The 63,380-nt window shown below is 45.9% G+C and overlaps 2 protein-coding genes and 1 long non-coding RNA gene across 3 annotated transcripts; 2 read left to right on the top strand and 1 right to left on the bottom strand.

Annotated features, from left to right (window-relative positions):
- Positions 1 to 6,394: 6,394 nt before the first annotated feature.
- LOC144139859 (uncharacterized) lies at positions 6,395 to 11,539 on the top strand. The gene is made up of 3 exons (XM_077672105.1): positions 6,395 to 6,586; positions 8,125 to 8,394; positions 11,265 to 11,539. Exons 1-3 carry the CDS (start codon positions 6,395 to 6,397, stop codon positions 11,376 to 11,378), a joined length of 576 nt encoding a protein of 191 aa, XP_077528231.1. The 3' UTR covers positions 11,379 to 11,539.
- A 7,498-nt stretch (positions 11,540 to 19,037) lies between these two features.
- On the bottom strand, positions 19,038 to 25,314 carry LOC144139373 (uncharacterized). The gene is made up of 3 exons (XM_077671738.1): positions 25,094 to 25,314; positions 23,280 to 23,549; positions 19,038 to 20,409 (listed from the first exon to the last, which is right to left on the bottom strand). The coding sequence occupies exons 1-3, from the start codon at positions 25,283 to 25,285 to the stop codon at positions 20,296 to 20,298; spliced, it is 576 nt and encodes a 191-aa protein (XP_077527864.1). The 5' UTR covers positions 25,286 to 25,314; the 3' UTR covers positions 19,038 to 20,295.
- Positions 25,315 to 37,876: 12,562 nt separating this feature from the next.
- LOC144138693 (uncharacterized) lies at positions 37,877 to 44,571 on the top strand. The gene is made up of 3 exons (XR_013315936.1): positions 37,877 to 38,176; positions 39,702 to 39,971; positions 42,989 to 44,571. It is a non-coding gene; the product is annotated as an uncharacterized LOC144138693 (long non-coding RNA).
- Positions 44,572 to 63,380: the final 18,809 nt, after the last annotated feature.

Here is a 63,380-nt window from a genome sequence, read left to right as displayed (position 1 = left end):
CTTCATAATAAAAAAAATAAAATTGCTTGAACACATTCCCCTTAAGGTCCACCCGGGAACATGGCTTTAGTGCAATGGGCGGCGCAAGACGGATTGAAAGACGCATAAAAAAAGACGCCTTTGATCCTGTTCATGTTTTCAGTAGAGTTGCCTGAGGTAGTCGTAATAACACAGAAAGGCACCAGGTAATTAAACTTGAAAATATCTTCCCCGAAAAAAGGATATGCTAGTGTATATCCTTTTCTATGCTACTGCATATCCTCCTCATCGTTGCCTGTGCTACTGCACAGGCAACGATGAGGAGGCCCCTTTTAAGTCAGACTCAGAATGAGGATGAAGATAAATAAACAGCATTCAAAATGCGGATTTGTTGGTATCTGTGAAATACTAAACAAAATCTGGGAGCCAAGAGAGCAAACAATCGGCGTGGATAGATTTTGATGTCTATACCAACAAGGAACAAATGTTCAGCAGAAAATCACAGAGAACGAGAAACTCGGAGAAATGAGGTGGAGGAAAACGAACTCTTAACGAGACCACCACTTTCATCATCATCATCATCATCATCATAAAAACATCAGCCTTGAATAGTAAATTACATACATTGTTTCGACGTTAATATGCGAAGTGTTACTCGCTGGGAAAGACAAGACATCAATAAAAATTTAACAAAACAAAGTATGATTATCTCAACGGATGATATTGAGCGGGAATGTAGTAGACATTTGAAAGGGGTGCCTCGTCCTCTCGTGAGTGTGTTTTTTAGAAGTAGACAACTACGAAGACCTTCGGTTTGTGTCAGAGCCGCGCTTTGAAAGACGCAAAATGGAATACGTCCCGGATGAAACGAATGATGGTGAGCCAACAGATTCACCTTATTTTTGCCAGGGTGCTACATTTAGAGGTTTCCTTGAGGTCGAAATGGCTGCCTTAGAACTTTAGCACTGACGGACAATTATAACTTTTCGCAGTTCGAGACCCCGAAGCCTGGTACTGCCTTAAAAGCATGCCTTGTTTTTAAGCAATGCTGGGATAATATTGTTCCTAAAATAAAGAGGTGCGCAGTGACGTGAAGAAGTACGCATGCACAGTTGGCTTTCAGTTATAAAAAACACATCCTTCAGTTAGGAAAAAGGTAGTGTCGATTATACCGGCAACCGTGAGAATTACCGTCACACATTTCTCACGGCAGTCACCTTTCAATGGCTAAACAGGCTAGGGGGAGATATTATGGAATAGATATTCCCTAATAGACCACGCTCGCAGCTGCCCCTCTAGCGCTGGGCCATAGAACTTGGTTTTTAATGACAAGGCCCAGGTTCGAGGCCGCCATTCCCAAGGTTTTTTTTGCTTTCAGAATTTTCCTGTCGTCGTTAGTTTGTTAATATATTTCTACTCTGGCTTTTGCTATATCAAGAAATCGACGCACAGGACTTCTAGAATGGGTTAAATTACGTTTATTATAGGTTGTGTTCTGTGTCGTTTGGTAGGGCTAGATTAGGTTTCTTGCAATTGAGCTGCATTTGAGTAGGTTATGACGGGTTCGGTTAGGTTACGCCAGGTTTGGTGAGGTTGTGATATGTTAGTTTACGTTTCAACGTAGTATTATTTATGAAATTTGATGTCAGCCAGCTTTTATGAAAACTGCCGTGAATATTCTTCGAAGGTAATTCTCACGGCTGCCGTGAGATTAGACGCAGCCGCGAATGAACGAGGGCACAGGAGGCGCACATAATGTGTTTTATAGCGCGATGAACATTCATAAGACGTCTCAAGCAATAACATAATTTTCCACTTTTGCGTCAATCTTTGTCGAAGATATTCAAGGCATTAAAGATCCTTTTGCCCTGTCTGACCGTAAGTAACATAAACGGCAATCGTGATTTGGCCCCCAATATCTGCATCACATCTCCTTTCGTGATGACGTGATAACTTTTAATCCACCAGCTACAATTACAAAAGCACGAATTGGTCTGCTGGGCGCATTTACCGCGGCAGCACTGTCCAACCAAGGGTACGATGCGTCTCGACAGCCCTCCTGTCACTGAGTCGGGCGGGTTCTTTATGACCCCGCTGTCATTTTGCTTCACAGTGGAACGGCGGCAGTCATTTTTGTGTGTCCATCTACCTGTGATGATAGAAATGAATGCCATCTACACTAATTCAGGGCACGCGTATTCATAATGATATTGTCACGTGACAACGCGGAGATGGGTAGTCAGGAAGGAGGTGTATTCACAAAGGAGAGAGAGAGAGAGAGAGAAAGACTTTATTGAATACCGTAGCCACCGGGCGAAACGAAGGGTTGATGGCGCAAACCCAGCGGGAGCTCGGGCGTCGTCTACTTCCTCTTCATTACGTTGGACATCGCCCAGCGTCTTTCCACTGCAGCACATACCCCGATAGGGAGAGATTGCCCCGTGTACGTTTCTCGGGAATCTGTCCGAAGTCTGTGACACAACTCCCCCGCCGCAGAAGCACCGTCCCGGTGCCTGTTATGAAAGAGGAGCAGTAGCAGGTAGACTCCGTCGGTGGTACGGCTTGAGGCGGCTCACGTGAACGAGGTGAGGTACTGAGTGCCCAGACGAGGTCAGAGGCAAAACAGGCACGATTTTGTAGGTGACGGGGGTGACGGCACGCTCGACGCGGTAGGGGCCAGTGAAGGGGGACATGAGCTTCTCAGACAGTCCAACTCGGCGAGAAGGGGTCCACAGAAGAACCAAGGAGCCAGGAGCAAAGTGTGCAGGGCGGTTACACTCATCGTATCGAGACTTCTGGGATGCTTGTGAGGCCAATAGTCGTTCTCGGGCAACCTGGCGCGCCAGTTCAGCGTGGGCGATGATGTCACGAGCATACGCAGTGGTCGGCTCACTTGAAGTCGGTAGGGTGGTGTCGAACGGTAAAGTAGGCTGACGGCCAAAAAGACGGAAGAAAGGAGAATATCCAGCCGTGTCGTGCCGGGAGGAATTATAAGCAAATGTGACATAAGGTAGTGTAACGTCCCAATCTAGATGGTCTGTGGAAACGTACATTGCAAGCATGTCAGTGAGCGTTTTGTTGAGCCGCTCAGTAAGGCCATTTGTTTGAGGATGGTATGCAGTCGTCAGTTTGTGCTTTGTTTTACAAGAGCGGAGGAGGTCCTCGACAACCTGTGACAAAAAGTACCGGCCACGGTTCGTGAGCAACTGTCGCGGAGCACCATAACGCAGGATGACGTCCTCCAGGAGGAAATCGGCGACATCTGTAGCACAACTCGTTGGGAGCGCACGGGTGATAGCGTAGCGGGTAGTATACTCTGTGGCTACCGCAATCCAACGATTCCCAGAGGAGGACAACGGAAAGGGGCCTAAAAGGTCTAAGCCAACACGATAAAATGGTTCGGCGGGAATGTCCAAAGGTTGCAACTGGCCGGCGGGACGTAAGGGAGGCGTCTTTCGACGTTGGCAAGGATCGCACGCCGCGACATAGCGACGCACAGTCCGGTACACACTAAACTTTTTAACACCCTTAAAGGTGCTAAAAGGGTGTACTCAACATTTTGCACCCTTTTTGCACCTTTTAAGAACTAAAACCTTGCTCCGGCACCCAATCATGAGGGAGCCACATATTAAGGGGTATAAATATTAACATTTTTATACCCTTTAAGGTGCAAGGAGGGTGCACTGAACATTTTGCACCCTTTTTGCACCTTTCAAGCACCCAAATATTGCGCGGGCACCCCACCTCGAGGGTGCCAAAATTCAGGGGTGTAATCAACAGTTTCATAGGGTGCTACGACCGTTAAAGGGGTGCTAAAAAGTATTTCTTCTCGATTGGGGTGTTACCACGGCACCTTATCGTTAGGGTGCCTAAAAGAACGGTGTGTGAATGCAAGGATGCAAAATTGCACAAAAACAGGCTGAATGTTTAAACCGCACATTGCACTATTTCACCGCCCGTTGAGAGAATAAATATGAACTCTCCACATAGACCAGGGGAAATGCTCTAAAATTGCTGTTCGTAAATTGAACAAAACGTGCTGAATGTTTAAATTCCACTCTGCACTAATCTACTTCTTCGAATGTATCACAAGGTTCGTTTCCATGTCTGGGTGCACGGGAAGGGAAGGCTACAAAATGCCTCTTGTAGTCCTATAAATAAAACTTTTACGCGAGGCATCGGTGTCCTCAACGAAATCGAATTTACCTAAGAATTTGTTCCCGTATTAATATGCCCGGGCAAAAAGTCCAACAAGACTTTCTAGTTGGGCTCACAGCACGCCTGTGGGGCCAATACGAAGTTCTGTCGGCACTCTATCGTTCCAATAGCCTAGTCTTCCAACAGGGATTTTAACCTTGATGGCGTTTGTGGGGCCAATAAGAAGCTCTGTCGGCACTCTATCGTCCCAACAGCGTAGTCTTCCAACAGGGAGTTTAACCGTGATGGCGTTTACCGGCTCGCCAACACGATAAGTCAACGCCAACAGACGCCTCGTTCGTAATCAGCGGCACAAGCGCGCCATCAGACAGAACCGACAGACGCCCTGAAGGTGGTTTTTAGGGCCTAAACAGCAGCGTCTATGTCTGGCATAGACGCTAGACGTCAACGTTTGTGTTATGAATTTTCCCTTCAGTAAGTAACAGTCAGACGGACGATAACATAACGATGTGAAGATATGCTTTGGCTCATACCACGGCAAGTGCAATCGTTTGTGGCTGCAGCCTCGGTTGCTCTTCGTTCACAACAAACTGAATCGGCTGTACAGCTTTCTTGTAGGGCGTGTATGCAGGGGTTCTATCTTCCTTTTTTGCGCAGGCCGACGGGGGCGGTCGTGTAAAATCATTTTCGCTCGTCGCTGCCGCAGGGTTGCCACCTTCCCGGTTTTGGACCGGCCCGACCGGTTTTTTAAACAGCGGGCCGGTTGCCGGTCCATATCTAAAACCAGCCGTCATCAGCCGGTTTTTTGGCTTTCGTGCCGTGATTATGCCCGTTTTGGCGTTTTATAAGCTTCAATTCAACAACTAAGACGATAAATACGTGTCGACAAGCTGCGCAAAGACACGCGAGCAGAGAAAATACGCGGGCGAGCGCGCTGCCTCAGATGGAGGGGAACCTAAGGGAAGAACAATATAAAGAAATTCTACCGCCGCGGTCAGCAATTGCGGTTACTTTTCAGTGAAGCACATGCAGAGCGATTAACCAAGCTCTCAATCACTTTCAGTACAAACGTTAGGTTGATTTCTCTCTAAGAAAACACTACAATAAAAGGCACTGCATGTTAAAAAACATGGCGTCTTTTTTCAACACAATCCCCCCTCCTCCCCCCCCCCCCCGGAAGGCCCGTTTTTTTTTTCGGGGAAAGGTGGTAACCCTACGCTGCTGTTCTGCCTACCTGCTTGCTGTACCTATTACGTCGCCGCCACCGCAAATCCCCACTTGTTACAAACTCAGAGGTTTTCGCACTGTTAGCAGTCGTTTTACACGATGGGTTTGATGCGCCTGACATGCCAGGAGTGACACCGCTGGTAGTATTAGAGCGACGTTGCTTGTCTGCAAGACGGTGCCGGTCAAACAAGCGTTATCAAAGCCATAATTCTAACGGCACATTCCATTTATTTCGTGGGTGCCGTTGCTTGCGCAGAAAAGGTCGGGTTGACTGCGATAGCTTTTCTTGAGAAAAATAATGGAGCTTTGGCTCAATCGCTTGCAGCGCTAGCAATGCGGCCTCGTCTGCAAGACCGGCGCGTGAGAAACAAGCGTTAGGACAGCCAGAATTTCAAAAATGCAGCATAAACTATACACAAGCGACAATATTCGTTGACAACTTACGTAAGTATAGATTTGTTTCATGCGCCTCGAACACTGCCCGCCGACATAGCTGATTGTTAACGCGTCCGTTTACTGTTTTGTAGGTCAATGGTTCGATTCCTCGTCGAACGTGTTTTTTTTTACGTGAGGGTTTCATTAGCTCCTTTTTTAACGACCAGGGTAAGCGCCTGTTGCTTGCTTTCTATCACGCCGACATTTACCGCCCTCTTCCGAAACACAAAGTAGCTCGTTTTCTCGCACGTTCTCTCTTGAGAAGCCCGCCGTGAAAACAAAACCAAAACAAACCTCTTTACAATATCAGTATATATGTCAATTACTTTATGTGTATTCACTTTTTGTGTTTAAAAACCTTAAATTTAAGTTATAAACACATTTCAGACTTTGAAAGCAGAAAGATAATTACCAACATTACAGTACTAACACAATTTTTGTCAAACATAGAGGTGCTGCATTTGAAGTCTGGCAACTATCTCTCACTTTTTGTGTGTTTTTTCATGGCGTTTTGTGCCGAGTCATCCGAGTGGTTGGTGGCGTGATTAAATCTGTTTTATCAATTTCAAGCTTAAGTCATAGTTATAGAAGCTTTATGGGTGATGTCTACCCTTCCAACCTACGCGTGTGTTGTACTTGGGGACCCCGGAAGAACAATCATCGCCGGATAAAATACTGCGCGTCAAAAGTGGATGACATTGCATCAGAACAAAGCGTGTTCGTGTGTCCGCGAGATGAAGACGACATTGAAGGAGAATTGTACATTGGAAACATCGTTTTTGCTCGGGTAAGTACGCATTTTTTATTATTCTGTATTTGGGTGGAACGAGTTCTGGTGTTTATGGGTCAGTAATTCGCTAGACCCCCATCTCGTTTGCTCTGAGAGCCTACGTGAGTTAGTATACTTGTTTGGCGCCCAGTCCACCGTTTTCGCAGAAGTCAGCATCAATTTACGCTGAAGCTAGACCTTGGCTACGATGCTCGCGCTATGGTACATGGCTGCTAATAATTTCACATCACGCAAGGCTCTTTAACACCGGGGCGTTTGTTTATGTGTCTCTCAAACAGTGCCTTTGCGGTTGCAGATCGCAGTCGCAATTTCGCGTGAGTGGCACAACGCTGTGATTAGTCCTCCCTCGTGAATACCCGCGGTATACCAAGAAATAACATGAACAGGAGGTTCCCTGGAAGTGCATGTGAAAACGCGTACACGTGATTCCATGGCTGGCGTCTCGTAGGTGTTGTGAAATCTCTCCCCCCGCCCCCCACACACACACACGAATTCCGTGCAGTGCGCTTCGCAGCGCTCGCGAGACCGGCGACCATACGCCTCGCGGTTTTCGGGTCGCGATATGTGTGCTGCTCTCGTGAAGCTCGACAACAACGTCGTGAAATTGCCGTACTCGCTCGCCAACGCGCCCCGACAGCGTACGCGTCGACCGGGTGCTGACGGAGTTGTGCTGGAAGAAAAGCAGGCAAGAGATGAGGGCGCACGAGGTGTAGTTAAAGATGAGAATTTACAAAGTGCAAGGTGGAGAAAATAGTATGCTAGGGCAGGAAACGGTGAGAGAGTTCGGGCCGCGCGCCAGCGAGCGAGTGCGGTAATTTACGTTGCCGAGCTTCACGAGTCCGGCACGAATATGACGACACCCGTCTGAGAGTTCATAGAGGTATAGAATTCACATACGTGCAAATTGAAGGTGAAATGCGCGCATGTGGCCTCGCAGGGAGTTAGCATAGTCTCGGGGTAGTGGGGGAGATTTCACAACGCCTATGAGGCGCCTGCCGATTCTGTCAGAGTAGCTCTCGGGAAGTCTGGGGCTTGATATCAGAGGCATATGTATTGTTTAAATCAGTGCAGAAAATTGAGCCAATTCGCAAGTTCTCATTTTCGCAAAACCGCAGGCCATACAGAGACTAAAAAGAAAGCTGTAGGCAGTCACTCAACTCGATTTATATTTGAGAATTGAACGTGCAGATACAAGTCAGACATTGAAATGGAGGAGCCTCAACAATCACACACCAGTTCCGATTGAAAGCAAGGGATACAGATGAGCTGCTAGCATGCGTTCCATGCAAATTAGCTCAGTAGCTAGCTTTGCATATATCATGCATACCCCACTCACAGTACCTGCGGGTCTAATAAATACATTCTTACTGTGACCTAAATTTCACTTGGGGTGTTCCGGGAATGTTCTTATTAGTGCCTTGGAGGTTACTGTCTTTAAACGATTAAAAATCTACTTGATGTAAGCATTCGTGCTTTGTGTGTGCTCTTCTTGTATTTCAACAAGTGTCAGCACACTCACAGATTATGCACTGCAGGGGCTGCTGCTGGCTGTCCTGGGTCAGCTGCCTTCCAGTCCAGTTTCAAAGGCTTTGCCAGGGCCTCCCTTGGCCAACCGACACTGCACCTGCTGTACCCAAGTACTGCCTGGCCTTTCGTTGGTGCTCCGTACGCTTTGCCGCCAGGAATGGTCATTCATCCATCATCTGGCCGCTTGGACCACCCGTTCAGAAGTCAGCGCATTTGCTCGACACATCGGTCCAGGCACTGCTGCCATATCGGTGCACCCACCGATTATGTACTTTCAGGTTAGTTATTGCATGTTGTGGAACCTGCCATGATGTATACCTGTTAGCAGTGCTGTGGCCTCTGATTATTTGAAACATTTTCATGAAGCAGTGCTGTGCGTATGGAGCGTGTCATTGCTTAGCAGAGATATTGAAGAGAATCTGGGGCTGACGACTAAAGGGCAAGAAGAGAAATTGAACTGACTTTGAAGCAAGTATTCATATGTAATCAAGCCAAGCAAACATTTAGGATCTTTCGATATGGTGTTAAACTTGCAATACAAACTGGTCTACTTCAAATCATACTGGTATTAATTATACTATACCGAAAAGTACATCCCGCAGTCTGTAGAATTCTGACAGCGCTTTTTTCGCAGTCTCTCATGACAGGCACTAATCTCAATGGTTGGAAGATAGTCGAGGTAGCACCAGTTTTTAAATCAGGAGACGGTACTTCACCATTAAATTTCCCTAACAAGCACCATATGCAAGGTCGGGAAACATTTCATCCACTCTCAGGTCGCTAATTATTTATAAAATCACAATATCACATTCGAGTATCACCACGGTTTTCACAAGGGTTACTTGAGAAACACAACTTTCAGGATTTGTTCACGATCTACATTGATCCATTGACACAGGCTTACAAACTGCGGTAGTTTTTCTCGATTTTTCTGAAGCATTCAATCGCATTGCACACCACAGACTACTTCTCAAACTTCACCCTAATGTCCTCACTTGAGCAAAAGATTTTCATTCTTCTCAAATGCAGTTTACTTCTAATAACTATATACTTCTTTTGCTCGTGCCACTTTGTTGTCCCCCCCAGGCAGGTTGCTTGGTCTATCTTCCATGTTGCATATCCTCCCATGTAGGTCTATTTGCAGATGATGTTGTAATTTATCACACAATTTCTTTCAACTACTACCGTCAACGCTTTCAATCTGATCTTAACACAATTAACTCCTGGTGCTGCAAATGGCTAATGTCGCTTATCTCTAAAACAAAGTGCATGACTTTAACGGTGGCAAGTCTCGGATTGTAAATACTTCATTAACAACAGCCTGATTACCTCTTGAGACAAAGGTGTTTTGGTAGGCCGGTAGGGGAGGGGGGATTGAAAGGGTGGATTTCAAAAGGTACATCGATTGGGAAAATAAGACGTGTGATTAATATTTTCATTTTCACTCCAAAACTCGCTTTATTTCAGATGTTTAACCCACTGCCGTGGCTAGGGTGGTGTGCTGTGGAGGCGAATGTTGGTTAGATACCGCTTGGTGTAGCCGCTTTTCAGATGGAGGCAACACGTAAAGACGCCCGTGTTTTGAGATTTCGATGCGCACAAAAATACCCAGGTGGTCAAAATTAATGCGAAGCCTTCCCCTACAGTGCTCCCCATATCCCAAGTGTAGCTTTGGCGTGTTAAACCACCGTTTTTTTTCATGTTTTTGGTATATTACCAGCTGCTGTAGCAGGTGCAACTTAAAGGTAAAATTATACATAATGTTTCCAAGAGCTAAATATAAAGGCCATATTGAAGTGCGTTTATGGGTCTATCTCATAGCAGTAGTGAAAGGTTATATACTATGGTGCCAGTTAAGAACGGCAATGGCTCATGTGGTGTAGTCCAGTGTTTGACGGAATGCCGTGTAGGCAGGTAAAAGCATTATTGCAGTGATGAAACGTAGGTCACTGACCAAGTCAAGAAAGCTATTTAACGGTTTGTTGCTTGTTCACGGTGAGCATGTGTGGTGGAAAACGAAGCTATATATTGGGCATTACGCTTCGCAGTGAGTTTGCATAGATATGGTGCAGATTGCCATCCATTATGATGATAATGTTGGGCGTCGTCTGAACGATGAGGGACTCGAGCAGTAATCGAGAAGATAGATTGCACTCAGTTGTCAGTAATTTTGTCTTGTTCCAGTCGACCACGTGTCCCGTCTTCTCACGGTGCTCTGCCAGTGGACTTGTTTTTACATGGCCCTTGTTCACTTCGTTCCAGTGCTGCATTAATCTTCTGTGCAGATTGCCCGTTTCGCCAATGCACACTGATTTGCATTCAGCGCATGGAATCTAATAAACAATACCCGGGAGCTTGGAGCGTGAGAGGGGGTCTTTCACGCTGACAATGTGAGAACATAGCTTGCTAGTGGGCACATGCACGATGTATGCACTGCGTTTCTTGAAAATGTGTGCAAGAGTTTCACCGATGTGTGGGACGTAGGTAATTGCTGCACGTTTTGATGCAGTCCTTGTGGTTGCCTAAAGCACTATATTCAGAAAGAAGCGAAGAGGGCGACTAGCAGGAATCCGCATTGACATTACAGGCAGAAGCGTCTACAAGGCCTGTGTCAAAACGGGCTACAATTCTCGTCCTACACACAATCAAGCTTTTGCACGCATTTTCAAAAAACACATTGTGCACATCATTCACGTGCCCACTAGCAAGCTATGTTCTGACATTGTCAGCGTGAAAGACCCCCTCTCATGCTTCAAGCTTCCAGGTGTTGTTTATGTTTTGAACGAAAAAAGGGCCATTTAAAGGTGACACCTCCTTCCTTGCCGATTTCTGATGCCTGATTGTCCAGTTTGTGGGGATAAGTTTAGCAGATTGCTCACATGTCTAACCTGTATTTGTGCTTGAGCAGTCAAACGCTGATGTTAGCAGTGAAGTAGGTGAAAATTGTACTTTGATTGTAGTTGTGTGCAGATTACTTACATTGTGTTAATTCGTAGAAAAGCAAAATTGAGGTAACCCTGCTAACTGTTTCACATTGCAGCATTTTATTATGCAAACGTTAAGGAGTTCAGCTGCTTGTTAAAGGTGAAATAAACAGTGGTAGAAAAAGAAGAGCATCTACTAAACAGAAATATCTTCACAATCGCAGGATGCCAACGGTCCGCCTACCAACTTGTGTCCTGCATCGTTGCTGCTGGCTGGAGCGCCTCATGGAACATTTTCGAGCTTCTCAAAGTTTGTGGTCAAGCGCTCCTCCAAGTGAAAGATGCCGCAGAGGGATCTTTTGTTTTAATGCCACAATTTTACGTGCTCAGCAGCTAATTTACTCGTAAGGCTTTTTAAATATTCATCACCCGAGAGGGCATGTTACCTTCGTCTTCGGTGGAATGTGTCTGCACTCGGGTTATTTGTGACAGAAACAAGTGAACCGCATCGTGAGAGTCATTGAGGCCTTGTTGATTGCACATGCTTCTGAAATGACATTTTCATTCGGCTGAATACTTTCCAAATATTACGGTTTGTGAACAAATTATGGTAAAAGTCATGACTAGTTGTACTACAGTGCAGGAAGGAAATGCCAACATACGTTTTAAGCACCTCTGATATTTCAGATCGTTGGCTGGTGAGCAATTAAACAAAACTGAAATTTTTTTTAAAGTAAAATCAAGTATTCGTTGTCACCAGTGCATGACCATAGTAAAAGCTATCTAGTCACCAAATTTAGAATTAGACACGAAATGCCAAGAAAAATAGGGAAATAAACTAGACAACTCGCTACAATAAACCAATTCCTAAAATTCGTCAATGTTTATAAAGTGATGATTCAGGCGGGTTAGTAAAGGTGTCAGTGGGTTTACACACCCAACTTGCAGGGAAGCACATGAGCTCTCAATATTAACATGTTTTTAGTGAAGACCGTCTTCCTTCATGAAGCTGCTTTGCACATTGATGCCAGTCTGATAAATGTAGTCCTGAATTTTTGTTATTCCCGGCCGCGGCGGCCGCTTTTCTGATGGAGGCGAAAAGCAAAAACGCCTGTGTGTACGAGATTTCGGCGCACGATAAAGATCCCCAGGTGGTCAAAATTAATCCGGAGCCCTCCACTACGGCGCGCCTCATCGCCTGCGTTGCGTCGGCGCGTTAAAACTAGGGGTGTGCGAATATCAATTTTTTAATTTCGAAGCGAATTCGAATATTAAAAACAAAGTTCGAATCGAATCGAATATTTTTCGAATATTTTTCGAATACGAATACTTATGGTTTTTTGTAAAATAAATGTTTTCACCATCTAGAGACACAAAAACTGCAACTTTATTGCACAACAAATCGCACAAAATAAAATTAGGAATTACACAATACCATTGCACTCAACAGATTAAGGTCTGCACTCACTTAAATGTTAACATGGAGACAGGTTAACTGCTCGACATGTTCGGGGAGCAGTGACAACCTCCTGCTCGTCACCACTTTACCAGATATCGAAAACAGCCGCTCACTTGAGACACTAGTAGCTGGCATGCCCGAGCCCGTGCACATTGCCGCGCGCTGATACTGTAAAATCTTGGTTATACTAATCTCGCGGGACTGCGGAAAATATTCGTATCATCCGAAATTCGTATGAACCAACACAGACCAAAAAATTTAGCGCTGAAAAAAGTTTTCGTTTATTTCTTTTCCTACTTTTGCGTGGAGAAATTTATGATTTTTCTGCTTTTTTTAACCCCCGGGTCGCAAAGCAGTCCTTTCTGGAGCACGTAAAGCTTCGCGCTCGTCTCCTCACTCGGTGTGCCCAAGCTCGCTACATGCCCCAACAGCCAAGCGTGAACCGCATAGTGCGGTTTTGCACGTGATTCGCTCGCCTCGGCTCTGCGAGCGCTGTATTTGCACGCCCACATCGACGATTTCGCGCCCGCGGTAGCGCCTACCTCGGTCAGAAAATGACGCAGTATGCGCGCGGCAGAATGGAGGAGCCTGACTACTTGCGATGAGATCGGGACAGCCGGCTTGGCTCCTCCAGAGACGGTTAGGCTTAGCACCCCGGCAAATATTTTATGGGCACTTTCACTAGCGGCACGGATGATGTTTTATAGTACCGTTATCGCATGAATTATCAGCTCCTTTACCGCACAAGCAACTTCGTGTCTCCCGTGAGCCGCATTTTAAAGAGCGGTTAGAAGCGGTCGCTCGAGCGCCCGCGCCAAATCGCGGCCATGTTGACGTCGCCGGCCGCGCCGCGCGCAGCGTGGGGGTGGTTTCGCGGCGGTATCAGCGCGTTGGGCGTGCGCAGAGCGTTTTCGCGACCAGAAAACAACAGCCCGGCCGTTTCTGGAGAAAGAGTGACAAACAGGGGAGCGAGAGCCGTCACTTGCTCGTTCAGCAGTCGGGTGCCTCGCCGGCTTGTTCGTACCTTCCGCCGGGCCGCGCAGGTCCGTTCGTAACAGCCGAAATTGTTCCCATTGCAAACGATGCAATTTCGCCGGGACTTTTCGGAAATTCGTATCATCCCGAAATTCGCACCCCCAGAATCGTATCAACGAGAGTCCACTGTAAATAACACCGATACAGACAAGCTCTGAATTTTTTTTTTTAGTTTTGGGTGGTTCGAATATTTCGAACAATAAAAGTGTCTTCCGAATCGAATCGAATACCAAAAAATTCAAATCGAATATTCGAAGTTTCGAATATTTGCACACCCCTAGTTAAAACCCTACAATCAATCAATCAATCTGAATTTTTGTTATGATCAATCTTTGTATGGGAACCATACATTTTTATATGATGTCGCTGTGTATTTCTGAAACTGCATCTAGTCACGAATTCCAATTTGTTGTGTTCAGGTTTTTTCAAATAATTCGTAGCTTTTTTAACAATTATGGTATATTTTGTGTGCCTAAAGGAATGCCTCATTGCATGTTTAGCCTATGTAGTGTTGAAAGCGGACATTTTGCTTCAAAGTGGAATGTCGGGCTAGCAACATGGTACTTTGCGTGCTGCTCACTTTCATTCATGCCATTATTTTTTATATTATCATTTAAAATTAAAAGCCAACCAATTTGCTGTCGTTTTAATTTTGTCACCTACTTTATACTTTTTTCAAGAGAACGACGGGATAAACTTGTGCCGTCATTCTGTTTTAACTGTTTCCTGTGTTTACCACTGGTTTTTTTATGCATTCAAACATTTTTCATGAGTTTGTTGAACAGTGATTAGTTCAGGTGCTCAAACAATTTTTGGCTGCGAAGGCTCCCTGTAGCATTTATATAAGTGCTCTGTGCTCTATTTTTGAGCCAATACCCCATCACCAGTCTTCATGAGGTGGTCTTTTGTAGAAATGAAGTTGAAATAAATATTTGTTTGCATTGCTTTACATGTTTTGAAAGAATTTTTTGCTCATTCTTGTTTCTTTCAACCCTGTTTCAGAATCCTGCTTAAGGAATTTCCTCTGTTATTTTTTTTTCAGAACCAGGAAGGGTGCTCATCCTCGGTTCTTGCTGAAGCAGCAGTATCCATACTTCACACGTGAGCTCTGAACACACAGTAATTATGGTATGAAACATTCTACCAGCATAAGCTTGCTTTGTAGAGGTAATTTAGATGTCAAAGCTCTTGACAGTGTAGCCCAATGTCTGGCGTAACGCGCAATGTCTACAACTTGTAAAAATTAATTTTGTGGCTATAATGTTTGAGATTATTTTAAAATGCACGTAAACTACTATTAAGAATCACTGTCTAAATTGGCAGCCATTTTCCTGGTGGATACAGAAAGTGAAAAAGCGCATGTGTAGAGATTTCAGTGCACCTTAAATGTCCCAAATTGGCTAAAGCTAATCCAGAGCCCTCCCTGTGGTGCACTTCATATCCCATGTACAGTTTTGTGTAAAAACAGCTAAAAATTTATGATCAATTTAAACTTATTTTAATGTTTTTAAATGCAAATATTCTCAGTTTAAGCTGCTATATTTAGAGTAAAATATTTTGTAACAATTATATAGCTACCACAGGTTTACAGGAAAGCTTTTTGCTTTTGGTTATGCACCTTCACACTAAAAATTTTTACGCCCAAAAGGGTGCTTCAGCTTGTCGCCGCAGGAGCACCCTAAAAACTGAAAATTTTGCACCCTTTAGGGTGCTTGGATTCTGTCGCCACAGGAGCACCCTTTGTGAAGCACCCCAGAAGACAGGTGCCTTATAACACCCTTTTCGACCTAAAAGTATCCTAGGGTGCTACATAGCACCCCAATCTGTAGGAGCATCTTCTGCAAAAGCACCCACCTAAAGGGGTACAAAAAGGGTGCGTCATCCTCGGTTCACAAATGGTGCAGCAGGTGTGAGACCACATATTGCACAATATGACACACGATTATGGTATGAAACATTCGTGCTTTCCAAGCTCGGTTCTGTGTGACTTTCTATTGAAGCTCAATGTCAGCTTATAATTTCCTTGAACTTGTGTCACCGATTGTTAAAACATATATTTAAACCACATCTCAGTACAGAGTTATAACTTTAGAGGTAGTTGATTATCCAAAACTTCGTAAAAAACCAATTATATGTTCACTTTGCCGAACTGCAGTACACATCCTTCGAGCTTCACTGCACAGCATAACCATACTATGCAGTGAAAGCAATTTGGTGTGCAACACTTCAACCACACAAAACTTCCTTGAACCTTAAAACTCTTGGCTTCTCAGTATTGCATAAAACTTCCAATCACGGTAGCTACCTGCAATGTGTAGTGCCTTATTCTTGAGCTGAGCAGGAAGGTTCAATTTGAAGGAAGACCAAATGCAAAATGTATTGTTTCCTCCGTACTGCGGCTCATAATATAGTTCCCTCCTTACTGCGGCTTATAATCTACTTATAAAAGTTGGGTACCCAAGCCATTTATTTTCGTTTGCATTATTCTTTTTGCTTTACGAAAAAATATTCATATGGTACAGCACGTGCAAGGTTTGGTGGTATATGGAGTTTTATAACCATACATTTAGACTAAATGACCCCACATAGCAATAACAAGAACTGCAAACATCACAGAACAATGCATACAAGTTCCCTGGTGAAGCCCATTGTTGAAATGTAATGTCATGGTTCATAAAACATTATTTTATCATGAGGCAAGCTTGTACATTGTGCCTTGCATTATGTCCCTGCCGGCAGATGTGGGGTCATTTGTCACTGTTGCAAATGAAAAGCCAACCGCCGGGGCCCATTAGTTTTGGCTAGTATTACGAGGTGCCTCACGGCAAGCATTCTACGTCGATAGACTTTTGTAGAGTTGACTAGAACTGAAATCAGCAAAAGATTCTCTACAAAACATTCAGTCTATCCGCAGCTTTAGGGTTTGCTAATTTCCATATTTGGGTTTCTTCTGCCTTTCTTGACAACATTTTTCTTTTCATAAGAAGGTGCATAACCAAAAGCAAAAAGCTTTCCTGTAAACCTGTGGTAGCTATATAATTGTTACAAAATATTTTACTCTAAATATAGCAGCTTAAACTGAGAATATTTGCATTTAAAAACATTAAAATAAGTTTAAATTGATCATAAATTTTTAGCTGTTTTTACACAAAACTGTACATGGGATATGAAGTGCACCACAGGGAGGGCTCTGGATTAGCTTTAGCCAATTTGGGACATTTAAGGTGCACTGAAATCTCTACACATGCGCTTTTTCACTTTCTGTATCCACCAGGAAAATGGCTGCCAATTTAGACAGTGATTCTTAATAGTAGTTTACGTGCATTTTAAAATAATCTCAAACATTATAGCCACAAAATTAATTTTTACAAGTTGTAGACATTGCGCGTTACGCCAGACATTGGGCTACACTGTCAAGAGCTTTGACATCTAAATTACCTCTACAAAGCAAGCTTATGCTGGTAGAATGTTTCATACCATAATTACTGTGTGTTCAGAGCTCACGTGTGAAGTATGGATACTGCTGCTTCAGCAAGAACCGAGGATGAGCACCCTTCCTGGTTCTGAAAAAAAAATAACAGAGGAAATTCCTTAAGCAGGATTCTGAAACAGGGTTGAAAGAAACAAGAATGAGCAAAAAATTCTTTCAAAACATGTAAAGCAATGCAAACAAATATTTATTTCAACTTCATTTCTACAAAAGACCACCTCATGAAGACTGGTGATGGGGTATTGGCTCAAAAATAGAGCACAGAGCACTTATATAAATGCTACAGGGAGCCTTCGCAGCCAAAAATTGTTTGAGCACCTGAACTAATCACTGTTCAACAAACTCATGAAAAATGTTTGAATGCATAAAAAAACCAGTGGTAAACACAGGAAACAGTTAAAACAGAATGACGGCACAAGTTTATCCCGTCGTTCTCTTAAAAAAAGTATAAAGTAGGTGACAAAATTAAAACGACAGCAAATTGGTTGGCTTTTAATTTTAAATGATAATATAAAAAATAATGGCATGAATGAAAGTGAGCAGCACGCAAAGTACCATGTTGCTAGCCCGACATTCCACTTTGAAGCAAAATGTCCGCTTTCAACACTACATAGGCTAAACATGCAATGAGGCATTCCTTTAGGCACACAAAATATACCATAATTGTTAAAAAAGCTACGAATTATTTGAAAAAACCTGAACACAACAAATTGGAATTCGTGACTAGATGCAGTTTCAGAAATACACAGCGACATCATATAAAAATGTGTGGTTCCCATACAAAGATTGATCATAACAAAAATTCAGATTGATTGATTGATTGTAGGGTTTTAACTAGGGGTGTGCAAATATTCGAAACTTCGAATATTCGATTTGAATTTTTTGGTATTCGATTCGATTCGGAAGACACTTTTATTGTTCGAAATATTCGAACCACCCAAAACTAAAAAAAAAAATTCAGAGCGTGTCTGTATTGGTGTTATTTACAGTGGACTCTCGTTGATACGATTCTGGGGGTGCGAATTTCGGGATGATACGAATTTCCGAAAAGTCCCGGCGAAATTGCATCGTTTGCAATGGGAACAATTTCGGCTGTTACGAACGGACCTGCGCGGCCCGGCGGAAGGTACGAACAAGCCGGCGAGGCACCCGACTGCTGAACGAGCAAGTGACGGCTCTCGCTCCCCTGTTTGTCACTCTTTCTCCAGAAACGGCCGGGCTGTTGTTTTCTGGTCGCGAAAACGCTCTGCGCACGCCCAACGCGCTGATACCGCCGCGAAACCACCCCCACGCTGCGCGCGGCGCGGCCGGCGACGTCAACATGGCCGCGATTTGGCGCGGGCGCTCGAGCGACCGCTTCTAACCGCTCTTTAAAATGCGGCTCACGGGAGACACGAAGTTGCTTGTGCGGTAAAGGAGCTGATAATTCATGCGATAACGGTACTATAAAACATCATCCGTGCCGCTAGTGAAAGTGCCCATAAAATATTTGCCGGGGTGCTAAGCCTAACCGTCTCTGGAGGAGCCAAGCCGGCTGTCTCGATCTCATCGCAAGTAGTCAGGCTCCTCCATTCTGCCGCGCGCATACTGCGTCATTTTCTGACCGAGGTAGGCGCTACCGCGGGCGCGAAATCGTCGATGTGGGCGTGCAAATACAGCGCTCGCAGAGCCGAGGCGAGCGAATCACGTGCAAAACCGCACTATGCGGTTCACGCTTGGCTGTTGGGGCATGTAGCGAGCTTGGGCACACCGAGTGAGGAGACGAGCGCGAAGCTTTACGTGCTCCAGAAAGGACTGCTTTGCGACCCGGGGGTTAAAAAAAGCAGAAAAATCATGAATTTCTCCACGCAAAAGTAGGAAAAGAAATAAACGAAAACTTTTTTCAGCGCTAAATTTTTTGGTCTGTGTTGGTTCATACGAATTTCGGATGATACGAATATTTTCCGCAGTCCCGCGAGATTAGTATAACCAAGATTTTACAGTATCAGCGCGCGGCAATGTGCACGGGCTCGGGCATGCCAGCTACTAGTGTCTCAAGTGAGCGGTTGTTTTCGATATCTGGTAAAGTGGTGACGAGCAGGAGGTTGTCACTGCTCCCCGAACATGTCGAGCAGTTAACCTGTCTCCATGTTAACATTTAAGTGAGTGCAGACCTTAATCTGTTGAGTGCAATGGTATTGTGTAATTCCTAATTTTATTTTGTGCGATTTGTTGTGCAATAAAGTTGCAGTTTTTGTGTCTCTAGATGGTGAAAACATTTATTTTACAAAAAACCATAAGTATTCGTATTCGAAAAATATTCGAAAAATATTCGATTCGATTCGAACTTTGTTTTTATTATTCGAATTCGCTTCGAAATTAAAAAATTGATATTCGCACACCCCTAGTTTTAACGCGCCGACGCAACGCAGGCGATGAGGCGCGCCGTAGTGGAGGGCTCCGGATTAATTTTGACCACCTGGGGATCTTTATCGTGCGCCGAAATCTCGTACACACAGGCGTTTTTGCTTTTCGCCTCCATCAGAAAAGCGGCCGCCGCGGCCGGGAATAACAAAAATTCAGGACTACATTTATCAGACTGGCATCAATGTGCAAAGCAGCTTCATGAAGGAAGACGGTCTTCACTAAAAACATGTTAATATTGAGAGCTCATGTGCTTCCCTGCAAGTTGGGTGTGTAAACCCACTGACACCTTTACTAACCCGCCTGAATCATCACTTTATAAACATTGACGAATTTTAGGAATTGGTTTATTGTAGCGAGTTGTCTAGTTTATTTCCCTATTTTTCTTGGCATTTCGTGTCTAATTCTAAATTTGGTGACTAGATAGCTTTTACTATGGTCATGCACTGGTGACAACGAATACTTGATTTTACTTTTAAAAAAATTTCAGTTTTGTTTAATTGCTCACCAGCCAACGATCTGAAATATCAGAGGTGCTTAAAACGTATGTTGGCATTTCCTTCCTGCACTGTAGTACAACTAGTCATGACTTTTACCATAATTTGTTCACAAATCGTAATATTTGGAAAGTATTCAGCCGAATGAAAATGTCATTTCAGAAGCATGTGCAATCAACAAGGCCTCAATGACTCTCACGATGCGGTTCACTTGTTTCTGTCACAAATAACCCGAGTGCAGACACATTCCACCGAAGACGAAGGTAACATGCCCTCTCGGGTGATGAATATTTAAAAAGCCTTACGAGTAAATTAGCTGCTGAGCACGTAAAATTGTGGCATTAAAACAAAAGATCCCTCTGCGGCATCTTTCACTTGGAGGAGCGCTTGACCACAAACTTTGAGAAGCTCGAAAATGTTCCATGAGTCGCTCCAGCCAGCAGCAACGATGCAGGACACAAGTTGGTAGGCGGACCGTTGGCATCCTGCGATTGTGAAGATATTTCTGTTTAGTAGATGCTCTTCTTTTTCTACCACTGTTTATTTCACCTTTAACAAGCAGCTGAACTCCTTAACGTTTGCATAATAAAATGCTGCAATGTGAAACAGTTAGCAGGGTTACCTCAATTTTGCTTTTCTACGAATTAACACAATGTAAGTAATCTGCACACAACTACAATCAAAGTACAATTTTCACCTACTTCACTGCTAACATCAGCGTTTGACTGCTCAAGCACAAATACAGGTTAGACATGTGAGCAATCTGCTAAACTTATCCCCACAAACTGGACAATCAGGCATCAGAAATCGGCAAGGAAGGAGGTGTCACCTTTAAATGGCCCTTTTTTCGTTCAAAACATAAACAACACCTGGAAGCTTGAAGCATGAGAGGGGGTCTTTCACGCTGACAATGTCAGAACATAGCTTGCTAGTGGGCACGTGAATGATGTGCACAATGTGTTTTTTGAAAATGCGTGCAAAAGCTTGATTGTGTGTAGGACGAGAATTGTAGCCCGTTTTGACACAGGCCTTGTAGACGCTTCTGCCTGTAATGTCAATGCGGATTCCTGCTAGTCGCCCTCTTCGCTTCTTTCTGAATATAGTGCTTTAGGCAACCACAAGGACTGCATCAAAACGTGCAGCAATTACCTACGTCCCACACATCGGTGAAACTCTTGCACACATTTTCAAGAAACGCAGTGCATACATCGTGCATGTGCCCACTAGCAAGCTATGTTCTCACATTGTCAGCGTGAAAGACCCCCTCTCACGCTCCAAGCTCCCGGGTATTGTTTATTAGATTCCATGCGCTGAATGCAAATCAGTGTGCATTGGCGAAACGGGCAATCTGCACAGAAGATTAATGCAGCACTGGAACGAAGTGAACAAGGGCCATGTAAAAACAAGTCCACTGGCAGAGCACCGTGAGAGGACGGGACACGTGGTCGACTGGAACAAGACAAAATTACTGACAACTGAGTGCAATCTATCTTCTCGATTACTGCTCGAGTCCCTCATCGTTCAGACGACGCCCAACATTATCATCATAATGGATGGCAATCTGCACCATATCTATGCAAACTCACTGCGAAGCGTAATGCCCAATATATAGCTTCGTTTTCCACCACACATGCTCACCGTGAACAAGCAACAAACCGTTAAATAGCTTTCTTGACTTGGTCAGTGACCTACGTTTCATCACTGCAATAATGCTTTTACCTGCCTACACGGCATTCCGTCAAACACTGGACTACACCACATGAGCCATTGCCGTTCTTAACTGGCACCATAGTATATAACCTTTCACTACTGCTATGAGATAGACCCATAAACGCACTTCAATATGGCCTTTATATTTAGCTCTTGGAAACATTATGTATAATTTTACCTTTAAGTTGCACCTGCTACAGCAGCTGGTAATATACCAAAAACATGAAAAAAAACGGTGGTTTAACACGCCAAAGCTACACTTGGGATATGGGGAGCACTGTAGGGGAAGGCTTCGCATTAATTTTGACCACCTGGGTATTTTTGTGCGCATCGAAATCTCAAAACACGGGCGTCTTTACGTGTTGCCTCCATCTGAAAAGCGGCTACACCAAGCGGTATCTAACCAACATTCGCCTCCACAGCACACCACCCTAGCCACGGCAGTGGGTTAAACATCTGAAATAAAGCGAGTTTTGGAGTGAAAATGAAAATATTAATCACACGTCTTATTTTCCCAATCGATGTACCTTTTGAAATCCACCCTTTCAATCCCCCCTCCCCTACCGGCCTACCAAAACACCTTTGTCTCAAGAGGTAATCAGGCTGTTGTTAATGAAGTATTTACAACCCGAGACTTGCCACCGTTAAAGTCATGCACTTTGTTTTAGAGATAAGCGACATTAGCCATTTGCAGCACCAGGAGTTAATTGTGTTAAGATCAGATTGAAAGCGTTGACGGTAGTAGTTGAAAGAAATTGTGTGATAAATTACAACATCATCTGCAAATAGACCTACATGGGAGGATATGCAACATGGAAGATAGACCAAGCAACCTGCCTGGGGGGGACAACAAAGTGACACGAGCAAAAGAAGTATATAGTTATTAGAAGTAAACTGCATTTGAGAAGAATGAAAATCTTTTGCTCAAGTGAGGACATTAGGGTGAAGTTTGAGAAGTAGTCTGTGGTGTGCAATGCGATTGAATGCTTCAGAAAAATCGAGAAAAACTACCGCAGTTTGTAAGCCTGTGTCAATGGATCAATGTAGATCGTGAACAAATCCTGAAAGTTGTGTTTCTCAAGTAACCCTTGTGAAAACCGTGGTGATACTCGAATGTGATATTGTGATTTTATAAATAATTAGCGACCTGAGAGTGGATGAAATGTTTCCCGACCTTGCATATGGTGCTTGTTAGGGAAATTTAATGGTGAAGTACCGTCTCCTGATTTAAAAACTGGTGCTACCTCGACTATCTTCCAACCATTGAGATTAGTGCCTGTCATGAGAGACTGCGAAAAAAGCGCTGTCAGAATTCTACAGACTGCGGGATGTACTTTTCGGTATAGTATAATTAATACCAGTATGATTTGAAGTAGACCAGTTTGTATTGCAAGTTTAACACCATATCGAAAGATCCTAAATGTTTGCTTGGCTTGATTACATATGAATACTTGCTTCAAAGTCAGTTCAATTTCTCTTCTTGCCCTTTAGTCGTCAGCCCCAGATTCTCTTCAATATCTCTGCTAAGCAATGACACGCTCCATACGCACAGCACTGCTTCATGAAAATGTTTCAAATAATCAGAGGCCACAGCACTGCTAACAGGTATACATCATGGCAGGTTCCACAACATGCAATAACTAACCTGAAAGTACATAATCGGTGGGTGCACCGATATGGCAGCAGTGCCTGGACCGATGTGTCGAGCAAATGCGCTGACTTCTGAACGGGTGGTCCAAGCGGCCAGATGATGGATGAATGACCATTCCTGGCGGCAAAGCGTACGGAGCACCAACGAAAGGCCAGGCAGTACTTGGGTACAGCAGGTGCAGTGTCGGTTGGCCAAGGGAGGCCCTGGCAAAGCCTTTGAAACTGGACTGGAAGGCAGCTGACCCAGGACAGCCAGCAGCAGCCCCTGCAGTGCATAATCTGTGAGTGTGCTGACACTTGTTGAAATACAAGAAGAGCACACACAAAGCACGAATGCTTACATCAAGTAGATTTTTAATCGTTTAAAGACAGTAACCTCCAAGGCACTAATAAGAACATTCCCGGAACACCCCAAGTGAAATTTAGGTCACAGTAAGAATGTATTTATTAGACCCGCAGGTACTGTGAGTGGGGTATGCATGATATATGCAAAGCTAGCTACTGAGCTAATTTGCATGGAACGCATGCTAGCAGCTCATCTGTATCCCTTGCTTTCAATCGGAACTGGTGTGTGATTGTTGAGGCTCCTCCATTTCAATGTCTGACTTGTATCTGCACGTTCAATTCTCAAATATAAATCGAGTTGAGTGACTGCCTACAGCTTTCTTTTTAGTCTCTGTATGGCCTGCGGTTTTGCGAAAATGAGAACTTGCGAATTGGCTCAATTTTCTGCACTGATTTAAACAATACATATGCCTCTGATATCAAGCCCCAGACTTCCCGAGAGCTACTCTGACAGAATCGGCAGGCGCCTCATAGGCGTTGTGAAATCTCCCCCACTACCCCGAGACTATGCTAACTCCCTGCGAGGCCACATGCGCGCATTTCACCTTCAATTTGCACGTATGTGAATTCTATACCTCTATGAACTCTCAGACGGGTGTCGTCATATTCGTGCCGGACTCGTGAAGCTCGGCAACGTAAATTACCGCACTCGCTCGCTGGCGCGCGGCCCGAACTCTCTCACCGTTTCCTGCCCTAGCATACTATTTTCTCCACCTTGCACTTTGTAAATTCTCATCTTTAACTACACCTCGTGCGCCCTCATCTCTTGCCTGCTTTTCTTCCAGCACAGCTCCGTCAGCACCCGGTCGACGCGTACGCTGTCGGGGCGCGTTGGCGAGCGAGTACGGCAATTTCACGACGTTGTTGTCGAGCTTCACGAGAGCAGCACACATATCGCGACCCGAAAACCGCGAGGCGTATGGTCGCCGGTCTCGCGAGCGCAATAGCTGCGAAGCGCACTGCACGGAATTCGTGTGTGTGTGTGGGGGGCGGGGGGAGAGATTTCACAACACCTACGAGACGCCAGCCATGGAATCACGTGTACGCGTTTTCACATGCACTTCCAGGGAACCTCCTGTTCATGTTATTTCTTGGTATACCGCGGGTATTCACGAGGGAGGACTAATCACAGCGTTGTGCCACTCACGCGAAATTGCGACTGCGATCTGCAACCGCAAAGGCACTGTTTGAGAGACACATAAACAAACGCCCCGGTGTTAAAGAGCCTTGCGTGATGTGAAATTATTAGCAGCCATGTACCATAGCGCGAGCATCGTAGCCAAGGTCTAGCTTCAGCGTAAATTGATGCTGACTTCTGCGAAAACGGTGGACTGGGCGCCAAACAAGTATACTAACTCACGTAGGCTCTCAGAGCAAACGAGATGGGGGTCTAGCGAATTACTGACCCATAAACACCAGAACTCGTTCCACCCAAATACAGAATAATAAAAAATGCGTACTTACCCGAGCAAAAACGATGTTTCCAATGTACAATTCTCCTTCAATGTCGTCTTCATCTCGCGGACACACGAACACGCTTTGTTCTGATGCAATGTCATCCACTTTTGACGCGCAGTATTTTATCCGGCGATGATTGTTCTTCCGGGGTCCCCAAGTACAACACACGCGTAGGTTGGAAGGGTAGACATCACCCATAAAGCTTCTATAACTATGATTTAAGCTTGAAATTGATAAAACAGATTTAATCACGCCACCAACCACTCGGATGACTCGGCACAAAACGCCATGAAAAAACACACAAAAAGTGAGAGATAGTTGCCAGACTTCAAATGCAGCACCTCTATGTTTGACAAAAATTGTGTTAGTACTGTAATGTTGGTAATTATCTTTCTGCTTTCAAAGTCTGAAATGTGTTTATAACTTAAATTTAAGGTTTTTAAACACAAAAAGTGAATACACATAAAGTAATTGACATATATACTGATATTGTAAAGAGGTTTGTTTTGGTTTTGTTTTCACGGCGGGCTTCTCAAGAGAGAACGTGCGAGAAAACGAGCTACTTTGTGTTTCGGAAGAGGGCGGTAAATGTCGGCGTGATAGAAAGCAAGCAACAGGGGCTTACCCTGGTCGTTAAAAAAGGAGCTAATGAAACCCTCACGTAAAAAAAAACACGTTCGACGAGGAATCGAACCATTGACCTACAAAACAGTAAACGGACGCGTTAACAATCAGCTATGTCGGCGGGCAGTGTTCGAGGCGCATGAAACAAATCTATACTTACGTAAGTTGTCAACGAATATTGTCGCTTGTGTATAGTTTATGCTGCATTTTTGAAATTCTGGCTGTCCTAACGCTTGTTTCTCACGCGCCGGTCTTGCAGACGAGGCCGCATTGCTAGCGCTGCAAGCGATTGAGCCAAAGCACCATTATTTGACTCAAGAAAAGCTATCGCAGTCAACCCGACCTTTTCTGCGCAAGCAACGGCACCCACGAAATAAATGGAATGTGCCGTTAGAATTATGGCTTTGATAACGCTTGTTTGACCGGCACCGTCTTGCAGACAAGCAACGTCGCTCTAATACTACCAGCGGTGTCACTCCTGGCATGTCAGGCGCATCAAACCCATCGTGTAAAACGACTGCTAACAGTGCGAAAACCTCTGAGTTTCTAACAAGTGGGGATTTGCGGTGGCGGCGACGTAATAGGTACAGCAAGCAGGTAGGCAGAACAGCAGCGTAGGGTTACCACCTTTCCCCGAAAAAAAAAACGGGCCTTCCGGGGGGGGGGGGGAGGAGGGGGGATTGTGTTGAAAAAAGACGCCATGTTTTTTAACATGCAGTGCCTTTTATTGTAGTGTTTTCTTAGAGAGAAATCAACCTAACGTTTGTACTGAAAGTGATTGAGAGCTTGGTTAATCGCTCTGCATGTGCTTCACTGAAAAGTAACCGCAATTGCTGACCGCGGCGGTAGAATTTCTTTATATTGTTCTTCCCTTAGGTTCCCCTCCATCTGAGGCAGTGCGCTCGCCCGCGTATTTTCTCTGCTCGCGTGTCTTTGCGCAGCTTGTCGACACGTATTTATCGTCTTAGTTGTTGAATTGAAGCTTATAAAACGCCAAAACGGGCATAATCACGGCACGAAAGCCAAAAAACCGGCTGATGACGGCTGGTTTTAGATATGGACCGGCAACCGGCCCGCTGTTTAAAAAACCGGTCGGGCCGGTCCAAAACCGGGAAGGTGGCAACCCTACGGCAGCGACGAGCGAAAATGATTTTACACGACCGCCCCCGTCGGCCTGCGCAAAAAAGGAAGATAGAACCCCTGCATACACGCCCTCCAAGAAAGCTGTACAGCCGATTCAGTTTGTTGTGAACGAAGAGCAACCGAGGCTGCAGCCACAAACGATTGCACTTGCCGTGGTATGAGCCAAAGCATATCTTCACATCGTTATGTTATCGTCCGTCTGACTGTTACTTACTGAAGGGAAAATTCATAACACAAACGTTGACGTCTAGCGTCTATGCCAGACATAGACGCTGCTGTTTAGGCCCTAAAAACCACCTTCAGGGCGTCTGTCGGTTCTGTCTGATGGCGCGCTTGTGCCGCTGATTACGAACGAGGCGTCTGTTGGCGTTGACTTATCGTGTTGGCGAGCCGGTAAACGCCACCACGGTTAAACTCCCTGTTGGAAGACTACGCTGTTGGGACGATAGAGTGCCGACAGAGCTTCTTATTGGCCCCACAAACGCCATCAAGGTTAAAATCCCTGTTGGAAGACTAGGCTATTGGAACGATAGAGTGCCGACAGAACTTCGTATTGGCCCCACAGGAGTGCTGTGAGCCCAACAAGAAAGTCTTGTTGGACTTTTTGCCCGGGCATATTAATACGGGAACAAATTCTTAGGTAAATTCGATTTCGTTGAGGACACCGATGCCTCGCGTAAAAGTTTTATTTATAGGACTACAAGAGGCATTTTGTAGCCTTCCCTTCCCGTGCACCCAGACATGGAAACGAACCTTGTGATACATTCGAAGAAGTAGATTAGTGCAGAGTGGAATTTAAACATTCAGCACGTTTTGTTCAATTTACGAACAGCAATTTTAGAGCATTTCCCCTGGTCTATGTGGAGAGTTCATATTTATTCTCTCAACGGGCGGTGAAATAGTGCAATGTGCGGTTTAAACATTCAGCCTGTTTTTGTGCAATTTTGCATCCTTGCATTCACACACCGTTCTTTTAGGCACCCTAACGATAAGGTGCCGTGGTAACACCCCAATCGAGAAGAAATACTTTTTAGCACCCCTTTAACGGTCGTAGCACCCTATGAAACTGTTGATTACACCCCTGAATTTTGGCACCCTCGAGGCGGGGTGCCCGAGCAATATTTGGGTGCTTGAAAGGTGCAAAAAGGGTGCAAAATGTTCAGTGCACCCTCCTTGCACCTTAAAGGGTATAAAAATGTTAAGATTTATACCCCTTAATATGTGGCTCCCTCATGATTGGGTGCCGGAGCAAGGTTTTAGTCCTTAAAAGGTGCAAAAAGGGTGCAAAATGTTGAGTACACCCTTTTAGCACCTTTAAGGGTGTTAAAAAGTTTAGTGTGTTCTTATGAAAAGAAAAATGTTGTCAAGAAAGGCAGAAGAAACCCAAATATGGAAATTAGCAAACCCTAAAGCTGCGGATAGACTGAATGTTTTGTAGAGAATCTTTTGCTGATTTCAGTTCTAGTCAACTCTACAAAAGTCTATCGACGTAGAATGCTTGCCGTGAGGCACCTCGTAATACTAGCCAAAACTAATGGGCCCCGGCGGTTGGCTTTTCATTTGCAACAGTGACAAATGACCCCACATCTGCCGGCAGGGACATAATGCAAGGCACAATGTACAAGCTTGCCTCATGATAAAATAATGTTTTATGAACCATGACATTACATTTCAACCATGGGCTTCACCAGGGAACTTGTATGCATTGTTCTGTGATGTTTGCAGTTCTTGTTATTGCTATGTGGGGTCATTTAGTCTAAATGTATGGTTATAAAACTCCATATACCACCAAACCTTGCACGTGCTGTACCATATGAATATTTTTTCGTAAAGCAAAAAGAATAATGCAAACGAAAATAAATAGCTTGGTTACCCAACTTTTATAAGTAGATTATAAGCCGCAGCAAGGAGGGAACTATATTATGAGCCGCAGTACGGAGGAAACAATACATTTTGCATTTGGTCTTCCTTCAAATTGAACCTTCCTGCTCAGCTCAAGAATAAGGCACTACACATTGCAGGTAGCTACCGTGATTGGAAGTTTGATGCAATACTGAGAAGCCAAGAGTTTTAAGGTTCAAGGAAGTTTTGTGTGGTTGAAGTGTTGCACACCAAATTGCTTTCACTGCATAGTATGGTTATGCTGTGCAGTGAAGCTCGAAGGATGTGTACTGCAGTTCGGCAAAGTGAACATATAATTGGTTTTTTACGAAGTTTTGGATAATCAACTACCTCTAAAGTTATAACTCTGTACTGAGATGTGGTTTAAATATATGTTTTAACAATCGGTGACACAAGTTCAAGGAAATTATAAGCTGACATTGAGCTTCAATAGAAAGTCACACAGAACCGAGCTTGGAAAGCACGAATGTTTCATACCATAATCGTGTGTCATATTGTGCAATATGTGGTCTCACACCTGCTGCACCATTTGTGAACCGAGGATGACGCACCCTTTTTGTACCCCTTTAGGTGGGTGCTTTTGCAGAAGATGCTCCTACAGATTGGGGTGCTATGTAGCACCCTAGGATACTTTTAGGTCGAAAAGGGTGTTATAAGGCACCTGTCTTCTGGGGTGCTTCACAAAGGGTGCTCCTGTGGCGACAGAATCCAAGCACCCTAAAGGGTGCAAAATTTTCAGTTTTTAGGGTGCTCCTGCGGCGACAAGCTGAAGCACCCTTTTGGGCGTAAAAATTTTTAGTGTGTAGAGCCCTGGCCAGTAATATCGTCGGTGGACGCGGTCATAAGTGCGAGCAGCGCCAAGGTGGCCAGCCATCGTGACGTCGTGGAGCTGGCGGAGGACATCCGAGCGAAGTTGCACGGGTACTGCACACTAAACTTTTCAACACCCTTAAAGGTGCTAAAAGGGTGCACTCAACATTTTGCACCCTTTTTGCACCTTTTAAGGACTAAAACATTGCTCCGGCACCCAATCATGAGGGTGCCACATATTAAGGGGTGTAAATCTTAACATTTTTACACCCTTTAAGGTGCAAGGAGGGTGTACTGAACATTTTGCACCCTTTTTGCACCTTTCAAGTACCCAAATATTGCTCGGGCACCCCACCTCGAGGGTGCCAAAATTCAGGGGTGTAATCAACAGTTTCATAGGGTGCTACGACCGTTAAAGCGGTGCTAAAAAGTATTTCTTCTCGATTGGGGTGTTACCACGGCACCTTATCGTTAGGGTGCCTAAAGGAACGGTGTGTGAATGCAAGCATGCAAAATTGCACAAAAACAGGCTGAATGTTTAAACCGCACATTGCACTATTTCACCGCCCGTTGAGAGAATAAATATGAACTCTCCACATAGACCAGGGGAAAGGCTCTAAAATTGCTGTTCGTAAATTGAACAAAACGTGCTGAATGTTTAAATTCCACTCTGCACTAATCTACTTCTTCGAGTGTATCACAAGGTTCGTTTCGATGTCTGAGTGCACGGGAAGGGAAGGCTACAAAATGCCTCTTGTAGTCCTATAAATAAAACGTTTACGCGAGGCATCGGTGTCCTCAACGAAATCGAATTTACCTAAGAATTTGTTCCCGTATTATTATGCCCCGGGCAAAAATTCCAACAAGACTTTCTTGTTGGGCTCACAGCACGCCTGTGGGGCCAATACGAAGTTCTGTCGGCACTCTATCGTTCCAATAGCCTAGTCTTCCAACAGGGAGTTTAACCTTGATGGCGTTTGTGGGGCCAATAAGAAGCTCTGTCGGCACTCTATCGTCCCAACAGCGTAGTCTTCCAACAGGGAGTTTAACCGTGATGGCGTTTACCGGCTCGCCAACACGATAAGTCAACGCCAACAGACGCCTCGTTCGTAATCAGCGGCGCGAGCGCGCCATCAGACAGAACCGACAGACGCCCTGAAGGTGGTTTTTAGGGCCTAAACAGCAGCGTCTATGTCTGGCATAGACGCTAGACGTCAACGTTTGTGTTCTGAATTTTCCCTTCAGTAAGTAACAGTCAGACGGACGATAACATAACTATGTGAAGATATGCTTTGGCTCATACCACGGCAAGCGCAATAGTTTGTGGCTGCAGCCTCGGTTGCTCTTCGTCCACAACAAACTGAATCGGCTGTACAGCTTTCTTCGAGGGCGTGTATGCAGGGGTTCTATCTTCCTTTTTTGCGCAGGCCGACGGGGGCGGTCGTGTAAAATAATTTTCGCTCGTCGCTGCCGTAGGGTTGCCACCTTCCTGGTTTTGGACCGGCCCGACCGGTTTTTTAAACAGCGGGCCGGTTGCCGGTCCATATCTAAAACCAGCCGTCATCAGCCGGTTTTTTGGCTTTTGTGCCGTGATTATGCCCGTTTTGGCGTTTTATAAGCGTCAATTCAAAAACTAAGACGATAAATACGTGTCGACAAGCATAGGCGTGCGCACAGGGGGGGCAGAGGGGGGCGGCCGCCCCCCCCTAATCATCTGAAGGGGGCGCCAAATTTGCACCATGCCTTGCCGATGGAACACATGAAAGTAAAATTTCTGCTCAGAAATAGTTTGTGTGTGTTGCAATTCCATCACATTGAAATAAAAATTTTATAACCATCCCTCTTTGCACTGCGTTCGCACCGCAAGGCCTTCAGTGAGAAGAGGTCGGGAGTTGCTCTGGGGGGGGGGGCGCGGCGGTAAGACTTTGCCCCCCCAAATTGAGAACTCTGCGCACGCCTATGTCGACAAGCTGCGCAAAGACACGCGAGCAGAGAAAATACGCGGGCTAGCGCGCTGCCTCAGATGGAGGGGGACCTAAGGGAAGAACAAAATAACGAAATTCTACCGCCGCGGTCAGCAATTGCGGTTACTTTTCAGTGAAGCACATGCAGAGCGATTAACCAAGCTCTCAATCACTTTCAGTACAAACGTTATGTTGATTTCTCTCTAAGAAAACACTACAATAAATGGCACTGCATGTTAAAAAACATGGCGTCTTTTTTCAACACAATCCCCCCCCCCCCCCCGGAAGGCCCGTTTTTTTTTTTCGGGGAAAGGTTGTAACCCTACGCTGCTGTTCTGCCTACCTGCTTGCTGTACCTATTACGTCGCCGCCACCGCAAATCCCCACTTGTTACAAACTCAGAGGTTTTCGCACTGTTAGCAGTCGTTTTACACGATGGGTTTGATGCGCCTGACATGCCAGGAGTGACATCGCTTGTAGTATTAGAGCGACGTTGCTTGTCTGCAAGACGGTGCCGGTCAAACAAGCGTTATCAACGCCATAATTCTAACGACACATTCCATTTATTTCGTGGCTGCCGTGGCTTGCGCAGAAAAGGTCGGGTTGACTGCGATAGCTTTTCTTGAGTCAAATAATGGAGCTTTGGCTCAAACGCTTGCAGCGCTAGCAATGCGGCCTCGTCTGCAAGACCGGTGAGTGAGAAACAAGCGTTAGGACAGCCAGAATTTCAAAAATGCAGCATAAACTAGACCATCGTTAAAGGAGGCGATGACTAGACACAAGCAACAATATTCTTTGACAACTTACGTAACTATAGAGTTGTTTTAGGCGCCTCGAACACTGCCCGCCGACGTAGCTGTTTGTTGCACTCGCCGACCGGTTCTCGTAGGGAGCGGTCGCGCGATGGCTAGCTCCGCAGGAGTAGGGGCGAGCGGAGGCGCCGGACCGGTTTCGCCGCCGAGCGGCCCGCCCGCCGGGTACCGATTTCTCCTACCCGCGCTTCCCTCCAGCGAAGGCATGAAGGCGTGCGTAGTACTGCACTGCGACCTCGAAGGACGGCCGTACAGGATCGAGGATTTCCGCTCACCGCTGGAGGAGCTTGGAGTGATCAAGGCGGTGAGTGGTATCGGGCCATTCCAAATGAGCCACGTTTGGTTGGTGAAGTTACGAACGAAGGAGGCGAAGGAGAAGCTCGTAAGGAGCGGCAGTTTGCGAGTAAAGGGACGGTATTGTGCCGTCATCGACCCGGCGAGACAGGACGTCACGATCAAATTGCACTGGGTGCCGTTTGATGACCCTAACGAACCGTTGGAGAGAATATTGTGCGAGTTCGGTGAGGTTAAGGAAATCAGAAGAGAAGAGTGGAGGGTTCCCGGGTTTTCGCTGCCGGACTCAACAACCCGCACGGTCCGAATGACCCTGCGTGAGGGTGTCGTCCCCGACTCGCTCCCGGAACTCATTCAGTACGGGGACGGGGTTGTGTTGTGCGTGGTACCGGGACGAGCCCCTACATGCCTGCGCTGCGGGATGCGGGGTCACATTCGTCGCGACTGTGCGACGCCGCAGTGCGCGAAGTGCCGTGCTTTCGGGCACGTGCGGCAGGACTGCGTAAGGACGTACGCGAACGTGACGGGAAACCGTCGCGTAAACGAGGTCGCCGAGGAGCTCATGGACCAGGTGGAGGCGGAGCGAGCGGCAATCGCGGCACCGGTGCCCACCATCAACACGGGCAGCGGCGGAGACGGCGATGGGGACCCCCCGGCAACGAAAAACGAGCCGGCTCCGAAGATGGCCGCCCCAGCCGAGGCAGCTCAGCAAGCCGACGGGGAAGACGGGAAGAAAGAGCAGGAGGGAACAACCCAAGTGAAAGAGGGGCACAAGGAGAGCGAGGAGGACGCCATGCAGGCAGCGTCCGAGGACGGCGAGGAGGAGGATAGCAGCACGGAGGTGGCGATGGACGCCACCCAGGGTTCCGGGAAACGGCCCCACGACACGGGGGACGACGCCGCTGCGGCCCAGCGGCTGCGGCGGTTGGAGAGTGACTGGAAGGTGGTGACGGGGAGAAAAAAGAAAGCCGTCAGGGTCTCCCAGCGATCAACTTCCCTGCCGCGCGAACGGAAAACGGGTGATGGAGACGGCGGGCAACCGCCGACCGTGAATGGGTGAGGGGGGTACCGGCGTACCATGCTCCTCACCCAATGGTGCTGTTCCTTTTTGACGCCACTACGTTCAGATCAAAATTACGCGTAGCCACCCTCAACGTAAGAGGTTTAGCCAACAGGCGTCGACAATACCAAGTGCGACGCCTCTTGCTCGAAAGAGATCTTGATTTGGTGGCTCTGCAGGAAACAAAAATTGAAAGTGAGCGGGCGACAGATAGCATGGTGCAAATTTTTTGTGATAGGTTTGAAGTGTGCGTGAGTCACGCGGTAGGGAATTCCGCAGGCTGTTGTTTATTGTTGCGTAAGTCTGTTAACATGATAGTTCAATGTGTGGTGTCTTGTGTTTTGGGGCGCTTTGTCGTATGTGATTTTTTGTTGGGAGACAAAGAGTTCAGAGCGATTTGCGTGTATGCCCCAACAAAGTCTAAGTGCCGCAGGGAATTCTTTGCTGAAGTGACAAAGTTTTTTGAATGTGAAAGAAGCATTATAGTAATGGGCGACTTTAATTGTGTATACCGTACTTGTGACAGGGCCAACCCGAACGCGCCAGCAGATGCAAGTGCACAGTTCCTAGAGGCGCGGATCGCTGAGCAGAGCCTACACGACGCTAACAGTATTCTGAGTGGTGCAGGGACCCTGGCTTTCACACACTTTCAGGGGTCCAGCCATGCGCGTCTGGACCGCATATACGTGTCGTCAGAGCTTGTACCAGTATGTCATAATTATGATGTAGAACCACAGTCATTCAGCGACCATTGTCTGGTTACGTTGTCGATGGGTTCTGAGAGAAAGCAAAAGTCAAATTTTAATTGGGAGCTGTGGAAACTGAATGTCAAACTGCTTCAGGATGGTTTATTTGTAGAGAGAGTTCGGGAATGTTTGATGCGCGACAATTATGACAAGGCCAGCGAAAATTGTTTCGAAGCGTGGGAACGTTTCAAGCAGAAAGTCAAGACGATAGTTATCGAACGCTCTGGTCAGGTCTGCCGCGCAGAGAGAAAGGAGGAAAATGAGCTCCGAAACCTCTTGGCCCAGCTCACCAAGGAAGAAAATAAGATGCCCGGAAGCTTCACTTCGGACATCAAAAGGGTCAAAATAGAAATAGAAGCCAAGGATGCCGAGAAGTACAAAGGAGCGGTAATAAGGGCGAGAGGGGAAAAGTTATTGGCGGGGGAGCAGCCCACTAAACGCGCACTGGCAGATGAGAAGAGTTACGCACGCAAGCAAGAGATAAGCCAAATAGCATATCGCGGTGCGATAAAGAAAGAACCAAAGGCCATCATGAATGCATTCACCGAACACTACATGGGACTTTTTGGGAACAAAGAGCCGCCAAAGGGTGGATTCGAGACGGAATTCTTAAAGTTTCTACCTCAACTGAGCAATGACACCACGGAAAGACTACAAGTACAAATCAGTCAGGCAGAGATTGAGCTAGCGATAGACGAACTAAACGACGGAAAATCGCCTGGACCAGACGGATTGAACGCTCGTTTCTATAAAATGTTCAAAACCGAACTTTCGGGGCTGCTGCAAGTAGTCTTTGAAGGCAGTTTACAGAGAGGCGTTCTGCCACCGTCTTTTTATCGAGCGCACACGGTACTCATACCAAAGAGCAAAGAGCTAGAACAACTGATAAAGGTGACGGGGTATCGCCCCATAACATTATTGAACATCGATTATAAGGTTCTAATGAAAGTCTTGGCAAAACGAGTGCAGTCGGTAGTTCAAGAGTTGGTAGGCCCACATCAAACGTGTGGCATAAAAGGAAGAAGTATTTACACGAACATTCACACAGCACGGAGCGTTCTTGAGTGTTGCGATGCTGACGACCGGAACGTGGCAATGTTACAAATCGATTTGGAAAAAGCGTTTGACAAGGTTAACCACAACATTCTTTTTACTGTTTTGGAACACATGAAATTGGGCTCGGTAATAACAGAAGGAATCAGAGTAGCGTATAAGCATTGCACAACGAATCTCATAGTTAATAAACAGTTATCAGAACGAATACAAGTTAAGTCGTCAGTCAGACAGGGCTGTCCCATTTCCCCACTGTTGTTCGCGTTATACCTAGAACCACTGTGTGCAAAAATTATTCAGAGCGAGCAAATACGTGGATTCCGACTAGGTGCATGTGAGGTGAAGGTTTTGTCGTACGCGGATGATGTGGCCGTATTTTGTGCCGATCGGGAGAGTGTGTGTAATGTGGTATCGGTCACGAAGGAATTTTGCGAAACCACAGGTAGTAATGTAAATTTGAATAAATGCATAGGGACGTGGCACGGCGAATGGCAAAATACGCCCAGCGTGTTCGAAGAGGTCGAGTGGACAACCACGCCCACTAAGTATCTGGGAGTACCGCTCGATAGGTACCGCGAGAACACGCTTTATTTGCAAGGGAGAGCGCGTGAAATGAAGGCGCAAGCGGAAGTGTGGACCGGCCGGCATGCATCGATCTTCGCCCGAGCGACAATTTGCAACACGTTTCTAATAGCAAAGTTATGGTATGTCATGCAAGCGCTGTATTGTACACGGGCTACCATCCAAAAGTTTCATAGGTTGCTTGCCATGTTCGTGTGGCAATCATGCTTCGAGAGAACGAAACGCAGCAACTTGTTTCGCAGGTTAAAAGGGGGCGGGCTGGGGTTGTCGAACCTGTTTGTTAGACAATTGGTGGCGAGGTTTTTATATTTGCGAGACGAGACAAACCCATTTCTTCGAACGTACATGCAGATCAGATTGTGTTCTGCGATGCCCAATTTTATAGTAACTACGACAGATATGAAGAGATACGCAGTGAGTGGTTTTTTGCGTGAGGTGGTAATGTCCTTCAGGTTTTTAAGCGAGCGATTTTCAATTGAGTACTTGTCAAACGTTACGCGTAAACGGTTATCCTGTGATGTGGTAGAACTCCTGTGTCCCGAACCAGTGTATAGAATGAAATACCTCGGAGGTCATAAGCATGACGTGCTCAAACGTGTCAAGAAAATGATCATACCCGCAGGAGTAAAAACATTCTTTTTTAAATTGCACACTGAGACCTTACCAGTCCTAACGTGGCTTGACGAAAGGGGGTTGTTTTTGCCTTGGGGCAAAGATTGTCGACTGTGCAAAAAGCCAGAAAGCGTGGAACATGTTTTTGTCGATTGCTGGGACGCCGTCTTCTTCTGGGACGTCCTCCAGAGGACTCTAAAAAAGGACCTCCCGCTGACACCGAAAGGCATACGTTTTCTTGAAGTTGAATGTGATGAGGCTCCTTACGATGTATTCTTCCTCCTCGGCCTACATGCTATATGGCGTAGCAGAATGGCAGTCAGAAACAGTGATGAGAATGCCAGGCCAGTGGATTCTTACTTTGCAGAAAATGTTAGCAAACTGAAAGAAGTGTACGCCAAACAAGAATATGATGATGAGGTTTTGTCACTTATGAGTGCATTAAGCGTAATTAAGGCCCACAAATATTAACTATCAACTATAGGTTCGGCAACGTTGCTAGGCCAACCTAAAGAGTTTTTACGGTGTGTGAGACCAAACCAGGCTCAGAAAGAAAATGTGAGAGTAAGGGTTGTGTGCGACCGTTACTACACGCAGTTGTGAAAACAAGGACAAGGCTAAGCCGGAGTTACGGTTGGCCGCCTTATGCATTGTATGTTTGTACCAGGTTTCGTTGTTGGTACTTTTTCTTGTCCGTACCGTGAGTGTTTATTTATAAATGACCGGCAATAAAGAAAAAAAAAAAAAGTAGCTGTTTGTTAACGCGTCCGTTTACTGTTTTGTAGGTCAATGGTTCGATTCCTCGTCGAACGTGTTTTTTTTTTTTTTTTTACGTGAGGGTTTCATTAGCTCCTTTCTTAACGACCAGGGTAAGCACCTGTTCCTTGCTTTCTATCACGCCAACATTTACCGCCCTCTTCCTAAACCCAAAGTAGCTCGTTTTCTCGCACGTTCTCTCTTAAGAAGCCCGCCGTGAAAACAAAACCAAAACAAACGTCAAACCTCTTTACAATATCAGTATATATGTCAATTACTTTATGTGTATTCACTTTTTGTGTTTAAAAACCTTAAATTTAAGTTATAAACACATTTCAGACTTCGAAAGCAGAAAAATAATTACCAACATTACAGTAGTAACACAATTTTCGTCAAACGTAGAGGTGCTGCATTTGAAGTCTGGCAACTATCTCTCACTTTTGTGTGTGTTTTTTCATGGCGTTTTGTGCCGAGTGGTTGGTGGCGTGATTTAATCTGTTTTATCTATTTCAAGCTTAAATCATAGTTATAGAAGCTTTATGGGTGATGTCTACCCTTCTAACCTACGCGTGTGTTGAACATGGGGACCCCGGAAGAACGATCATCGCTGGATAAAATACTGCGCGTCAAAAGTGGACGACATTGCATCAGAACAAAGCGTGTTCGTGTGTCCGCGAGATGAAGACGACAGTGAAGGAGAATTTTACGTTGGAGACATCGTTTTTGCTCGGGTAAGTACGCATTTTTTATTATTCTGTATTTGGTTGGAACGAGTTCTGGTGTTTATGGGTCAGTAATTCGCTAGACCCCCATCTCGTTTGCTCTGAGAGCCTACGTGAGATACTTGTGTGGCGCCCAGTCCACCGTTTCCGCAGAAGTCAGCATCAATTTACGCTGAAGCTAGACCTTGGCTACGATGCTCGCGCTGTGGTACACGGCTGCTAATAATTTCACATCACGCAAGGCTCTTTAACACCGGGGCGTTTGTTTATGTGTCTCTCAAACAGTGCCTTTGCGGTTGCAGATCGCAGTCGCAATTTCGCGTGAGTGGCACAACGCTGTGATTAGTCCTCCCTCGTGAATACCCGCGGTATACCAAGAAATAACATGAACAGGAGGTTCCCTGGAAGTGCATGTGAAAACGCGTACACGTGATTCCATGGCTGGCGTCTCGTAGGTGTTGTGAAATCTCTGTCCCCCCCCCCCACGAATTCCGTGCAGTGCGCTTCGCAGCTATTGCGCTCGCGAGACCGGCGACCGTACGCCTCGCGGTCTTCGGGCCGCGATATGTGTGCTGTTCTCGTGAAGCTCGACAACAGCGAAATTGCCGTACTCGCTCGCCAACGCGCCCCGACAGCGTACGCGTCGACCGGGTGCTGACGGAGTTGTGCTGGAAGAAAAGCAGGCAAGAGATGAGGGCGCACGAGGTGTAGTTAAACATGAGAATTAACAAAGTGCAAGGTGGAGAAAATAGTATGCAAGGGCCGGAAACGGTGAGAGAGTTCGGGCCGCGCGCCAGCGAGCGAGTGCGGTAATTTACGTTGCCGAGTTTCACGAGTCCGGCACGAATATGACGACGCCCGTCTGAGAGTTCATAGAGGTATAGAATTCACATACGTGCAAATTGAAGGTGAAATGCGCGCATGTGGCCTCGCAGGGAGTTAGCATAGTCTCGGGGTAGTGGGGGAGATTTCAGAACGCCTACGAGGCGCCTGCCGATTCTGTCAGAGTAGCTCTCGGGAAGTCTGGGGCTTGATATCAGAGGCATATGTATTGTTTAAATTAGTGCAGAAAATTGAGCCGATTCGCAAGTTCTCATTTTCGCAAAACCGCAGGCCATACAGAGACTAACAAGAAAGCTGTAGGCACTCACTCAACTCGATTTATATTGGAGAATTGAACGTGCAGATACAAGTCAGACATTGAAATGGAGAAGCCTCAACTACCACACACCAGTTCCGATTGAAAGCAAGGGATACAGATGAGCTGCTAGCATGCGTTCCATGCAAATTAGCTCAGTAGCTAGCTTTGCATATATCATGCATACCCCACTCACAGTACCTGCGGGTCTGATAAATACATTCTTACTGTGACCTAACTTGCACTTGGGGTGTTCCGGGAATGTTCTTATTAGTGCTTTGGAGGTTACTGTCTTTAAACGATTAAAAATATACTTGATGTAAGCATTCGTGCTTTGTGTGTGCTCTTCTTGTATTTCAACAAGTGTCAGCACACTCACAGATTATGCACCTGCAGGTGCTGCTGCTGGCTGTCCTGGGTCAGCTGCCTTCCAGTCCAGTTTCAAAGGCTTTGCCAGGGCCTCCCTTGGCCAACCGACACTGCACCTGCTGTACCCAAGTACTGCCTGGCCTTTCGTTGGTGCTCCGTACGCTTTGCCGCCAGGAATGGTCATTCATCCATCATCTGGCCGCTTGGACCACCCGTTCAGAAGTCAGCGCATTTGCTGGACACATCGGTCCAGGCACTGCTGCCATATCGGTGCACCCACCGATTATGTATTTTCAGGTTAGTTATTGCATGTTGTGGAACTTGCCATGATGTATACCTGTTAGCAGTGCTGTGGCCTCTGATTATTTGAAACATTTTCATGAAGCGGTGCTGTGCGTATGGAGCGTGTCATTGCTTAGCAGAGATATTGAAGAGAATCTGGGGCTGACGACTAAAGGGCAAGAAGAGAAATTGAACTGACTTTGAAGCAAGTATTCGTATGTAATCAAGCCAAGCAAACATTTAGGATCTTTCGATATGGTTTTAAACTTGCAATACAAACTGGTCTACTTCAGATCATACTGGTAATAATCATACTATACCGAAAAGTACATCCCGCAGTCTGTAGAATTCTGACAGCGCTTTTTTCGCAGTCTCTCATGACAGGCACTAATCTCAATGGTTGGAAGATAGTCGAGGTAGCACCAGTCTTTAAATCAGGAGACGGTACTTCACCATTAAATTTCCCTAACAAGCACCATATGCAAGGTCAGGAAACATTTCATCCACTCTCAGGTAAGGCACTAATCTCAATGGTTGGAAGATAGTCGAGGTAGCACCGGTCTTTAAATCAGGAGACGGTACTTCACCATTAAATTTCCCTAACAAGCACCATATGCAAGGTCAGGAAACATTTCATCCACTCTCAGGTCGCTAATTATTTATAAAATCACAATATCACATTCGAGTATCACCACGGTTTTCACAAGGGTTACTTGAGAAACACAACTTTCAGGATTTGTTCACGATCTACATTGATCCATTGACACAGGCTTACAAACTGCGGTATTTTTTCTCGATTTTTCTAAAGCATTCAATCGCATTGCACACCACAGACTACTTCTCAAACTTCACCCTAATGTCCTCACTTGAGCAAAAGATTTTCATTCTTCTCAAATGCAGTTTACTTCTAATAACTATATACTTCTTTTGCTCGTGCCACTTTGTTGTCCCCCCAGGCAGGTTGCTTGGTCTATCTTCCATGTTGCATATCCTCCCATGTAGGTCTATTTGCAGATGATGTTGTAATTCATCACACAATTTCTTTCAACTGCTACCGTCAATGCTTTCAATCTGATCTTAACACAATTAACTCCTGGTGCTGCAAATGGCTAATGTCGCTTATCTCTAAAACAAAGTGCATGACTTTAACGGTGGCAAGTCTCGGATTGTAAATACTTCATTAACAACAGCCTGATTACCTCTTGAGACAAAGGTGTTTTGGTAGGCCGGTAGGGGAGGGGGGATTGCATGGTGGATTTCAAAAGGTACATCGATTGGGAAAATAAGACGTGTGATTAATATTTTCATTTGCACTCCAAAACTCGCTTTATTTCATATGTTTAACCCACTGCCGTGGCTAGGGTGGTGTGCTGTGGAGGCGAATGTCGGTTAGATACCGCTTGGTGTAGCCGCTTTTCAGATGGAGGCAACACGTAGAGATGCCCGTGTTTGGAGATTTCGATGCGCACAAAAATACCCAGATGGTCAAAATTAATGCGAAGCCTTCCCCTACAGTGCTCCCCATATCCCAAGTTGTAGCTTTGGCGTGTTAAACCACCGTTTTTTTTTTTCATGTTTTTGGTATAGTACCAGCTGCTGTAGCAGGTGCAACTTAAAGGTAAAATTAAACATAATGTTTCCAAGAGCTAAATATAAAGGCCATATTGAAGTGCGTTTATGGGTCTATCTCATAGCAGTAGTGAAAGGTTATATACTCTGGTGCAGGTTAAGAACGCCAATGGCTCATGTGGTGTAGTCCAGTGTTTGACGGAATGCCGTGTAGGCAGGTAAAAGCATTATTGCAGTGATGAAACGTAGGTCACTGACCAAGTCAAGAAAGCCATTTAACGGTTTGTTGCTTGTTCACGGTGAGCATGTGTCGTGGAAAACGAAGCTATATATTGGGCATTACGCGGCGCAATGAGTTTGCATAGATATGGTGCAGATTGCCATCCATTATGTTGATAATGTTGGGCGTCGTCTGAACAATGAGGGACTCGAGCAGTAATCGAGAAGGTAGATTGCACTCAGTTGTCAGTAATTTTGTCTTGTTCCAGTCGACCACGTGTCCCGTCCTCTCACGGTGCTCTGCCAGTGGACTTGTTTTTGCATGGCCCTTGTTCACTTCGTTCCAGTGCTGCATTAATCTTCTGTGCAGATTGCCCGTTTCGCCAATGTACACTGATTTGCATTCAGCGCATGGAATCTAATACACAATACCCGGAAGCTTGGAGCGTGAGAGGGGGTCTCTCACGCTGACAATGTCAGAACGCAGCTTGCTAGTGGGCACATGCACAATGTATGCACTGCGTGTCTTGAAAATGTGTGCGAGAGTTTCACCGATGTGTGGGACGTAGGTAATTGCTGCACGTTTTGATGCAGTCGTTGTCCTGAATATAATGCCTAAAGCATTATATTCAGAAAGAAGCGAAGAGGGCGACTAGCAAGAATCCACATTGACATTAGCAGGCAGAAGCGTCCACAAGGCCTGTGTCAAAACGTGCTGCAATTCTCGTCCTACACATCAATCAAACTTTCGCACGCATTTTCAAGAAACACATTGTGCACATCGTGCACGTTCCCACTAGCAAGCTTATGTTCTGACATTGTCAGCGTGAAAGACCCCCTCTCACGCTTCAAGCTTCCAGGTGTTGTTTATGTTTTGAACAAAAAAAGTGCCATTTAAACGTGACATCTCCTTCCTTGCCGATTTCTGATGCCTGATTGTTCAGTTTGTGGGGATACGTTTAGCAGATTGCTCACATGTCTAACCTGTATTTGTGCTTGAGCAGTCAAACGCTGATGTTAGCAGTGAAGTAGGTGAAAATTGTAGTTTTATTGTAGTTGTGTGCAGATTACCTACATTGTGTTAATTCGTAGAAAAGCAAAATTGAGGTAACCCTGCTAACTGTTCCGCATCGCAGCATTTTATTATGCGAACGTTAAGGAGTTCAGCTGCTTGTTAAAGGTGAAATAAACAGTGGTACAAAAAGAAGAGCATCTACTAAACAGAAATATCTTCACAATCGCAGGATGCCAACGGTCCGCCTACCAACTTGTGTCCTGCATCGTTTCTGCTGGCTGGAGCGGTTCATGGAGCATTTTCCAGCTTCTCAAAGTTTGTGGTCAAGCGCTCCTCCAAGTGAAAGATGCCGCAGAGGGATCTTTTGTTTTAATGCCACAATTTCGCGTGCTCAGCAGCAAATTTACTCGTAAGGCTTTTTAAATATTCATCACCCAAGAGGGCATGTTACCTTCGTCTTTGGTGGAATGTGTCTGCACTCAGGTTATTTGTGACAGAAACAAGTGGACCACGTCATGAGAGTCATTGAGGCCTTGTTGATTGTGCATGCTTCTGAAATGACATTTTCATTAAGCTGAATACTTTCCACATATTACGATTTGTGAACAAATTATGGTAAAAGTCATGATTAGTTGTACTACGCTGCAGTAAGGAAATGCCAACATACGTTTTAAGCACCTCTGATATTTCAGATCGTTGGCTGGTGAGCAATAAAACAAAACTGAATTTTTTTTAAAAGTAAAATCAAATATTCGTTGTCACCAGTGCATGACCATAGTAAAAGCTATCTAGTCACCAAATTTAGAATTCGACACGAAATGCCAAGAAAAATAGGGAAATAAACTAGACAGCTGGCTACAGTAAACCAATTCGTAAAATTCCTCAATGTCTATCAAGTGATGATTCAGGCGGGTTAGTTAAGATGTCAGTGGGTTTACACACCCAACTTGCAGGGAAGCACATGAGCTCCCAATATTAACATGTTTTTAGTGAAGACCGTCTTCCTTCATTAAGCTGCTTTGCACATTGATGCCAGTCTGATAAATGTCCTGAATTTTTGTTATGATCAATCTTTGTATGGGAACCATATATTTTTATATGATGTTGCTGTGTATTTCTGAAACTGTATCTAGTCACTAATTCCAATTTGTCGTGGTCAGGTTTTTTCAACTAATTCGTAGCTTTTTTAACAATTATGGTATATTTTGTGTGCCTAAAGGAATGCCTCATTGCATGTTTAGCCTATGTAGTGTTGAAAGCGGACATTTTGCTTCAAAGTGGAATGTCGGGCTAGCAACAAGGTACTTCGCGTGCTGCTCACTTTCATTCATGCCATTATTTTTTATATTATCATTTAAAATTAAAAGCCAACCGATTGCCTGTCGTTTTAATTTTGTCACCTACTTTATACTTTCTTTTTTTTTCAACTTTGTGTAAGGATTGACCATCCATATTTTTATGATACCAAGGCGTTGGACTGGGCTAGCTGGTACATGTTTGAATGGATGAAAAACCATAGGAAAACCCAGGACACAGAAGAGAACGACGGGACAAACTTGTGCCGTCATTCTGTTTTAACTGTTTCCTGTGTTTACCACTGGTTTTTTATGCATTCAAACATTTTTTATGAGTTTGTTGAACAGTGATTAGTTTAGGTGTGTTCAAACAATTGTTGGTTGCGAAGGCTCCCTGTAGCATTTGTATAAGTGCTCTCTGCTTTTTTTTTTTTTGAGCCAATACCCCACCACCAGTCTTCATGAGGTGGTCTTTTGTAGAAATAAGTTGAAATAAATATTTGTTTGCATTGCTTTACATGTTTTGAAAGAATTTCTTGTTCATTCTTGTTTCATTCAACCCCGTTTCAGAATCCTGCTTAAGGCATTTCCTCTGTTATTTTTTTTCAGAACCAGGAAGGGTGCTCATCCTCGGTTCTTGCTGAAGCAGCAGTATCCATACTTCACACGTGAGCTCTGAACACACAGTAATTATGGTATGAAACATTCTACCAGTATAAGCCTGCTTTGTAGACGTCATTGTAGATGTCAAAGCTCTTGACAGTGTAGTCCAATGTCTGGTGTAACGGGCAACGTCTACAACTTGTAAAAATTAATTTTGTGGCTATAATGTTTGTGATTATTTTAAAATGCACGTCAACTACTATTTAGAATCGCTGTCTAAATTGGCAGCCATTTTCCTGGTGGATACAGAAAGTGAAAAAGCGCATGTGTAGAGATTTCAGTGCACCTTAAATGTCCCAAATTTGCTAAAGCTAATCCAAAGCCCTCCTTGTGGTGCACTTCATATCCCATGTACAGTTTTGCGTAAAAACAGCTAGAAATTTATGATCAATTTAAACTTATTTTAATGTTTTTAAATGCAAATATTCTCAGTTTAAGCTGCCATATTTAGAGTAAAATATTTTGTAACAATTATATAGCTACCAAAGGTTTACAGAAAAGCTTTTTGCTTTTGGTTGTGCACCTTCTTATCAAAAGAAAAATGTTAAGAAAGGCAGAAGAAACCCAACTATGGAAATTAGCAAACCCTAAAGCTGCGGATAGAATGAATGTTTTGTAGAGAATCTTTTGCTGATTTCAGTTCTAGTCAACTCTAAAAAAGTCTATCGACGTAGAATGCTTACCGTGAGGCACCTCGTAATACTAGCCAAAACTAATGGGCCCTGGCTGTTGGCTTTTCATTTGCAACAGTGACAAATGACCCCACATCCACCGGCAGGGACATAATGCAAGGCACCATGTACAAGCTAGCCTCATGATAAAATAATGTTTTCTGAACAATGGCATTACATTTCAACCATGGGCTTCACCAGGGAACTTGTATGCATTGTTCTGTGATGTTTGCAGTTCTTGTTATTGCTATGTGGGGTCATTTAGTCTAAAGGTATGTTTATAAAACTCCAAATACCACCAAACCTTGCAAGTGCTGTACCATATGAATATTTTTCCGTAAAGCAAAAAGAATAATGCAAACGAAAATAAATGGCTTGGGTACCCAACTTTTATAAGTAGATTATGAGCCGCAGTACGGAGGGAACTATATTATGAGCCACATTACGGAGGGAACTATACATTTTGCATTTGGTCTTCCTTGATATTGAACCTTCCTGCTCAGCTCAAGAATAAGGCACTAAACATTGCAGGTAGCTACCTCGATTGGAAGTTTGATGCAATACTAAGAAGCCAAGGGTTTTAAGGTTCAAGGAAGTTTTGTGTGGTTGAAGTGTTGCACACCTAATTGCTTTCACTGCACAGCATGGTTAGGCTCTGCAGTAAATCTCGAAGGATGTGTACTGCAGTTCGGCAAAGTGAACATATAATTGGTTTTTTACGAAGTTTTGGGTAATCAACTACCTCTAAAGTTATAACTGTACTGAGATGTGGCTCCTGACTTTTTAAATTGATGTTTTAACAATCGGTGACACAAGTTCAAGGAAATTATCAGCTGATGTTGAGCTTCAATGGAATGTCTCACAGAACCGAGCTTGGAAAGCACGAATGTTTCATACCATAATCGTGTGTGATATTGTGCAATATGTGGTCTCACACCTGCTGCACCTGTGACCGAGGATGACGCACCCGTTTTGTACCCCTTTAGGTGGGTGCTTTTGCAGAAGATGCTCCTACAGATTGGGGTGCTAAGTAGCACCCTAGGATACTTTTAGGTGGAAAAGGGTGTTTATAAGGCACCTGTCTTCTGGGGTGCTTCACAGAGGGTGCTCCGGCGGCGACAAAATCCAAGCACCCTAAAGGGCGTAAAATATTCAGTTTTTAGGGTGCTCCTGCGGCGACAAGCTGAAGCACCCTTTTGGGCGTAAAAATTTTTAGTGTGCGCCAGAAGCAGGTCAGGTCCATCAGCCCGGTAGTTGCGGCGGTATAGGATACCATTCCGCAGCACGAACGCGTTCAGAGAAGGGTGCGTTGGCTGTGATTGGAGACGGTCGATAATAGGCCGAAACGTCGGATCACGGCGCTGGTGGTCCCCGATGTCTTTGAAATCCGACAAAGAATAGACGCAAATATCCGTGTCGAGCTCATCAGTGGGAGGCTCGCCGACGGGATAACGAGATAAACAGTCGGCATCTCTGCACAGTTTACCGGACTTGTACACAACTGAATAATCAAAGTCTTGGAGGTATAGAGCCCAGCGAACAAGCCGATTTGTGGGGTCTTTCAGAGAAGAAAGCCAGCATAAGGCGTGGTGGTCGGTTACAACGGTAAACAGCCTGCCGCACAGATATGGCCTAAATTTGCCGACGGCCCACACTAGAGCAAGGCATTCACGCTCGGTGATTGAGTAGTTGCGCTCAGATGGAGACAAGAGGCGGCTTGCGTAAGCTATCACCCGGTCGAGGCCCGCCTGTGTTTGGGCTAGCACTACCCCTATTCCATGGCCGCTGGCGTCCATGCGGATTTCCGTCGGAGCAGAGCTGTCAAAGTGAGCCAGGACTGGCGGGTTCGACAGGTGGCCGATGAGCGCGGAAAAAGCCGACTCGTGCGCTTGGCCCCAAGAGAACGCTGCATCCTTCTTAAGAAGATCAGTGAGGGGGCGAGAGATGGCAGCGAAATCCTTGACAAAACGGCGGAAGTACGAGCACAGCCCTATAAAGCTGCGCACGTCGTGCGCTGAACGCGGAATGAGGAAGTCTTAACGGCGCGTATCTTCTCAGGATCGGGTTGAACACCGGTGGAGTCGACTAGGTGGCCGAGAATCTTGATTTGGCGGCAACCGAAATGGCACTTTTTGGAGTTCAGTTGCAGACCGGCTCTACGAAAAACACCCAGAATGTCCGAGAGACGTTGCAGGTGAGTCTCAAATGTGGGCGAATACATAACGACGTCGTCAAGGTAACAAAGGCAAGTTGTCCACTTGAACCCGCGAAGAAGAGAGTCAATCATTCTTTCGAATGTGGCCGGCGCGTTACACAGTCCGAATGGCACGACTTTGAATTGGTACAAACCGTCAGGTGTTACGAAAGCGGTTTTTTCTCTGTCTTTTTCGTCAACAGCTATTTGCCAGTATCCGGACCGCAAATCGACGGATGAAAAGTAGGAGGCACCATGTAGGCAGTCGAGGGCGTAATCAATTCGAGGGAGCGGGTATATATCTTTCTTGGTAATTTTGTTCAAGTGCCTGTAATCAACACAGAAGCGCCATGAGCCGTCCTTCTTTTTCACCAAAACAACCGGCGATGCCCATGGGCTAGAGAAGGGTTCAATAACATCCCTTCTGAGCATTTCGTCAACTTTCCGCTGAATGACACCTCGCTCGGTCTGAGACATGCGATATGGGCGTCGACGTATCGGACTTCCATCCCCGGTGTTTATGTGATGCGTCACAACGGACGTCTGACCTAAGGGCCGGCCGTCGAAGTCAAAAATGTCGCTATGGCTGGCAAGAAGGCAGCGAAGCTCGTGAGCATGGTGCGCTGGAAGGTCCGGGGAAATCATTCGTACAAACTCCTTTGATTTTGCGAGGTTGTGGTGGTCTTCTTTGCCAACTTGGGCTGATTCAAGGGCCATGGCAGAAATCTCGCAGTTATCCACTGGTGAAAGCTGGGCAAGCGCTATCCCTTGAGGAAGGACTTGTGTCGAAAGTCCGAAATTTAGTAAAGGAGTGTGATCCGATTCTGGGCAACTGTTACGACCGAAAATGGGAGAGCCACGTGTCGGTCGAGCAACACGGCTGTAACCGTAGAAACGATGTAATCACCATCCGGCACGGGCGGAGACGAGGTCAGCGGAAGGTAGGTCACTGCCTTTGGTGCCAGGCGAATGTGCTCAGTGGAACGAAGCCGGGACTGAGGTTCGACATCAGTAGCAAGGGGGCTCTGTAGCTCGAGCCGAAGAACACCTTAGGCACAATCAATTAGGGCTCCGTGGTCCGCGAGAACGTCCAGGCCGATAATAACATCATGAGGGCACGTGTCCAGGACAGCAAATATAACAGGGATTTAGTGGCCGGCCAGTCCAACACGCGCAGTACACATTCCGGCTACGGTGGTCATCCCACCATCGGCAACTCTGAAAACACGGGACGGGGCAGGCGTGAGGACTTTCCGTAGGCAGCGGCGAACGGACAAGCTCATGACGGACAACTGCGCACCTGTATCGACTAAAGCAGTTACCGGGACATCATCGACATGAAGGGCTAATAAGTTGTGCTTTCCAGAACGAGGAGGTAGAGGATTTTTGGGCCGGGTCGGGAATGCAGCATCACCTCTGGGAGCTGCACTGCCTAGTTTTCCGGAGAGTACCGGGCGGCACGGTCGGGAATCGGAGACGAGGGGCGAGGTTGCGGCGATCGGGACAGGCGGCGTTGGGGCGAGGGTGAACGGTTGAACCGGGTGTGCACAGGGTCTGCATTCAAGTGTTGGGTATCCGAGGTTGGGGAAGTACGGCGCTGCGCATCGGGAGTGTAGCCGTAGGAGAAAGGCCGAGAGCCGTAACGATGACGCATCGGGCGGGGGTGGAGTCCAGCGGCTCCTACAGTATCGAGCGATGTGGCCAATACGGGAGCAGTTGAAGCATATTGGTCTGTCGTCAGGCCGTAATTACCGTAATTACCCCATTCTAACGCGCACTTTTTTCTCGGGAAAATTGGTCGAAAAATCGCATGCGCGTTAGAATCGGATACAAAACCGAAACTGCCGAAACAACGGAAATTTTGTCCCGCCCATCGCCATCGCCATCTTTAGATTGCGCCAAAGCTTTTAGCAGCGATTTTTTCGGACGCAGGAAGCATAGCCGCCTATTCTTTTCTATCTGCGTTCACACAAACCGTCAAATCGTTTCCCTTGCGCACTCGATAAGAGCAGTGGCAGCACCGGCTCTCACGCGTTCAAAACGAGCGGTCGTGTGAAGCATGCGCCTCTGGAGAAGCTTGCAAGATGGGCGTGCGAGGCGTGGGCCACGATCCCATTCACAATGGTTGAACTTCAGTTATGAAATGTGGCATCGCGAACGCGCTTGTCGCCACCAAGGACGAGGTGTGGTGGTCAGGGGATAGCGACGAGGAGTGAGATGAGTGACATTACTTCGAGAAATAAATCGCCCGTTTCTCTCGCATTCGTTTTTATTGCTCACAAAGTTCCGTGCGCGTTACAATCGGAGGTGCAAGTTTTTTTGTTTGTTTTTTTTGCCGGGAAAATCGGGTGCACGTTAGAAGCGGGGGCGCGTTAGAATCGGGTAATTACGGTAAATGGACTTCACCAGAATGAAAACTGGGGGAGGGGGTGAGATATATACTGCTTTTCCGGAAAAAGAGGCCCCAAAAAGGTTTTTAATGGCAATACATAGCATGCACGCAACGCCACCACCACCCTTTCTTGTGCACTGATGGCATCTTGCTTAGCGCTTCTCGAGATGAGAGCACCTTGATATGTTCACTGCCTTTCGCCCGTCCACACGGTTCACCAACGTCACAGTTATCGTTACGTCAGTGCAAGCTATGTATAAGAACAGGATGTTTGGTATTTTCCTTGCGCCTCGATGCGCTGTGGATGCACGAGGGAGCAAGACAGGTGGGAGCAAGACAAAATGGCGACACCTGTCCGGGCCCTTGCGCTCCGAGATACGCGCAGTGATTGGGCCTGCTTGGCAGTACGTCAGGCCTTTTAGCAGCCGACGCACATGCACCACCTATTAATGGCTTCGCAGCGCGGCTTTTTGTGTCAGCGTGGCAGCGTCTAGAATAGGGGAACCGAGCGTTTAAAGCCACATTGACGGGGTAGCGCCCCAAGGTAACATGCCCGCTAACGAGATTAATAGGAGATAACAGAATAAAATAATAGAATAGAACTTTTCGTGCATGCCCCGCTGTCGCGGCTCACAGGTCCCTCTGAGGATGGGTGGCAGAAGAGACATCGCCCCATATGTTTTGTCACCGCTTTATGGGTCCCCATCAAGGACGAGCGCCCGCAAAATCTATCACCGCACTATCGACCCCCTTCACGCATTTTTACACTTATTACCAGAACATGCATTGCTCTGGTTTGCGGTGACCAGTTTTAGCTGCAGCGATATTACCCCGTTCATGCATGTTTCCTGTCCACCGTGCCGGCATATGCTTTCCGCCATCGTCGCTCTCACAGTTTCCGCTTGCATATGACGCTCTCTCCTTTTCACTGTTGTCCATATCTTGCAAAGGACGTGCCATATCAACAAACGCTGATAAGTTCGTGTGACGGATGATGAAAATTGACGTTCGCCCCTAGGAAGATGCGTGGTGCCGGATGTGGTTCTCGCATACGCCGCCCGAATCGCGAAAACCACCGTCGGCTTCCACCTGAGCCGGCAACGCTTTTAGATGCAAAGCATCTCTTAGTCGACCCTCCGTCGTCCGGCGTCTGGCGTCCGCGCCTCTCCTCCTTTCCACACCACCTGTTACAACACCACTCTCTCTCCTCCTCCTCTCCACACCACCTGTGTGCTAGCGCGCGCTGCTCCTCCTCTCCACACCACCTGTGCGATACGCGCGCTGCTCCCCCTCTCCCCTTTCCACACCAGCTATCCATTCATACGCATGCGCGCTGCACCTCATCTCCACGCCCTCTGCTCTGCAAATAAACCCGGTCCGCGCAGTTGATTCTTCGCTACTGCGCCGTCCGATGACTGGAAATGGACGCCAACGATTCCGTCAGCGAACTGGCTGGCACACCTTCAACTAGCGCGAGCCAGCACACTGTCAGAACCGCGAGCACCTGCGAAGACAACGCTGCACAGAGAGCTCGCGACGCCGAAGGTAAACGGCAGCGTCGAGCAGCGGATTCCTCGCTTCGAGAAGGAGAAGCCGCTTTAAAACGCCAGCGGCGAGTGGCTGATCCAAATTGCACAGCTTTGCATCCCCTCAGGGTTGCCAAGTGGGAAGATGGTGTAATTTATTGGCTGCTTTTTGATGTACCCGCCAATAGCGGCGTTGTACAAAGGCTACGTCATACACAAAAAGCTGCATCAATGCTTCATAGATTGCCGACGAGAATTCACATGTAAACAAGGAAAGAAAATCAAACGCATTCAAGCTATACCGCGCATGGTTCAGTTAGGAAGAATGAACGTAGCACAGAATGCCAACCGGGTGTCTTTTATCGCGTGATGCACTTTCATAATACCCCTCAATAAATAATAAAATTTTCGGTTTTTGTATGAATCCTTATCAAAGATATGCAAGCGACTCAAGATCCATTTGCTCAGTCTGATCGTATGTACCATGAATAAGAATCTTCTTACGGCTTCTTAATATGCTGCATGGATATTAGTCGATATTGATCCATCATCTACGACGTACAATAGCACTTATTTGTCTGTTTGTGGGTATTTACTGCTGCAGCAAACAGCGAAGGTGGTGCTGCTATTCGGAATATGTTTTGTTACTACCTAAATCGGTTCATTCCAGCAGCTAGTTTCGCTTTAGGCAGTGATTTCGGTGGAGAGTGTTACGATGGCTGTCTTTTTTGTGTATGCATCTAGAAGCAATGGTAGAAATTACTGCGATCCATGGTGGTGCCGGCCGCACGCTTTCAGAGTGATACTTTTGCTTGTATCTTCGTGCAATTCGATATTTTAAAAAATCAAGACTCACTATTTGAGAAACCTTATTTTGCCTTTTCTTGGTATTGAACAGTTTGTTTTAAGAAGCTTCCCCGAGTGAATTTTTGCGTTCGTTTTTACGTGCGTATTTTCGTTAGATTCCCCCAAAATTGCATTGGTGTCAGTTGGCAAGAATCGCAGAACGGTTTCTTTCTGTGAGAGCATAGCCGCGCTTAGAAAATAAAATCGTGGTCGTGAACACAAAGGGTAAAATGATACCTCGAGAAATCACTACACTTAGCCGAATCAACCGCATTGTGTAACATTTAAACTAAAATAATAACAACTACACCTTCCGAGGGTGAGCGAGGCCAGTTCTGCCTGTTTTGTTTTATATTTATCGCGGTGTGCCATGCAGTGCAAGACAATATAACGCGACAGCAAAATATGTCTATAGAATACAGAAAGAACCCCAAGACATCATACATCGCATAGGCACGCCGCGAGTAACCGGATGAGCAGGCAATATTATGATTCCCGTGAACAGGACCTACAGAGTGCAACAAAGCTCGCTTCCGGGCACGCGTAGTTTTTGCAAACCCAGAAGCTGCGGGTATGGTCACTGCTTGGGACTCCGAGAGGCAACGTATCAAGCGCTACCGTATAGCCCAGCGCTGCCCTTTGAAAGCTATGACACGCGGCCTGACACGCCAGAAGAACGCAGATTAAGCATATCGTGCAGGGTGGCTACGGCAATGTGAACGCACCTGCAGGACGCCGCTCCTCGTTTCCGGTCGGCACTTCCACACGGCACGCCCAAGCAACTTGGCCACCGCTCCCGCGCTCCGTTTACTTCTGCGCGGACGTGTACATTCGCGTGTTTCGCCGTTTCTGCCCTGATGAGGTGGTCAACGTGATAAACGTGGTGTTGACCCACCCGCCGGTCGGCGCCCCCGCGGTATTGTTAGGTGAAAAAAGATATATTTGATTAATTGTAGAGTTTAACCTGCCAACTCTACACAGGCGATAAGGCGCGGCGTATTGTAAGGCTCCGCAATAATTTTGACACTAAAGGATACTTAACGTGCGCTGAAATCTGGAACACACGGGTGTTTTCGCTTTTCTCCTCCTTTAGAAGAGTGGCCGCCCTGGCCAGGAATCGAAGCCGTGACGTTGCGCTAAGGAGGGCATAGCCATAGCCCCTGAGACAACGCGGCGGGTACGAAGAAGAATTCAAACAGTCGGGCGCTACTCCCGACTGCATAAATTCACGGTGAATTCGCCATGTTTTTTTTGCGTAAGCAAAACATAAGCAATCAGTGACGTGTGTACGTATAGTTTGACGACACGCAGTGTAATGTGACGCTTAGCTTGTAAAGATCACAACCAAGCTATCAAATGTTGCACTCAAAAGCTATATAAACAGTTGTCTTGTATTATAAACATCAGTGCGGCAGCTTATGCTGGCAAGATAAGTGCGTGTCATCAGGATAAAATTGGCGTCAACACTATAAAGCAATCGACTAACGTTGATTCAAAAGCAAGATAAAGGCGTGCGTTGAGCTGAACAACATAATGAAATCATTTTCAAACGTGTTAATTTATTTGTTTCAATCGGTTTTACCAGCGTAGCTGAGCTCTCTGCTCAATGCAAGCTTTGTTGCGTTATCAACTTCCTTGCCGTGAACGCGGCGACGCTTGCGCCTGGTGCTATGTTACAAGTTTGTGGCGTGATCACAGAAACAAACGGCCGTGGACGTCGGTTGTACGCAGGAGCATACCTATGCCGCCGATGGGTCAGGGACATTTCGGTGTAGGACGTTTCGGTGCAGGATGTTTCGGTGCAAGCAATTCGGTGCCCGGACATTTCGCCACCCGAACATTTCGGTGCCCGGACATTACGGTGCAGGGATATATCGGAGCACGGACATTTCGCTGCCCGAAGATTTCGCTGCCCGGACATTTCGGTGCACGGACATATCGGTGATCGGACATATCGGTGCGCAAACTTTTCGGCTACCGAGTTATCGGTGCTTGCTCGTTTGAAACGCCCATTATAAATTTATGTCCGCATAACGTGAGTGATGAACAATAATCTAGCGCAGTGATTGCATGTTTACATTGATGCCATCTGTGATTATTACCAGTTATTGTTAGATTTAAAAATATGTATATTTTTGTTTACTACCTTGTTCAGAGAACATCTGTTATGCTGCCAGGTGATTTAATTTTCGCAAGTGTTTTTTATTTACTTTTATGGCAAGAGGCTGCTTTATATTCACCCCTTTTTGCGACTAGCAAATCAGCTAGCCATTGTTTACGATGGTGTAAAGCATTTTCATGTAGTTATCTCTAAATAAAAGGCACACTTTCACTATCCAAAAAAGTAGAATAAGAAACATTTAGTTGCCACCAAAAATGCAGAAAATCTGGTACAAGCATATCAGATATTATCGTAGAGGAGGAACTAGCCTCTATGGAAACAGCTTATAAAACACGTACAGGTTGTGCTTCCATATAACACTCATTCTCGTATTAGGGCTTTATGTTTGCATGTGTACTTTTATCTCATTTTAATTGTTTCTCCCAGCCTTCCCCCATCTGCTCCCCACGGTCGTCTTTAAGTTTGAACCTCCTCCCACATTTCTTTTTCGCTCATACTCTTTTCGGTTTCCCCTGAATACCTTACAGGCCTCCGAAGCGTCACAGCATTATTGGAAGAAAAAGCTTTACATTCCCCATGACACCATGAGCTCACACAACCTCTATAATGCGCAATAAAAAGCCACCCGAACTTGAAGGCCCTGACACAATGACAAGTATCGTTCGCGCCGGTCGCAGCCCATTGAAGAACAAGCTTGCTGGCTACACCCTTTCGCGCGTCGCGGTCATACCGTCGGTGTCTCTCTCCAGGAATCGCTATTTCTTTGCCTTCGGTTGCCGCATTGGCAATTAACTCTTCAAATCGCGAATATCATGGAGATCTTGGATGTACCTGGCTTTCTTCTATTATAGGAAGAAAAAAAGTGAATAGGCTGGTTTGACGAGAGCTTCGACAGTCGTCTTCAAGTTTTCGGCATCCAGTTTACACATTAGAGAAAAACTAGTGACACCCCTCTCTCTACCAAGGGGGCTGGTAGCCACTGGTGATCAGCCCCCACCCACACCCCTTTACTAACACCACTGTGTGTGCTATCGCTGGTTAGTTTTTAAGTAGGACCGACAATGAATCCAACGAAGACGAGATTGACAAAATATTTAAAAGGCAACCTTTCTTTTTTTTCGCGGCTGTTTGGCGGAAGAGGGGTGGGAGAGGGGGATATTGGAATGAACTGAAAGCAGCAGCGTCTTTTAGCGTTGGGTGAAGTGAAATGAAAGCGCTTCGTTAACACTTAAAGCATTAGTAATGTTCACATGAATGTTTAAATAAAGCGAAAGGATGAACATTAGTAAATCAACAACGTTAACTTTTAACATCATGTACTTAAATTGGGTTTTACGCGCTGATTCTCCCCTCCATTAAGCGTTCATTTCGGCGCAGGGCGACGCTAACATAACTCTGGAACGTAAGATCATATAAACTGACGAAATTAGAATAATAAAGCTAAAATCTTTTTAAAGGGATGCCTGGGACATACCATACGCCGAAATGTCCGCACGAAGACGTCCTGCACCGAGACTTCCTGCACCGAAACGTCCATGCACTGAAATGTCCGTGCACCGAAATGTCCGTGCACCGAAAAATTCGTTCACCGAAAAGATCGTGCACCCAAATGGCCGTGCACCGAAACTTCCTGCACCGAAATGTGCTACACCGAAATGTCCGAATCCCGCCACCGATTTACTCATTCGCCAAGTTCGAAGTGAATTCGCCCACAAAAAAAGAGTCAGTTTTCCTTGTTATATATCTCTTGAATTTGATCATGTGACCCAACAGCCATAGAGTTTCATGTAAATAACTAGAGGGGAAACTGGCCCTAGTGTCAATGTGAACATGGCAGCGGCGATTACGCTTGAATGGGAATGATGGGCAGTTCTGGAATCGGATTTCGTAGGATTGAAACGGGCCTCGAGATCTGGCTGCGCAAATGGTGTTTTTTGACAAGAAAACTCTTATTACCCGGTTCTTAGTTTGTAAATTACATGACGAACAAGAAAGTTGTTGAGCAAAAACTGGTTTTGTACGAAATAAAACCGCACGTTTAAATAAGTAGCAGACGTGGAGTCGAGGAGGTTTGTGGATCAGGTTTGCCATATTCCGGCAACTCCAGCAGAACTCGGACTCCTTTAAAAACTATTTCTAAACGTTTCGGCGCTTGTATAGTTCATAATACTAAGAAGATTTTTGTGCTCATACAAAAATGAAACAGATTACCTTTGGAGAAGTTATTCTTGCCTGAATTAGTGACAATCATCAAGCTGCGTTCCCATCAGCCGCCGGTGCTGCTATTCTACGCGGTAGGAGCCGGCGTTCGCACGAAAGGTGTGGCTGTTCCAAGCGATTCGCAACACTCATCAGCGTTGACAATACATTGCTCTGCCGAATGAGCATCGCCGTAAACCCTAATTCGCAGACAACTTCGCCGCACAGAGCGCCGTCACTTGTGTTTTTGTGCTCGCTGTGCGGCAGTGAATTGATAGCCCACCAAATTCGCCATTCTGGTTATAAAACATTCCACTCACACGGTGTCAGTGCGCGCGAGGCATACAGTTCAAGGAGAAACGTATTTTTGATCGCTTCTTTCAGAACCCCGCGTAGGCAAATGCGTTCATAAAAACCCAAAACGTAAAGGAAACTGCCTGCAATCCATAGTAACTTCCACAACCAATGCAGCGCCAATCCGAATCCAGAACTACCCATCACGCCCATTGAGGCGTACGATCGCAGCGCCAGATTCCTCTCTAGTGGTTATTGTATGAAACTCTATGCCAACAGCGCTTTCGATTAACCTGGACAAATGCCATGCGTTGTGTTCTTTGTAATATTTGCATTCTCACGCCCTCTGATGTTACTGTTACGCCAAACAAATATATGCTATTTTATTGCAAACATAAAAACGAAATACGTGGCGCTATTTTTATGCTGTGCCATTGCGTACTGAGAACCAGTCAAAAGTATTATTTCTTTTGCTAGGAAACAGCTTTGAACCGCGCTTCGTGCGAAACTGCGCCTTGTGGAAATTAACGGGAATTTCACGGCGCCGAGGGTCGGGGAAATTTTTGTAGCGTCTGCTACACTGGCCGAGGTTTAGCAGTTTCGGGTGGCTCCTGGAGAGCCGTGTTGATCTTGTGCGAGAAGCAGTGACGTCACAGGGCGAACATAACGTTGCTCGCTACCCGGCATCTCTCAGACACCCCACGCGCACAGCGTCCTCGCCGACCTCCGTTCCACAAGTGGCAGCCCGGTCCACTTGATGATCATGCGAGGGGCGGCCGGGTGTGGAACCGATGGCTTGTGCGTCACAGCGGGTGTATCACGATTGCCCCGCACGCAGAACCCCCTCGGAAAAGCCCAGTGACGTTAGCCCTGTGTCTCATATGCCCTGCGCGCTGTATTCCCCCGCCATAATTCCCACGTGCCATTTGCCCTGATGCCAGCTTCCCCAACCCCTTTTTCCCGGGGCGAATTACCTAAGGCGCGTCATTTTCTCTTCAGTGACATATTTTTTTAATTAGAGTAAATTAAGGTTTGACGATCTATTCAAGAATGCGATTGGGTATGGCGCTTTCCCAAAGTAGCACTTGGGCGTTATTCCTTCTTTCGTTAGCTGCGATAATTTAGATGTGTGTTCACACTACGCAGGCGGTAAACGCTATCGCCCCCTCCGCCTCTCCCCCTCTCCGGTAGGATCACGGACAATGAGGTGCAGGGACATCTCGGAGCACGGACGCTTCGGTGTGCAAGCTTTCTGGCAAACAAATTATCTTGTGCTTACTTGTTTTAAACAGTCATTCTATATTTAAGCGTAACTTTGGTTATGGAGCACAACAATATGCTGCAGTGCCTGCACATATACATTGATGTCATTTTTTATTTTTGCCAGCTTTTATATAAATTGAGCATTTGGATATATCATTTTATGCCTTGTTCACGAAACACCTATTACGCAGCCAACCTTCCTATTTACGGCAAAACTTTATAACGCAGAATCGCTCTTCTTTGCCGCATGCCCATCAGCTAACGAAATCAGTCGGTATTTACGGTGCTTTTGCAAGTAATTCCCTCTAAAAAAATTGGTTGATTCCCCTGTAGTAGGATTCAGTAAAACAAGAAAGTTAAAAGTGCAGCGAAATCTGCAGCTGAGCGTGATTTGCGGGTCGGCGGCTGTCTTGTAAATGCGCTAGGCGAACGTCGTCCTGCTGGCGGGTCGCTTCGTCAAGTGCGTTCTGGCGTTATTTTCGTGACGGGTATGACTTCAGTTAAATCTTGGTGTATCCAGGCATAGAACACGTGCGTATTAAAATATAAAACCCGAAAACGAAGCACCCTAAGTTTAGCGTACTAAAGGTTGCTTCCTCGCAAGAAGACTCTGTGTGCAGGGGTGGGCCCAGTACAGGCCGCTTCTTTCGCTGTACTGGCGACACTTCTGTGACGGATGTGACGTGAGTGAAATCTTGGTGTACCAGGGAATAAAACACTCTCGTTTTTATAAAAGGCACACTGCCCCAATGGGAGGAAAGCAACTTTACGAATATTCTATGGCTCCCGAAAAGGCAGAAAATCTCACGAAGTGCTTCATGTGCGCAGTACTGTGACGCTCATATTTGAAAATACTGTGGTCGGCAGTTTTTTTTACGGAGAAGTATAGAATATCATCTCAACAGAAGACTGTGCCTTTTTGAAGACATCTGCAGCTTCTATCCGTAATAAATCCTGTAAAGCGTGTATGAATTGTGCGTACAAATACCGGTTACTCCCATTGTTTTCCTAGGCATGTAAGTTTTTTTTTGCTTTTCTGTGCGCTGCGGGAGGAGGGGCCTTAGTATATCTGTAAAAGTGCATTGCACAGCTGCTTGTGGAGTCGCAAATTAGTATCATGGTCATTCAGCGAAACCATTTTGAAATTGAGTTACCCAAATTTATAATTTACAACATACAACGAAGGTAAAGATTTCGCTGCGATCTCTCTGGTCGGGGGGTTACAAATGAAACGGTATTAATACACTGCAAACAGTCATACAATAAACGAAGAAACCGACATTTGACGACCGCCTTTCCTTCTCAGGAGTAACTGGGGCCAGGCTGGTGCGGCGTCCGATAACTGATCACCGCGTTAGCTATCTCTCACAACGCCTCTCTCTGCAAAATGCAGCTCGTGCGTGTACAAAAAGGGGAGAGTTCTAAGGTAGCGATTAAGGTGTTGTGAAGTTCTCTGAATATTTTGCCATTCAAGTAGGGGCCTCTTCCTCCAGTTGTGTTTCGTTCTCGACCTTGGCCGTCCCATTGAAGTCGGTTCTATGGCCACATGTCTGGCAGAGATATAGCTAGACATGCACCATTAGCTGGCCCAGTGGCTTTTGCGCGTAAGAAACAGCCACCGTAGACGACCCCGAAGACACAATGACAACTCTCGTTGGCCCCAGTGTCGCCCGCCTCAAGGAACAAGCTTGCTCGCTGCGCACTTCCGCGCGTCGCTGTCATACAGACCACGCCCCTCTCCAGGAATCGCTCCTTCTTCGCCCCGGTGGCCCCATCGGCAATTATTCTTCAAGCGCTGTGCATTACACTCATACATTGTTGCATGCAGGCGTCTCCTCGCCTTTTTTCGTTATAATAGGAAGAAAATCTTAATCGGCTGGCGTGGCGAGAGCTGCAACAGTCGTTAATCAGCTTTCGCCGCCCACTTTGCGCATTGGAAAGGCACAAATGACACTCCCCGACCTAGGAAGCTGATTCCGCAGCACCTCACCCCCCGGCCAATCCCCTTAGCAATGTCACTGTAAGGGCGATCGCTGATTAGTTATAAGTAGAACTTACACCGAATTCCACGACGACGGAAGTCATAGAGAAAATCACGGAAAGTGAATGCACACGTGCTAGCTTGGTTCCTTTCCTTTTCATTTTTTTTGTGACGGCTCAAAAGACGGTGGAGGAGAGTTTAAAAGGTGGTGCTATATGGAAACGTATCAACTGAAATCAAAGCGCTTCAGTAACCCTGATAATAAAGGATTGTGGCAGTTCATTTTGTTGCTATTTTAGTTATTTAGACACAAAAGGGCAGGGCGCGTTCATCAGGTGTAGGCCCGTTCGTCACATGGCGTTTTGTCATAGGCCGGTTCGTAATAATCCGTTTCGTTACATAGGTTCATTCGTCATAGGCAAGTTTTTAACTTATGAAAGTTCGTCATAGTGGCGGAAAACCGAAGTTCGCGGAGTGTTTAAACATGTGTCAGCGATTATAAGAGATCGCTTGTATATTTTGCGTAATTATTGCTAAATAGAAAGTGTAATATTAACTGTGAAGCAACCTCGTTCAATAAATAATCAGTTCCTACGTTCGCCATAAACCAGTATGAATCACAAGGAATGACCGGTGTGAACCCGTGGAAAAGAATTTATTAGTCCACCTTTTTACAGTTCAAAACGCAATATTCCATGAAGGCTGCCCTCAAAGTTGTCAGCCGATTGGCGTCGCTGTAAAGGCTTCTCACTGTTTGAAGCGTAGACTGGTTGACTTTGATCGGAGTGTACGAGGACCCTATATTAGTGGGTAATATTTCCATAAAAAGTTGAAAAACAAGATCGTGTGCAAAAAGGGCATCTCTTTTATATCGTTTTATAACAACCCTGACGAAGCAAAAAATGCACAAAAGAAAAAACGGATTATGTTCGATTCACGCTACCATCTCTGTCCACTCCGATTGGCCCTAACTTCTGAAGAGACCGAGATGAAGGATAAGAAACCATTTTAGGCTGGTACCGCGTGATTCTCACAACTTTCTCTGTAAGGCAGGTTAACCCAATCTTGCACTACATCTTTCCGTCGTCGTGTGGGACTCACGGACACAGAAGTCGTTTGCTACAATAAAAATTGAGGCGCAGTTTTTTGTGGCCCCTCTTAGAAGATATTTCTTTATTGTGTCACGTCCGTTCCTCACTTTTGTGCCCGGGGTCGTTAACGTTGCATCTAAATTCCGGTTAGAACAATGTTACCCTACCTGTCCACACTGGCTGTCATTCTTTGCTCAAATGTTTCGGATTTACGGCCGACAGAAAGGACAAAAAGAAAAAGCATGTGGGCCGAACCCACATGATTCTCCCAAAGCTTTCTCAGTAGCACGTACAGTAAAATGTATGGTACTATATTTTTCCGTACTTGTGTGGGGCTCAAGCACACCCAAAGCGCGTACAAGAATGCTTAGTGTGGCACAAGTTTTTTCCTGACTCCTTTTCCAAGAGTTCTTCTCATTGTGCTACGTGCCTTCCTCGCCTCCTCCTTTGAAGTCGTTAACCACCTTATCTGTTTCGCTGATATGCATATGCGCGTCAAGAAAAAATGAAAACTAAACACTCCTTTTATTCTGCCGCACGTAATACCAACTTCCCGCTTCCCCATTTTTCGAACGGGCCTATCGCGAACGTTCCCCTGTTACGAACCGGCCTATTCCCAACCGGCCTATGACGAAACGCCATGTGACGCACGGGCCGTATCCTGCGTCATGCCAACATGTATGACATTATAATAAAATTGATATTTGCATGACACGAACCCTACGTACGAAAATATTTCCCTCCATACCAGCCAGCTACTTCGGTCAAAGGTTTTGTTTGTTTAGTTTTATTCTCCCGTCTTTACCTCTCCTTTTAGATTCCGCACAGTAAAATTAAAAAAAAAAACCAACGTAGAATAGAGTGGCTTAGACTATGAGTACGGCACTTAAAGAGCATGTCTTTCGGCGCGGGGTAATCGTCACGGGGCAAAAGGGACGGGGAATATGTGTCCGTGTATTGTGTCCGTGTACGGTGGTTTCGAAAACGGTCCAAAAGCTGCGGGTCTGTCGGCGGTGGGCAAATGAGGCGGGGCTTTTGAAATCGGAGGCTTTCATGCACCAACCGTTGTAGCAACACCGGCGTGCGCTTGTGGAACCAGTTCAGCTCTGGGAGAATTGGTGACGCAGCGCCGGAGCCGCTTGATAAATATACATGCCCCATAATGGGTATATCATGTGTGTGTGTCACTAAAGCAGCCGAAAGCATGATAATCAAGCTAATTCTAGACAACCAGGAAAGCTAATAATAACAAGCTTAACCTTAGCTCACGCTACTTATATCCCGGCATAGCCGAGCTAAGCCACTGCTAATTTTTTCTGTTCTGTTTCACGTTAACAGGAAGAGCCTTTTTCATGCTGTTATGTAGCAGCACGTCGCATTTACGCAGGCTGAAGTTGCTAATGTGGGACGGGAGCATTTCAGCCAACGGTTCATACAACGTCGCGTATTCCCGGCTAATCACAGAGAGGGTGTACATATAAGCCGTACAGTTGTTTAATAGAAAGGACAGGCTTGTGTTGTCATGTCTGCTCCATTTCGTCTTGTTTTTCATTACCGGCTAAAAACTATGCGCTTTTTGTCGTGAGAAATCAGGCAAACTTTCAAGCTGGAGCTAACAAATGTCACGAAACGTCAAAATGACGAAAGCAGGTACAACCGCTTCGTCAACCGGAAGCAAGTCACCACAACCAAAAGCCAATCTCAAAAAGCTTCCGGCAAATTGACAGTTCCCGGTGAATATATGCAATCGAGAATAGGGCCTCTGTACACATATACTCTCTGGTGGTAAAGGATTTTTGTTGGGCTTAGCCGCTACCGCTATCCTGTTGCCCTCGCAAGCGTCGTCATGAAAGGGACTTGGATGGAACAGCGTGCTTGTGTCGTCTAGCTTGTGCGGCATCGTGAGTCCGCTTCCCTTTTGAGAAATACCTGCAGAACATGACTAGTGCTACAGTAGAGGCTATACGACGATGCTACTGCTTTCCGCATCCATTTCATCCCAGACGAGCAGTATTGCTCATTGGAGCCACTGGAGTTAGGCACTAACAGCCATTCTGCCCCATAGCACGAGGTCGCGGGTTCGA

The sequence above is a fragment of the Haemaphysalis longicornis genome, unplaced genomic scaffold, assembly GCF_048455015.1.
Source record: "Haemaphysalis longicornis isolate Haplotype H1 unplaced genomic scaffold, Haemaphysalis longicornis Haplotype H1 scaffold_5, whole genome shotgun sequence".
In the NCBI taxonomy this organism is placed as follows: domain Eukaryota; kingdom Metazoa; phylum Arthropoda; class Arachnida; order Ixodida; family Ixodidae; genus Haemaphysalis; species Haemaphysalis longicornis.
This window is presented reverse-complemented; position numbering and strand designations above follow the sequence as displayed.

What these genes read in the sequence shown, in the direction of transcription:
- LOC144139373 (XM_077671738.1), bottom strand. Translation starts at nt 25,285, where the DNA reads ATGGGTGATGTCTACCCTTCCAACCTACGCGTGTGTTGTACTTGGGGA. An exon ending in GAAACATCGTTTTTGCTCGG is followed by an intron (nt 23,550 to 25,093) that starts GTAAGTACGCAT and finishes TATGCACTGCAG; the next exon opens with GGGCTGCTGCTGGCTGTCCT. An exon ending in CACCGATTATGTACTTTCAG is followed by an intron (nt 20,410 to 23,279) that starts GTTAGTTATTGC and finishes TCACAATCGCAG; the next exon opens with GATGCCAACGGTCCGCCTAC.
- LOC144139859 (XM_077672105.1), top strand. Translation starts at nt 6,395, where the DNA reads ATGGGTGATGTCTACCCTTCCAACCTACGCGTGTGTTGTACTTGGGGA. An exon ending in GAAACATCGTTTTTGCTCGG is followed by an intron (nt 6,587 to 8,124) that starts GTAAGTACGCAT and finishes TATGCACTGCAG; the next exon opens with GGGCTGCTGCTGGCTGTCCT. An exon ending in CACCGATTATGTACTTTCAG is followed by an intron (nt 8,395 to 11,264) that starts GTTAGTTATTGC and finishes TCACAATCGCAG; the next exon opens with GATGCCAACGGTCCGCCTAC.